Source organism: Camelus ferus, chromosome 11 (genome assembly GCF_009834535.1).
Source record: "Camelus ferus isolate YT-003-E chromosome 11, BCGSAC_Cfer_1.0, whole genome shotgun sequence".
Taxonomy (NCBI): Eukaryota; Metazoa; Chordata; class Mammalia; order Artiodactyla; family Camelidae; genus Camelus; species Camelus ferus.
The window spans coordinates 44,725,013-44,797,101 of NC_045706.1; the positions used below are offsets into that span (position 1 = coordinate 44,725,013).

Here is a 72,089-nt window from a genome sequence, read left to right on the forward strand (position 1 = left end):
AGAATATTATAAAGTTTTAGAGTTAGCAAATGAGCTTCCAGACCATCAGTCTCAATACTGCTTTTTTAACAGAATGTTCAGAACCAACAAATATACTGATATCCATTGGGTACAAAGAAGGGGTTAGATACTGTCAGAGACAAAGAGAATGAAGACGTCATTCCTGTCTAAAACATTCGAATTCATAGAAACAGAGAGTAGAATGGTGGTTTCCAGTGGCTGAGGGGAGGGGGGAAATGGGGAAATGTTGGTTAAGGGTACAAAGTTTCAGTAAGCAAGATGAATAAGTTTTGGAGACCTAATGGCATGGTGACTACAGATAACAATAATGTACTGTATACTTCAAATTTGCTAAGAGGATAGATCTTAAGTATTCTCACCACAAAAAAAAAAGAAAGAAAGAAAGAAAGAAAAGGTAACTATCTGAGGTCTGAGGTGATGGATACGTTAACTAGCTTGATTGTGGTGTTCATTTCCCAATGTGTACATACATCAAACTATCAAGTTGCATTCCTTAAATATATACAATTTCTATTTGTCAATAAGCACTCCAAAAAATCTGAAAATAAAATAAAATAAAAATAAATAAAACATAGCAAAAACTTTTTTAAAAGGTGTGATTCCTGGCCTTAAGTTGAGTGTAACCTTAAGAGTATAGCCTAAGTTTATGCTGGAAGCTAGGAGGCCAGCAAAGCCACATGGCAGAGAAATTAGGATTCAATTTGTCTTTTTGACAAAAGAGGTGTCAAATGGCAGTGCAAGATAATTGCTGAATTTGTGGTTTAAAGTGTCAGGGACTTCCATGCCTACACTTTGTTCCTGTGGTCCTCAGTACAAACCTGTGAGGAATACCCCCACTGCAGTCGAGAAAACTGAGAGTGGAGAGAATTTGAGTGGCTTGGAAACATTTGGTAAAAAGGCAGAGACAGGATTTAGTTCTATATGCTTTCTACACTGCAAAAGCTTCCTGCCAGGTGACTGAGGGCTTCAGTTCAGAGGAGGGAGAAATCATGAAGCTGAGCTGGGCTGCAAAACTTCAGAGGGGCAAGCCCATCATTCAGTCCACCAATAATTATTAAGCACCTGCTCTTTGCAAAGCATTATTCTGAGCAAAAGAAAGAAGATCCCTGTCGAGGTGTAGCTGGTGGAGGAGGATTTGAAGACACAGAGGGAGAGGAAGAGGGAAAAGGACACTGCAGGTGTAACTGTGTACCTGGACTCATTCTCTTAAGGGAACCTGGATCATCCTCACATACCTTCCTAAAACGCCATCACCTCTCTGACTCCAGTATCATCTGGGACCACTTCCCAGTTGCTGTTCCACCACTCCTCGTTTTGCTGTCCTGATTTCTGGACCTCCATTTGTCACCTTGTCCCCATGGCACTCCCTTCCCCGCAACCCCTGAGAATGGCCATCTCACCTCACTCTGCCCTGAGCCTCCAGACCATATTCTACATAATGCATCTGCCAGTAAGAGGCCCTGGGACAGCACGCTCCCTAAAACCCCTGTGGAAATCACCCCAGCAGAGCTGGTCCCACTCACCTGCCATCTCACAGGGGAAGAGCAATTAGATGAAGAAAATGCCAGAGGAATTTGTTGAGAAAGACTGAACTACATGATGGAATGAGAATGACAGATTTGCCCATTAACTTACACTCAATGCAAATCATTTGCCAAGTGGGTGTGTGTGCATGTGTGTGTATTAGATAAAACTTTATTTTCTCTCATTAGAATGGAAGCTAAAGGAGCAGAGATTTTGGTCCGTTTTGTTCTCCAGAAGAGGCTCCTAGCACAAGGAAGGCCCCCAACAAGAATGTTCTGAATGAATGAATCTGTGCAGCCTAAGGAAGCCTTTCACAGTGAGAGCCGCCTGCTGATGAACCTGCGCTGGGAAGGAAAGGAACCTCCCAGGCTGGGTGCCAGGCTGATGCCCTAGTTCCACGAAGTAATGGGAAACCACTCTTCAAAATAATGGGGGAAGGCTTGGATGCTACAGGAAAAAAAAATCCAGAAGAGAAGAAGGGGGAAGAGAGGGGCTGGGCTGAGAACTGCTTTGGGGAAGAATTACAGGAAAAGAAGGCCCCATTGAAGGCTCTGCAGGAAGGGGTTAGGAGGAGATGAAATCTGTCTAACATATTTTATGAACCAGATTTCGAGTGCTGTGTGGTGTAAACCTCCTCATGCAATTCCCCTGGACCACCAGACATGCCCCATGCTGCTTCCTTCTTCTCTTGTGCAGGTGAGGTTTTGTAACAGTGGAGAGCAGAGCAGAGCAGATCTCAGCATGGAAGGCTGTGACAGCTGACAGCAGGGTTCCATCTATAGCTTGTGGGCTCTGCTGTAAACTCACAGGTGATCTCCCAGGGCCTTGCAGGGACCAACAGTCGGCGTTTATGGAGCAGACTGTGCCATGGCCCAGCTTGGCCCTCTTCTTCTATGCTCTTCTCTCTGTTCTGCTGTGTTCTTGTCTGGTTCTGTTGGACCAGTACTGGTATTGTTCTTGTTTGAGGACCCTTATTAATACTTAAATTCATTACATTCAGTCTCTGCTAACGTGGTTGCCTTCAGGTACCAAGTGTTTATCAATTGGGTTTGAAGTTTGGATGGTTCTCCAAATGTATTCGGAAAGACAGTGGCTGGAGGTCTATTACATAACCTAGAAATGTTTTCTCTCTCTAAGATGGCTTCCCTGTGTCTTTCTGCTGCCTGTATTGCCTGCCATTCTGCAGTGGTTAGAGAGTTATACCTTCTTCTTTTGGCAGAAAGATCCCCTTCATGACTGGACCCCAATGGGAACTTGGATCTACATAATATAACGCCAAAACTCTTCCTGCTTAAGCCCAGAAATGTATGTTCCCACAGCAGAAGCCTAGGGAGTTATCTTAACCTTTCCGGGCCCAATAAAGAATAGGGCCATCAGAATCTGCTTCAGAAAAACACCCAAAGGTCCACCACTTTACTCTGGTGCATTTCTAGGACTAAATGCCAAATGATCACTGAATACAACAGCTCAAGTTATAAACTTAAGTTTGAGTAAAAGAGGAGCAAATATTGAATTAATAGGTAACTTGGACTAGGCGTTCTATTATTCTTGCATTGGCTTTTATTTTTTTCTGTAAGCATGGGGTGTCATGGCCTGAGATGCTACTGAATAACTGTCCCAGATCGCAAGTCCCTGGATCTAGACCCTAAGCCAGCATGCCTAACTGCCATGCAGAGCCTTCGCAGAACCCATGTTCCAGACTCTTCAACATGATAAAACCCTGCAGTAAGAAGAACAAAACCCCAGAAGAAGCCACTTGGCTTTTCAAGTGTGGCTAAGTAAAGTTCTGTGCTGGAAATGGAGTGTCTTCCACAGAAAGACAACAGATGAAATATTTTACTTTATCCTTTCTGTGTTCAAACTTGTGGAAAGTCCTTTTTCAAAAATTCCTTCTGGGAGTTACTTAAATAGACTTCATTTTCCAAGTAGGCAGAGTCTGATTGCCACTTTTATTGGGCCAGATTATTGCATTGCCAGGATTCTGAACAGCTAGGGTAAAAGGTTAGCTTTCTCCTTCAGAGTCTTAGTAATGTGCTGGCACCTGGTGGAGACGCTTCACATGCATGGGGAGCTCAGAGCTCAGAGCTCAGAGCATCATCTCGTGATGAATTCAGGAAATGGGTTAGTCTTCATTCCTGAGCTGCTGGAGCCTCCTTGCCTTGCAGCCAACACAAAGCTTCAGGTGCACTGTCCATTACTGCTAGTGGCCTTCAACTGATGTTCATCCAATCCCTGGGGAGTCTATATGTGTGAGAAGCATCTACACAGCTCCCTCTAAACTCCACATAACTGCTTTGAAAACCCGAACACTCATTAGACTAGCTTCTGACAATTCTGTCTGAAGAAATACATCAGACCAACTCTTCTCTACTGTTGGGAAACACCTCTTGGTTTTGGGTCCCCTAGGTCCATCCTTTTTCCTCCCTCCCCTTAAGTTAGGCAACATTTTCCATTTCTGAGGACTTGAGAAGCACAGTTTACTATAACAAAACTGAATCATTATAAGACAATCACTATCTTGGGTAGACAGCCTTTCCGAAGAACTCAGGGAACTCTTTCACAATAATAATAACAACTAATGTGCATTAAGCACTTACTATATGTCAGGTATAAATGCTCTATTAGAGTTATCTTGCTTGATTCTCACAATTTAAGTCTCACAAGCCATAAAGTCTAATTGTTGCCTGAGACTAAGACAGGTTAAGTAGCTTTCCCATAGTCATATGGCTAGAAACTGGGACTCCAACACCTGATTTCTCTTATTCTAGCTCCTGTGCTCTGGCTCTCATTTCTGGGAGATGGGCTGCTGCCCCTAAGAAGTCCCTTTTATAGGTAGGGAAACTCAGGGAAAATGACCTGCCCAATAGATAAGGTCAAAACTAGAGTCCCAGGCAGTGGCTCCCAACCCTGGTTGCTCGTTAGAATCACCTGGAGAGTTAAAAACACAACCAAAAACAGTGTCCAGGCTGCATCCTTAACAAACCTGATTTAACTGATCTGGAAAGGGGCCCCAGCATTAGTATTTTTAGGAAGCTTACCAGGGGATTCTAAAAAAATGCAGCCAGGTTTGAGAATCTCTGACAGATCTACCAACTCCCGGTGCAGAGCTTAACCAACCAAAACACTCCACTGATCTTATACCCACACCAGTCCAGCTGGAGAGTGCCTGGGGGATGCAGTTAGGTCACCCCGACATACCTCTGGGAGAGCTGAGAACATTTGCTCTGTTTGCTCATCTGTAAAATGAGAAGAATGAGAGCTTACAGAACTGCTGATTACATCTGAGCTTATAAAATGCTTGTCCTAAACAATAAGGTCCTACTGTACAGCACAGGGAACTGTATTCAATATCTTGTAATAGCCTATAATGAAAAAGAATAGAAAAAGGAATATGTATATATATACACACACACATATATATAACTGAATCACTATGCTGTACACTAAAAACTAACACAACACTGTAAATCAACTATACTTCAATTTAAAAAAATAAAATAAACACAAAAACAAAATCTGAAACAATAAAATAAAATAAAGTAAAATCAAATGCTTGTCCTAGCACAGAGTAAGTGGTCAGCAAATGCCAGTGGGTTGAAGACAGTTGTCACAATCTTAGGGGCAACAGTCTTCTGAACTTGGTGCGGAAATCACAGCACAAGGCAGAGCCTTATCAGCCACGGGCACTTGGAACATCATTTTTGTCAACCAGTGTTCAAGTCAGCCTTGGGGACACACACACACACACACACACACACACACACACACACACACCCCAGCATCTTTACACCTACGTATGTGTCCAGGAAGTGGCCCCTTCAGCAACATTCTATGTGGATAAGCCATGATGACAGATAAGTGAAGCACTCAGGGGTTATCAGTGCAAATCATCGCAGTTTGCACAGTCAGTCTGAGTACGCAGCCGTCCACGGCGGGACCTCCCAATACGGAGGAAACACAGAGAGGAATCTCTAACTACTCACTTGCCTAATCATTTCCACTTAACACACAGTGAAAGCAGAACTTTGTGACACACTTGCCCTGTCTGGGCAAAAGTTCTGCTTTTTCTGGAAGATCTTGGAAAAAAGAAAAAGCCCCAAAAAGTTGAGCATGAGGGAGAGAGAGCTTCTCAACCTTCCATCCATTCAACTAGTGTCTGTGGTCAGTTTCCTCACCTGTGTGCCAGCTGTCTGTGTGCCTGGCACTGTGCTGGGGACCAAGACCTGAGTGCAAATTAGAGACGTCACTGCCCTGGAGTCAGCAATGGTCCTGAGGAGGAAACACGTAAACAAGCAACTCCAGTAGTAGCAATCAGGACCCTTTTTCCAGGATACCTGAAAAAACTTTCCATTCTGTCAGTGAGCACCCTGTCTCAAGAACCTGGTGGCAACGCTGATATTCAGCCAGTATGTACCAGTATAGCCAGAATGGTTACTGAACTATATTTGAAATACTTCAGAATCAGTTAGCAAATTGCTGCTGCCCTGACCACTCCCATTGTCCCCAACTATCACCTTCAAAATGCAGCTCTGAAAGGGTGAACTCCTGACACACAAACCGTCTCCAGGACAATGCTCTAGCACCACTCTTCTCATTCCTTAGTGTCTGGGGTGAGCACACTGTCCAACATTTAGAACTTGACCCTGCCTCTTGGTAAGTGGCAGCTCTAGAGTTCTCATACAGAGAAGTCTTACGGGCTGTAATCAGACTGACTTGAGGCTGCAACTGCACAGCAAATTCATGGGTTTTCCTTTGACTGTGTATCTGTTTGGGATAGCTTAGGGTGGCAGATGGCTATTTTAAGGGGCTAACGTCCTTACCTCCACAAACTACTTCTTGGCGATGTTTCTACTGTAAATTTAAAATTTTAGGATGCTGATATTTTGAGGAAGACCCCTCATAAAGAAAATGAAAACCAACTCAATATATGGAAATCTAAACAAATACAATAAGAAAATACAAAAGCACTTGGCCATTCAGAAAGATTGATAATAGGTTTCCATTATGTGTGAGCCTTTCCCTGACTAGGAAACTTACCAGGAATGCATTCATTGGTAAAATATGACACAGCCCCCATAGTTTGCACATGAAAGGCAGCTCTGATGCTTGCCTCCAAGAGTTAGTATGTTCTGCCAGGACAGTAGCATTGCCCTGGAGAGTGCCCAAGAATCAACTGTCTAATGATGGACAGTGTGGTCCCCTTAGACCCACTCCTTGCTCTTTGCCTGCTTGGCCTGCTCTGCTCTGTATAACATCCCCTACCCCACCTTCCCAGTGTCTCCTGGCTTCCTACTGGCCTTAACCAACAGAAGGTCAATTGAAAGGTAATCGGAGAGTGGGAGTAAGGAAAAGTCAGAGTATTTCTGCTCCTTCCTCTCTGCCTCAAGCAGCACCCCAGGCTACAATCTATAACATTGGTGGTACCAGCTCCCACAGGACAAAGCTGCCAGCTTCTGCCAGGAGAGTGAGCCCAGGGTTCCGCCTGTTCTACCTCCTCTGCCTTTTCCTCTCCAGCTTTCAGCTGGCTCTCAGCTGCTGGTAATCTTGGGTTGCCTCCCTGGCTGGCTCCTGTTGGCTCTTCTGCATAACTATCATCTGTCCAACCAATTCCTGCACAAAATTCCCCCTGTTCCATTCGGGGTGGTTTCTCTTTTCCCAGTTTGAATCTGACTGATACATTGACTGTGCTCTTCAGAACGTTCCTTCCCCTCTCTAGTCTTCAGTTTCCTTGTTTATAAATGAGACTGGAGGAAGTACTTGGCAAGCTTTATTTCAGCTGCCTGGTATCCAGGGACGGGGGGTCCTGAATATGGTGGTTGGTGGGGGAAGGGATTGAAATGCCCTTCATACTTCAGGATGGTCTGGAAACAAGTACCTCACTTTATTTTTCCTGAAGTAGTTTTCATTTTGAAATTCTGCTTCAAATCCTTTCTTTGGAAACAGGCAGGGTAAAAATATTAAAGCATATATTTTGAACTATGCCATTGTAAAAGCAATGGATTCATTGTTTCTTACGCATTTTGTAGTTTGGCATTCCCTTATTTTTTCTTTAACTAAGTGCTGGAGATTTAAATGATTTCCCTCTAGTCTTAATACCCTATCATTTGGTGAGGTGACTTGTGTTGTGGTTATATTCCCAGTTTTAATTTTTGTCTAAATTTTTTTTTTAAGATTTTGGCTATGTGAGTTATCATCTTTCTGGGGGGAGAGAGTCTCATCATTTAGTTTCTCCTCATGCCCCTACTTGGGCCCTGGATCATTTTAACTGCCTTTCTCTACATTCTTGGAAATCCTTAGATGTCTTCCAGGGCTGCTGTAGGTGAACACTCAGAAGATACACGTGGCCATATGGCTGAGGTAGAGAGTTGGTTTCCCATCTTCCTCTCCAAACACTACATTGTATACATCCCTCAACTCCCCACTAGGCCTGGCATGGAGCAGCCCCCGTGGTTCTTGCTGAGTCCTCTTGAGCAATCTTGGTGGCGAGGCCGGTGGACTTCCTCAGCTGCCTCCCAAGCTTGCCGGGAGGCAAGACTCAGGCAAATGGAGAGCCAGAAGCACGTGTTGTTCAGATCCCTGTCATGAGTGATTCAGCAGGCAGTGACATGGCGGCTTCTTAAAACTGGATTCTGAGAGGAAGGACAGAGATGGCGGCACAAGTGGCCTCATAGAAGCAGCCCAAGGGTTTTGGAGTTAGACATGGTTCCAGTGAAAACTTCTGTAATAATAATGGTCAACAATATTTATCAAGCTCTAACTATGTGACATGCACTGTGCAAAGTTTCCCTGCACGTATTATCATATTTAATCCATATAGTCACCATGGGATAGATTTTACAGATGAGGAGACAGGCTGAGTATAATTAACCAACTTGACCAATACCATATAACTAGAAAGTTAGGAAATCCCCCTGGTCTATTTGCTTTCACAGTTTCTCTGCCACATTGCAAGTGAATTAAATTTTCCAAGCATTAGTTACCTTGTTACCTTGTCTTTCACATTAGAATATTAATATGACTATCCTGCAGTGTTACTTCATATTCTCTCCCTCTGTCTCACTATCTTCCCTCCCCTTTAACATTTGTCGAGCTTCTATTTTATCTGTGCACAAAGTAACAATAGGATTCACTAGCCAAAAAACAAAACAAACAAAAAAATGTAATTTCAAATAATTCAATAAGTGTGCAAAATTTACCAGCTGAGCATTTTGGAAGTCTCTCTTAGGTAGTATGTGGGCCTGGACTCAAATGGGTCTTCAAATGTTCCTAAAAAATTCAAAACATTGTAGAACAATGGAGGCACATTCTTCCCTGCCACACCCTGTTTGCATGTGTAGAATATGAGAGTGGCTGCAGGAAGGTGTCCTAGTCTGAGCAGAGAGCAACCCACAGGGCACAAGTGCCATCAGATCTTGCCTGTGTCTTTTTCCATCCAAACTGCTCATGGAGAACTAGTTTGCAGCAGGCAGTGGGCAGACACCAGAAAATTATTTGGAGGTAGCTGAAACCGGGCGAGCAGTAGCGAGACCACAGTCCCTTTACATTTAAGAATTTAACATTTAAGATCTCAAGAGTTCAGGAGCAGGCTGAGAGGTCTCGAAGGAGAGTGGGATGGGACGTTGGGCAGAGTGCATGTAGCAATATTTGCAGGGCCATCATTTGACTCATTCCCTCTTGAAGATAAGGGCATCTCTGCAGGAATGGATTATCCTCCACTCCTGGTCACCTACACCAAGGAATCCTTTAGATATGTAAAACCAGACTTGTTTATTAGTGGGGGGCAAAGTCAGCAAGGAAAGAGATAACTTGAAAGAGGGAACTTGAAGCAGAAATTGACACAGGGTGTTAATGGCACTGGGAGATGAACCTGATAATGACTGGGGCCAGAGTAGGAGCCAATAAAACATTTCTGAATCCAACTCTCTAGGTTTTGCTGCCTTACCTGATTATCTGGGTGATATTCTCACTGCTCTGCAGGAGAATAAGGGGACACCTGGGTGCCTTCAGGATAGATGTGCCCTGGTAGGAGGCCATAGATCTGGACCATAGATTGCACATCCCTCCAGAGCTCAAGTCAGAAAAAAGCATATTAAAAGTTCCTCTTCTTTGAGCTCTGGAGGCAAAAGTCCTCAAAGGGAAACCATAATCGATTCGCAGCGTTGGAAGCACAGTCAATTATATACTAATCTGTGGCAATTTTATATTCATCTTAAAACAGTGGACAGCATCACCACTTGGCTTCCTTAAGCATTTTATCATTATTATCTGTGTCTTTGCTTTATATACAACTTGCAGCAGACAGAAACTAGAGGGAGAAGTCTTTTAATAACAACAACAAACAACTTAATGGTTTTCTAGAAAGTGTAGGGGCAGGGGAAAACAGCATTTTAGGCAGGACTTAACAAGGTTTAGACTATATTCCACCAGTCTTCAAAGTAAATCCATCATTCCCCAACAGAGAATGGGGAGTCTTGGGGAGAGGAAAGACAAATGGGGACTCATAGGAGAGAGAGGAGATGAAGTAAAGCATTATTTAGGGAACTATTCCTAGACTAGCAGGCACACCCATATTCAAATTAACCCCTCTAAATGCCCCCCTTCCCTGGGGAGGCTTCCTCGAGTCTCTCAAGTCACTGCTGTCTTCTCTAAGGGCCCACAGCTCTGTCTGTAGTCCTCTATGTTTCACGGAGTTGAAAAGATTAATTTCAACGTCTGTCCTCACCTTTAGATTCTGAACTTCCCAAGAATGGAAAAACATGCCTTCCACGCGTCGGTGTTGCCTGCGCCCATCACCGTGCCTGACACAAAGAAGGGCTCCTGCGGTGATTGTTGAGTGTGCTCTTGTCTACATAGGGCCCTCTATGTGCCACTGACCCCCTGGAAGGATTGTAATCTGTCAGTGTGGAGCCGGGAGGGCCACCTGTCCTTGGGAAGTGAACACTCGTTGGATTAGATCTTTTATTTTCCCTGAAGTTATCATCTTTGTGATTTTTAACTTCTATATTAACACAAGCTAAAATTGTCCCAGATCATTGTTACATTTTAAGGATCAGTAAAAATATATTAGGAAGTGTGCTCAAAGCGTTGTTTTCATCCTAATACTAAGCGAAACGCAAAAGCAGACTGCCCCCCCCCCCCCGGTATCTACAAAAGTATCATGTGTACACACACACTCACACCTGCTGAAAATTCACAAAATGAAACCAGCTCATGAGTTAGGGTGGCGAGATTGCAGCTGTAGTTTTTCTTTTTAGGAAAAATTGCCTTTATAGTGTTTATTGTGTTTGTACAAAAATAAATGAATAAATATACAAAGAAATATAAAATAAATACATCAGAAGAGAAGGGAAAACAAAAATCCTGCTTAAATGTCCAAACGTCTGTAACGGAAAAGGAGCAAGTAATGTTTTTATAGTTGCACAGAAAAGAACGCACTGTTTAGAATAATAGCACAACACTTGGGTGTGAGAGGTTTTAAGAGAAAGCATCTGAACTTCATGTTACCCCTCCCTTTGGGGTTGTGAAGTAAGGTTTGTTCTTGCCCTTCTAGTGGTTTGACTGCACTGGTCAGCTCAGTATCAGGGAAAGGGCAAGAATTTTCTGTCCATTTCTGGCTGATGACATGCCCATTAGTCATCTCCCCTCTCTCTCTCTACTCAGAAGCAGTAAATGTGCTGCACCGCACAAGGGCCCCAGGGAACTTTGGCAGGGCAACAGTTTACTGTTACCTGGCCTGGTTCAGGGTGTGGATCCTGATGCAGACCAAATGAACTCCACGAAACTCTGCAGTTCCTAAGAGACATAGTATCTTTAAGTGTCAATTACCATTTCCCTCAAAATAGCTCAAAAGTCATCTATTGTTTGAGCTTTAAAAGTTGCATGATATGCTAGATTGAAAATGACATGGATGAAAATCTTGACTTCATTTGCTAGCTGGATAACCATGGCTAAGTCACTTCTCTGAGCCTCATTTTTCCTTCTGTGTTAACAGGGAGTGGTGATAGGGCACAATTTCATAAAAAGCAAAAACACTCCACCTGTATTAGTTTTAACTATTAAATTCACACCAGACATCGGAATGTGTGAGAGACTAAAAACAAAAAAGACATCAGAGTACAAATGCCTGTCATAGGAGTTTCCCGTGCCTCTTTGCTTGTATTATTATTTTTACTGTGCTTGAAGTAAAGACTAAGACTAAGACCTATGAGATGTAAACATGAGGTGATCTGAGACATCAAAGTTAATATTTAGCTCTTAAAAAGGAACTTTGGAATGGCTCTCAGTAATTACTCACTTACAAAGTAATTAATAATGGTTTATTATTATTATGTAACATTGTACATTATAATAAGCAATAGCATTTAGGATCCAGATGTCCTAGTTCATTTTAAGTGTGATTTAATTCACCAAATGTTGTTTTGAGCCCAATCTGCAAAGGCAGAGTATTGCAGCGCACAAGCTATATGCTAAACTTTCTGGTGGACACTAGTAAATGAGACTTTAAACACCAGATAAGAAGGAATTGCAGTTGACCCTTCCATGGTCTATAAATGGATACCTCCAGTGTGTATTTACTGACATTAACAGTACAGCCTAGCCATGGGTGTGTGTAACTTTATGCTTTGGGCAAACAGAAAAAATCCTTCCCTTTGCTCCTTTCCTCTCTGGACTCATCCTCTGGGTTGCACCTCCACACCTGTGTCAGGGACTTTCTGGTGGTCCCAGACTCTGCCCCTGGGTGCCTCTGTCTTGGTTCCAGCTGGGCATGGTAATGACACACTCTTTGAGTCCTTGCTTTAGTGAATCCTTGCAGTATTCCTGCCCTTCCTGTCTTGAGCCATCCTGACTTTAAATAACCAAAAAGCAGCCTCTTGGACTCCAGCTGCTTGGCCTTTGGGATTTGACAACCACAGGTCAGATCCTGATAGCGGCAGCAGCCAATTTTGGGAATGTGGGCAACATTACTCCATCATTTGGAGACTTGATTTTCCTCAGCTGAAAAGGGGGATAATAACATTTATCATGTAATTTTTTGTACTAAAAAGACAGGGTTTTTAGCATGCTGTAAGCTCTTAGTAAATTATGAATGTTACTGCTGCTGATGTTGTTATTATTACTACTACTATGACTTTCATCACATCCAAGATCAAATTAGAAGTATTAAAACTAAATACCAATTTGGTCATGGTGCAATGACTGTAATACAGAACTTTGTGGCTACAGGTTTTATACATGTTCACATACAAATATATATGATACTCTCAAGGGCACATGGATAACCATCTGTATTCACATAGAAAACCCTAAGCTGAATAATTAAAAATTAGTTTCTTTTGACTTTGGACCTAGAGAGGAGAAGACTTGGAGAGTCCTGGTCTCATTCTTCTTCTGAAATCTGAGGGGCCATTGTGTAGAGGAAGGTTCTGTCCCCAAGGGATAAACAAGATCAATATGATGAGAGCAAGAGAGAGATCAAGTTGGGTTCAACAGAAGGAAGAAATTCTTAACCATTTCAGCGGCTTCCAAAATGCAATGGATTGCCTCTGGATCCCTAATTCTTAAAGGGTTCAAGTAGGAGTTGAGTGTCTACGTCTCAGGGATGTTGCAGATAATATTTCAGTGGTGGGGTCGTGGCAGGGTGGGTGGGGGGAGATTTGTTGCAGTGATCTCTCTGATTCTCTGTAAGATTAAATAAAGTTTTACCAAGATATAGAAATTCTATGCTTTGTTTTCCTGAACATTAGAATAGATATAATGTCATTTACTAATCTCATCAAATGGGCTGCTCCTTATTAAAATATGCAAGAAATGGAATTTGCAACTATGCTACATAAACAAATATAATCTCTGAATAATAAAATATATAAATATAGAATAAACTTATTATTTTCAACTTTCTGAAGTAGCTTTGTAGGACCTAGGTAGGAGAAGAATATCTAAAATATCATTTAATTCTTTAAATTTTTTTAGTAATATGGACCATCTCAAGACATGAGTAAATTACCCACTGTGAGTTATATGGACCAAATCTTTCAGAAATCCTGATAGATAATAATGCATTATTAATGATTATCCTCATAAAAAAAACTTCCATTTTGAGGATCTATATGCCATATGTGATTCTATCAGCTCCTTATAAGGTATATATTTTTAGTATTCCCACTTCACAGAGGAGAAAACTGAGGTTCACAGAGATCTAGAAACTTGTTCAAGGCCACCCAGCTAAACATGGAACTGTCTGACTCCCAGCCCCTGCTCTTTCCACTGTGTCACACGTCTTCTCAACCACTTCCTGTCTTGCCTGAATAAAAACAGTTCAAGTCAAATGTCTAAACAACGATGACGTGCCCCTGTCACGCCTCCCAATTAAACCCTATAATTTCCAAGTCTGAGTTGGAAATCCTTTGGCTCTGTGTTCTTGGCTGGCTTGCCCAGGAAAATGTTTATTTTGAGATATGCCTCTCTTAGAATGGCTGGATGTTTTTGATGGTCTTTCATACAAGGACCACAATGAACTGGAGGTAAAGAGTTGCTACTTCATCTCATAACTGAGACTGCCCCTTTGTCCCCTGCTCCCAATTTGGGGTTTGTTTCAAGGAGGGTGTTAAGGCTATTAGTAGGTCTGTAGAGACTATAAATAGAGCCTGGGCTTTAGCCAACTCATCGTGTTTATGTTTTTGGGTTGCATTGCAACCGTTGTTGGTAATTATAGACGTGTGGGTGAGGATGGGTACTGATGAACAGTTCCTCCTCCTAGTTTCCTCTTTGCACAAGCCCAACACTGGGGGTGTCTGAACTCACAATCCCATCATGATGTCTAGTCACTGCTGTATTTCCTGGCTAACTCAAGTAACCAGGGAGGATGAAAGATTTTAAGACATTCCATCTCACCATTACAACCTGTGTAGTCAGTGCCTACTTGTAGACAGTAAAAGCAAGATTTCCTCCACTTTGTGATGACAAAGCATTTTCTACAGTCATTACAGATAAATGTATAAAGAGGATTCATGGATCTAATTGAAATGATGATCCCCAAGGAAACTGAGTGAAATGAGGTGCAGTGTCCAGTAAATTGTTGTAATCTGTAATATAAGCTCTTTGGTACCCCAAAGGTACACACAGTCTCTTTACCAGTGAAGGGGGAGGGGTCACCTTTTCCAGCTCCTCTCTTCATTCTCTGGTGTGCCAAGGGGGAGGGTTGGTCACAGCCCCAAGGATGCTCCCTGAGCTGTCCATGTAGCTACCAGAATAGGCACATCTGATTATAATCAGTCAGTTGAACTTGGACTGTGCCAAAGAGACACTAATGGAGTAGAAATAGCTGAGAAAAATAAAAGAAAAACTGCTGCCACCTTCAAGGTACACACTTTGGAAGACATTCTTTCCAACTCACCTATCTCACCCCATACCTTTGGGCAACAGCAGCAGAAAGTCAACTAGTAGGAAAGAGAAATTGGGGCCATCTGGGGTAGGGGGCCTGTCCAATTTCCTATTACATGCCCCTGTCATGTCCTACCTTTGCCCCAACCTGTCTAGCTCATATGCTCTGATGATAGGCTAAGTAGGTTGCTGTCCAAGCTGTTTAGAGGATCTGGCCAGGGTTGGGATAACAAGGTGCATGAAGCCAAGAAGAAAATACCCATTCAGTATCCAAGGACAAGATTCTGAGGTCAAACAAACCATGTGCTGGTTCATTTAAGCAAAAGGTAAGCAATGAAAGAAACTGTTCACAAAGGACCACATACTGCGACTCCATTTACACAAAATGTGTAGAATAAGCAAATCTATAGAGACAGAAAATAGATTAGCAAGTGGTGCCTAGGGCTGAGGGGCATAGGAAGTTGGAGGGACGGCTAAGGGGTATGGGATTTCTTTTTCAGGTGGTAGAAATATTCTAAAATTGATTGTGGTGATGGATGTACAACTGTGAATATGCTGAAAGCCACTGAAGTGTATATTTTAATTGGGTGAATTGTGTTATATGAGGATTATATCACAATGAAGCTGTTAAAAAAATATATTTGGGGAGCTGACTATGAAATACCACAAATGTTGAGTAAGGAACAGTAAGATGAAGAATGCTAATAAGGAGTGGTCTGCTGGGCGGTCCTAGGAGGGAAGTCAGAGTTTTTATACAGTTCCAGCTGCAGCTAAGTATTTTGAAAAGAGCTGAGATGGATACTCCCTCCATGTAAAAGACCACTGAAGATCACAACATGACTACCATAATCTACTTCTCCCATTCTAGCAGAATGAATCTGTCTGAAGTTGACCCTGGTGAATCTTAAGCCTGTGATAGGATTATAGCTATAGAAAACTTAACTTCTTTTCATTTCCTGAAGCTTGGTTAGAAATTTAGTTTGTGCATTATGATCCTTAGGGATTATCTGCTCTTCTAGGTGGCAGCATTTTGCTATGTTTGCATTTTTTTTTCAGGGCCTCACTCAAAGAATTCCAAAGTTGGCCGATCATTGGAGTAGGAAGGTAGTTTTAGTTATATTTAAGGGAAAACCAAAATCATCCAGTATACTATAACAAATAATGAACGAGTAGCCATTTGTACAAGGTCTAGTCCTCGATCCTTGACATGAGACTTGTCATCCAGTATTTAGCATGGCTTGGTCCTTCTATAAGTCTTCAACCTCATCTCCTACTCTCTGTCTCATAAAGATTCAAAACTGTGTCCACAAATGCATGTCTGTGTTTTTGCTTATGTTATTCCATCTATCTAAAACATCCTTTCTCCTTCACACTTGGCAAATTCCTACCTGGTATTCAGGACTCTGCCAGGAAGCCTTCTGTGACTTCTCAGGATGGTCTGGGGGTCCTTCCCTATGGTCCCATAGCACCCTGTTTATACTCAATCAACACATTTACCACATTGTAATTGGATTATCCATTTATCTGTTTGTGTCCCCACTGGTCTGAAGGCTCCTTAGGGCTCATCGCCATATCTCTCTGTCTTCAGTCCCTGGACTAGTTCCCAACACTGAATACACTTTTTAATAAGTGAACCCCTTCATTTCATTTCAAAGAGGCTATGCAGTAGTCACCTAGGAAGTTTGCCCAAACATTTTGGCACCATTCCTCTTAACCCCAACTATCACCCTAATAATGAGGTCCATCCGAAAGTATCAGGGAGTGGCAGGTATTCTTAGTGCCCACAAAACCTAATACAAGGCCAAACACACAACACTAGGCCCTCTGTAAACATTTGCTAAATGGATCTATTTACAGTCCTTGACTGTTATATGTTAACTACCTTACAGACCACACTTTAAATACCTCAGACACTCCTACCTCTAAATTATTTTTCATACACTGAGTTCAGAAGTTCATTCATTAGCTGACAAAAGAACACTAGGCGTTTTCCCATAATGGAACTGAACAACTGTTCAGTTTTGACAGCAGCACCATCTTGGTAAAATGGAAGATTCATGCAATTATCTGAATATTCAAATATTCATTTACAAAAGTGAGTAGAAAACAGAAAAAGAAACTGCTGACATTAGTGAAAATAAGCAGAGAGGTCTCATCAATTTAATAAAATTAAGACAAAAATAGAAATCTTAGGTATGCTAAAAGTAGCCAGTCTTTAGCCTCAATTGGATGCTCCATGGAGAAGAGGTTGATTATATGTTCAATTATGAAGAAAAAGAACAAATTAAAGAACATGGATGAAATTCTGGGACTGTAGTGTCAAATATAGTACCCAAAAGGCAAGGCATAGTTAGCATCTTTATAATTATTTTTTAAATCTCTGGAAGTTCTCTGACCTCTTAACCAAACCAAATAGCATCTACCTCTCTTGCTTGATGTCTATACCTTTAATTTTCATGTCTTCATGAATATATTGTATATCAAATAGGGAAGTGACTTGTGTCACATTAGAGATTCTTAAAGCCTTTTCCAGTCCCCTAAAAACTTTGGAGGAATAACACTTAAGAGAAAATAATTGCCAACTAAGGACAAAGCTCAAAGATTATATCTTTTTTTTTAAAATGCAAAATATAGAACTAAAAACTTTTTTTTTCTATTTTTTTTAAGATGTGTATGGTGATGGCTTTTTATTTATTTTTTATTTTTTTAGAATAGAATACTTATTTGCAGTTTATTGTGCTTTTTTTTTACTTTTTTTTATTGCGTTATAGTCATTTTACAATGTTGTGTCAAATTCCAGTGTAGAGCACAATTTTTCAGTTATACATAAACATACATATATTCATTGTCACATTTTTTTCTCTGTGAGCTACCACAAGATCTTGTATATATTTCCCTGTGCTATACAGTATAATCTTGTTTATCTATTCTACATTTTGAAATCCCAGTCTGTCCCTTACTACCCCCTGCCCCCTTGGCAACCACAAGTTTGTATTCTATGTTTATGAGTCTGTTTCTGTTTTGTATTTATGTTCTTTTTTTTTTTTAGATTCCACATATGAGCGATCTCATAAAGTATTTTCTTTCTCTTTCTGGATTACTTCACTTAGAATAGCATTCTCCAGGAACATCCACGTTGCTGCAAATGGCATTATGTTGTCGGTTTTTATGGCTGAACAGTATTTCATTGTATAAATATACCACATCTTCTTTATCAAAGATTATATCTTGACTGTAGCTTTATTGCTAAGTGATAAAAAGCACAGACATAAGAATTGAACACATCTAAATCACCTAGCAGTGTGTCTTGATCAAGTTACTTAATCCTCCAAAACTAAGTTTCTTTATCTGTAAAGGGGTGATAATAATAGTACTTAGCCCATAGGGTGGCTGTAAGATACAAATGAATGAACATGTTCAGTGTGCTTAGTCCAGTGCCTGGTCCTTACTCTGAGCCTATAATACAGAAGCTATTCACTAGAAAGGAAGAAGGAGGTTGGAAGAAGAGATGGGAGGGACGAAAGTTGGCCTACTTTACAAATTGTCTAGGCCCCCAATGGATCCTGAGTTCTATTAAAAACTCAATGTGGAAACATTACAACTTCTATTACTACTACCGATCTACCCACTGGGTCATTCTGGCTTCTGCTGGGGTGAGTGGGAGTGTGCTATTTATTCACCTAGTGACTCCTTCCAAGTTAGAGAAGTTGGAAACCCTGACAGTTGTTCCACCGTTACTTCATTTCACCACCTCTGCACTCAGGAAGGTGTGTCTTTTGTATTGCTGTCACATTTGAGTTCTGATTGTTCAGTTGTCTGAGGCTCCCAGCTCTTTGAAACAGGTGATTACAAACTCTGCAATTACACAATTAGAAGAGGTTGGGTTTAGGATATGCTTTTATAAACAACTCAAGGGAAGACTAACTCCATGTGATGGATGCTGGGCACAACCTCCTAAGACACATGTTCACCACCCTGGGCCTCTGTGTTTACTCCCCACAACGTGATCAGGACTGTACCCCCACTTCCATTATGACAGCATTTTTGCCTACATTTTTCTTTAACAGTTTATTAGGGCTTAATAACATGACTTAATGCTGTTCAACATTTATTATTTATTATTTTTAGCCTTGCTTATCCAAGTATTTTGAGAAAGCCTTGTGCTTCTAATACTGCATCTAGACCTCAAACGTCCTCAAGGAGCAAGCCCAGTTATATACAATAGAGAGAATTCGGAGGAGGATGTGGCAGCAAAAAACAGAGGAAAAGGAGAGAACGATATAAAAGAAAAACTTTCAAGACTGTGACGCCAAAGTACCCAGCCCAGGGCCTAGAAAGCAATGGGAAGTGCTTGGTAGTTTAAAAGTCTGCAGTCTTTCTTGTCCCATCAGGCTGCCCTATCCATTTCACTTGTGAAATAACTTTCATAGAAAACTAGTAGTCCCATGAAAATCAGCAGTCACAGATATTTTGGTGAAGTTTTCCCCTTTTCCTAGGCAAACCTTCTGAATGCATTGCCAGCACTGAGTCTCCATTTCTGTATACCCATATGCTTCCCACCTACACTAATCTGATCTCACACCCACCGCCCCACTGTAGCCCCACCATAGCTGCTCTCCTTCAAGATCACTGATGCCTTATCCAGGGGGTGAGGCTTTGTCTCACTGGCCTCCCTGAAGTATGTGACACTGTCGACATGTCTCTCCATCTTGAAACCTCTTCCCTGCCGTCCTTGACATGGCTTTTCCTTCTTCTCCTTCAGTTTCCCTTTCTCGCCCCTCTTTCTTTGTCCACTGCTTTCAGCTGAAGAGCTGAAGCACCTGTCCATGGCTCTTTGTTCTCACACAACATGGCCATACACTGTCACGGTTTTAAGTACCACTAACATCCAAACAACTTTCATTATATTTTTCTGGTCATCTCTGACATAGCTTTTGAGCTTCAGACCCATATAACCAACTGCATGCTGGGCCTCTCCACTTAGGTATCCCACAGGTGTCTCAAATTCAAGATGCATAAAACTGAACTGATTCTCTCTTACACCCCCTGTCTCCACATCACCTATAGTCACTCAGACGAGAACCCTGGGTGTCATCTTAGATTTCCCATTTTCCTTTAACTTTCACTCCTTCCCCTGCTGCATGTCCACTGAATCTTGGGAATTCTATCTTTCTAAAACTTCTCTAATCTTTCCATATTCCTACTGCCTTAGCCGCAACCCTCATGTCTTTCTTGAATCCCTTTAATAGCCTCCCAGCTAGTTTTCTGCCTCCTGTCTTGCCATCTTCAGACCGATTCTCCCCACAGATACCCATTTCTAGAAATGAAAATCTGGTAAGTCATTACCTCATTTAAAGCCTAGCCATTGGCTCCCCATTGCTTACACGGTAGAATAAAAACCCATTTACAGAGCCTTCCAGGGGCTTTTTGATCTGACTGCTGTGTTTCATTGCTACTATTCTCCCCTCCCACTCTCCAACTGCTATGTTGGCCATCAAACTTCTAGAAATTCCCCCCATAGCATCATGCTGTTCCATGCTTTTCCATGCTGTTCCATACATTTGCAAATGCAAAAAAAAAAAAATTCTTTATTTGCCTTTGCATTTCATTCCCACCTAGACAAGTGCCTATTTGCTCACAAAGGCCCAGTCTGCGTATTATCTCTTTCGTCTTCTCTGACTTTCCCTCTTCCCATCCTTAGAGAGATGACTACTTTCTCTGATCTGCCCCAGTATATCTGTCAGGTATCTACCACACTTATTTACATGTCTGCCTCTCTGCTAGGCTGAAAAACTTAAGGGTGGGGATGACGTCTTATGAGTCTTTACTCTCAATTCTGTGCACAGGGACTGCCATAAAGCAGGTGTTGATTCTATGTGTGATCAATAAGAGAAGACAGAGCCTTGTTATCCTTCAAATCAACCGGAATTGAAAATCAAAAAAGGCACCTTTGATAGCTTTAGTTTCAGTCTTAGCTCAGGCTGAGCATCTCAGAGCAGCTTCCTGAGCCTCCACCAGTTCAGAAAGCATCTAACCTGCCAATGAAGTGTGCACTACTTTTGCTGAGCAGAAGTCAACACTGATCCAGCTGATAGGGTGGCCTTTGCCTCCTTTTGCCCCAATCCCACACCCTACAAATTGTGCATCTTAAAGGTCATGATCACAGGCAGTCCTTATCAATCAAAGAATCAGTAGAGAAAAAAAAAAAAATCCCAGTCTAGGATATGGTGAGACATGTTGGTTTCAAAACATTCCAGATCGTTAAATGAGTAATGTTAGTGTGATCTCAGAATAGTAAACACACCCCCACATGGATAATGATATTAGCCACATTATCTGGAAAGGAAAAAAGAAAAGTAGCATTTGGCTGCAAGGACCGTGGAAGAGATGTCTGTACAAGTAATTCAAGTTCTATTAGGGCAGGTAAATTGCGTTTTTCTAACTGCCTCCCTCCAATGTAGGCACACACATTCCCAAATCAAATCTTTCCTCTGGGGTGGGGTGTGAGACTTGGGGGAAGTGCAGGGAATGGGGGAGCACACATACAGAGGAAGAAAACAAAGGCCTTCATTTTCTAAAACTGTCACTCACCCTGATTGAGAAAGAGTTTCTCAAGAATTGTGAATGTCCTATTCAGGAAGTAACACTTCATCACACGGCTTAATAATCACCCATGTGCTTGTCAGGGATTGGTTTTTCCCTTCTGTGGTGAGAGGATGGCCTCAGGGAAGCTTGGACACCTTCCTCAACAGCCTGATAGTCATCTGAATGCATCCAGCACCCAACTTCCAACATGTCTGAGTGCATTGGTCCTATTACTTTAATTCACATGGAAGACTCACAATGGGGTGGGGTGAGGTGGGAGAGAGGTTCTTCTGCAGTGTCATAGGGTATATATGGAGCCAGATCAATGCTCTGCCTCAAACAGCCTTTTCTACACTAAAGCAATTTGCAGGAATACTGCACACATATCAAGTTAAACAAAATTGCACTTTCTTTTCACCTTCTAGATCATTTGCCTTTGCTCCTTCTTTCTCTGGTGCCCAGTTCTTCCCCTAGGATCCAGCATTTTGAGGGCCTCTTATCCTTAAGGAAAACACCCTATCAGCTAATTCACTCCAAGATATTAACTCAATATGACCAGTGTTTACATTTAGTAGAGACATGAGTACTTTACCCAAAGGAATGACTCTCTAATAGTAAAGTTTCTGGTCCAATCCTGGGAGTTGGTGGGACTTTTCAGTGCCTTTCAAGTTCTACCATATTGGTAACTACTGATGATGAGGGCATATCAGCAGGATCCTCATGCCTGGGTCATACTTCATGTCCTGACAAAAGGCTGGTAGCTTTTTTCATGGTTATTAAGTTGTTTTTATGCAGTGCCTGTTTTAGCTTTTTTCAAAAACACTAGGCAGAATAAGTTAAATCCGAAGGGTCCTTGTCTCATGCACAATGATCCTTAGTATATTGGCACTCCATCCTAAACTTCTTTGACAGAGGAGACACAGGCTGAGGAGGGAGAGAGAGGTTATCATCACATGAGCCCTTAGGTGTGACAATTTCTAAAACTGAAGCCATCTGGTAATCTTAGATACATGAAGGTACTCTTTCATTCATTTATTCAATAATCACTTATTAAGCTCCCACTGCATGCCAGGAATTGTTCCAGAGATGCACCAAAGAATGAAACTGATGAAGTCCTGTCCTGGTAGGGCTTAAAGCTGGAAATTGGTTTAAACTATTTCTATCCGTCTCCAGAAAGCAGAACTGGGACAAACGGGTAGGAGTCTCAGGGAAACAGATTTCTGTTTCACAAAACATATGACCAAATATGGAATAGTAATGAGCTCCCCATCACTGGAGGGGTTCGAGAAGAAGATGCATGACTGCTTGTTGCAGAGATTTACACATGCATTGTCTTCAACTATTTCTTTTGGCAGCAGGTATCTTTTCTCAAACGAAATTTTACCTGCAGCTCCAATATATTAAAAAGCAGAGTTGCTGTGGTTGAAGTGGCAAATATGGATCTAGAGGCCCCGCTAAATGTCACTCTGTCTGCTTAACCCTAGATATCCACAAGCCACTGGATGAGATGATCATGAAGCTCCCTGCCTACCCTAGAATCATGGGGGTCTGTGAATCTAAGCATGATGGCATGTTTCTCACAGAGTCTTCCTCTTCCTCTTCCCCATTTCCACCTCTTCCCAGGATAGAGTCTGGTGAAGCCAGAGAAAAGAGGCAGAGGCTCCAGGAATATAACAGGACACAATGAATGCTATCTAAGAAAATCAATATGAGCCAAAGATGTTGTTTTGCTCAAGTGGACCTAGAGATCACAGCACGGTCCCTCCAGCTCCAAAAAGAGTCCACTGCCTAGGATCCTGATCCTTGAGGGAAGGCCAACAGGCTCCAAAAGACAAAAAGGACCTTGGGGAAGAAGACCAAAAACCAGAGAGCGAGAGAGAAGGCACTCACAGGCCACTCATTAAAACATGCAAGAACTCATTTGCACCATTTGCTGGTGACCCCACATGTATTCTTTACCTTTTAGCACAAGGTTTACTTTCTAGCAATGGACTATCTCATCATACCCTCTCAGACGTAACAGGTATGACTAAGGGATTGCACATTATTCTGCAATCTGGAGCAGAAAGTTAGAGAAGCAATCTCCCTTCAGATTGGGTGCCTGGAAAGTCCCATCCCCACTGGGCACATTGTGCTTGGAAAGAAAAGCCTTCGGCAGTTCGGAGGACTCTGGGCCAGCAGCTATTCACTGGTTTGAGGCTGGTGATGGGATGTGGGAGAGCGGAATCTGGCAATTAGGAACAGAATTTGAAATCTTCCTAACCATACAGCTACCACACAGTCTCAAGTTTGCCCAATCATAACCTTATCATCCTCTTAGAATTTTCCTGACAGTTCCAAAAAGTTCATTCCAACTGGACTCACCTCATCAAGTCTTACAGTCTACAAAGTTGTGAGGAAAAAATAAGTGAGTCAGTTGAGCTTTTGTGTAAACCTACGATTTTCCAAAGTGTGTAACATACATGAAACATGATTTGTTGGGAGATGTTAATAGGTGTTAATAGAATTTTGAAGAGTACTACTTTGGGACACTCTGCTTTAAACAAAACCAAGCAGGTTTCATCACTGCAGGATTATTCAGAGCCTTGAAAATGCTAGTATGAATTGTGACTCTCTGAGGAAATACAGTACACTGTATTTTCTAATTGCATTTGAACTCCAAATGCTTTTTGTCACAAGCCAACTTAAAACAGTCCATTTTCCTGAAACACACTTAGGGGAATGCTGTCATAAGCCAAACACTTAACCAAATTATATGAATTTAGAGTTTTATCTTTTACTCATGTAAGCCAATATTTCCAAAGTATACCAATGTCTTATGCACCATTTTGGGAGAAAAGATTTCATGTAGATGAATTGTCTATATAACTAAAGCCTCAAACACCAAAACAATTAAGCCATTTTATCTGAAAATCTTTCTAAAGAATACTACACACATCTCTACTTTTGATTATGAAAAACAAAACAATACAATTCTGAGTATAAAACTATACACATGCTTATTTTTAAAAGCTTGAAAATTTGGAAAAAGAAAAATAAGGCAAAAGTTACTCACAAGCCTGTAACTCAGTATTTGATGTAATTTCTCTCATCCTATTCTGCATTAAATTTCTGCTTAAATATAAAATAAATAACACAACTCACTTAATATTTTCTATGTCATTAAACTTTCTTTGAGATACATTTTAATGGCTCTATTACATAGTCTGCAATATAAATGTATCATACTTCATTTAACCATTATCTCCATGGGATAATCAGTTGTTTTTATTATAAATAAGAATGAACATCTTTTTTTTAAAGAAATCTTTGTCTCTATTTCTACTTCTTTTGAATAAATACCTAAAGATAGAATTAATATGTCAAAATATATAAATATCTATGGGCTCTTTATACATACTGTCAAATTGCCTTCACAGAGGATTTGTATTATTTATATATACCCAGCAACTTATGAGAGTGATATTTTGATATTTTACCATACCCTCACCTACATTAAATACTATCATTTTTTTAAAAACCAGTGTTAATTTGGTAAGTTAAAACTGCCATAACTGTTCTCACTTTTCATTACCAGTGAGTTTAAACTTTTATACATATACTAATTTACCTCTGATATTTTGTCCTCCTATAAGCTGTCTACATTTAATATGTCCATTTTTCTTGTTGATTTGTGTGAACTCTGTTAAGCTTATCAATGGTCATATTTTTGACAAATTATTTTCACAACTTGCTGTTACCTTTTAACTTGGCTTATGATTTTTAACACCTAAATATCTGTTTATATTAAAATATGGCTCCCTTCTTGTTTTCATTTCTTCCTTTGTTTTCATGCTTAGAAAATCCTTTTCTCATTCAGAAATCAGACGAATACTCACTAGATTTCCTCTGGATGCTTTATAGTTTCATTTTTTAAACCCCTTTTTAAAAGTATGGTGTACTGCTTGCTTTTAAAACTGAATAAAACATTTTCTTAATGACTCAGGCAGTGTCACAATTTTGAACAGTATTTAAAGTTTTGAGCCATAAAACAGAACACCCTTAAACACCACCAAAATGGATAGAGAATTTTCCCCATTCTCTGTGACCTCAGACTTCTGTGATTTGCTAGTTCTGTGGCTGATTTTCAGTTTTCATCTCTTCTTTTGAATTAGGCTTTCCGCTCTCATTTTGTATTATAAACACTATTGTGTCTATTGTTTGCCACTCACAGTGTTCCTTACTCTGAACAGCTCATACATCATATAACCATACTTGTATTACCATGAACTAAGGATACAGATAGTTGAGCCTGGGTGTAGAAGGCAGAATAATGGCCTCCCAAAGACGTTTGTGTCCTAATTCCTAGAATCTCTGAGTATAGTGTGCTATATGGCAAGAAAAAATTAAGGTTGATCAGCTGACCTTGAAGTGTGGAGATTATTCTGGATTATTGAGTGGGCCCACTGTAATCACAGGGGTACTCAAAAGTAAAAGGAGGCAGGAGACTCAGTTTCAGAATGATTTGGAATGATAAAGACTTGACTAGTCATTGCTGGCTTTGATGATGGAAAGGGGCCACAAACCAAGGAATTCAGGCAGCTGGAAGCTAGAAGCTGGAAAAGGCAAGCAAATGGCTTCCCCGTGAGAGTCTTCAGAAAGGAATGCAGCCCTCCTGACAGCTTGATTCTAGCCCAGTGAGACTCATTTCAAACTTCTGACCTCCAAAATTATAAGACAATAAATTTGTGTTGTTTTGGGGCAGTTTGTTACAACAGCAATAGGAAACTAACACACGAGGCCTATAAGTCTGTCAAACAGAAAACTGCATGGGCTTTAGCACATGACCTTGATGTCTGCTATTTTGGCTGCTCTGAGGTTTTATTTTCCCCACTCTCCCTCCTAATTATTTCCATGGTTGCTGGAAATCCAACCTGCATCTAGATCTGGGCTTAAGTAAGGCATTATTATTTTACAAGAATTGGCTCCTACCAATGAAGTCACAAACAATGGGTCATAGGGTGAAGTAGAAGGAAGCTGCAGAGACAAAGCATTTCAGAGAAATCACAAGGCTGGAGCTTCTGCTCATTTTGGAAGAACAGAGGGTCATGTCTCCTGGACTGGGTGAGAGCATCACTGTTTAATTAACATCTGCACTAGGTCAGATAACAGTCACTGTCTTTAGGTAAAATCCCCTCTGTCTCTAAAATGCTGGGTAGTTTGTAAGCATGAAATACAAAGAATCCACTTAGCAGAAAGAGTCTTCTGGGAGGTTAAATAGATTTTGTGACACCAGGAGCCTTGGATCCAGACTGAATTATAGAGCATGAACTAAGTCAATAAAAACTCGGGTGCTTCTCAAGAATAGTATGCAAACAAGAATAAAGGAGGATCAGGAAAGAAGGTGCCAGCATTAGGCTGAGGGAACTTGACTCAAAAATGCATCAGGATGCTTGCCCAGTGGCCTAAGTGGAATTTACACTTACATAAATTGTTGTGATGGACAGTGAATAAAAATCTGAAGAGTGTGTGTTATTTATCACTGCATTCCTAATGTCTACCACGGTGTCCTGTATGTGGTTAAGTGCTCAATAGACTCTTGTTATGAGAATGAACAAATTAATGAACTTAGTAACACTCTGCTATCTTTAACCCCTCTCTGGGACTAGTAACAAAGATCTAACAACTGTATGGAAACAAACTGGACAACCTACAAGAAATGGACAAGTTTCTGGAAACAAACAGTCCACCAAGATTGAATCAAGAAGAAATAGACCACTTGAACAGACCAATCACTACAAATGAAATAGAATAGCAATAAAAAACCTCCCTACAAACAAAAGTCCAGGATCAGATTGCTTCACTGGGGAATTCTACCAAACATACAAAGAAGAACTCACACTGGTCCTTCTCAAACTTTTCCAAAAGACTGAAAAGAAAGGAGTACTCCCAAACTCACTCTATAAAGCCACCATCACCCTGATAGCAAAACCAGACAAAGAGAAAAAAGAAAATTACAGGCCAATATCATTGATGAACATAGATGCAAAAATCCTCAACAAAATATTAGCCAACAGAATCCAACAGCACATAAAAAAGATCATATGCCATGATCAAGTTGGATTCATCCCAGGGTCACAAGGATGGTTCAACATATGCGAATCAATCAATGTGATACACCAAATCAACAAAAGAAAGGACAAAAATCACATGATCATCTCAATAGATGCAGAAAAGCATTTGATAAAATTCAATACCCGTTTATGATAAAAACTCTTACCAAAGTGGGTATAGAGGGAACATATCTCAACATAATAAAAGCTATTTATGACAAACCCACAGCCAGCATAGTACTCAACAGTGAAAAACTGAAAGCCTTCCCACTAAAATCTGAAACAAGACAAGGATGCCCACTCTCACCACTTCTATTCAACATAGTCTTGGAAGTCCTAGCCACAGCAATCAGAAATAAAAGGGATCCAAACTGGAAGAGAAGAGGTAAAACTGTCACTATATGTGGATGACATGATACTATATACAGAAAACCCTAAAAGCTCCACACAAAAGCTAATAGAACTGATAAAAGAATTCAGCAAGGTAGCAGGATACAAGATTAACCTATAAAAATCAGTTGCATTTCTTTATACTAACAACGAATTAGCAAGAAAAGAAAGTAAAGAAACAATCGCTTTTAAAATCGCATCCAAAATAATAAAATACTTTAGAATAAATCTGACCAAGGAGGTGAAAGACTCATACATGGAGAACTACAAAACACTGATTAAGGAAATTAAACATTACTTAAAGAAATGGAAAGATATCCCGTGCTCTTGGATTGGAAGAATGAATATCATTAAAATGGCCATACTGCCCAAGGCAATCTACAGATTTAATGTGATCCCTATCAAATCACCCAGGACATTTTGCACAGAACTAAAACAAACAATTCTAAAATTTATATGGAATCACAAAAGATCCAGAACTGCTCAAGCAATATTGAAGAAAGGGAACAAAGATGGAGGAATAACCCTCCCAGACCTCAGACAATACTACAGAGCCACTGTAATCAAAAAAGCATGGTATTGGCATAAAAACAGACATATGGATCAATGGAACAGAATAGAGAGCCCAGAAATAAACCCACAGACTACAGTCAATTAATCTTTGACAAAAGAGGCAAGAATATACAATGGAGAAAAGATAGTCTCTTTAGCAAGTGGTGTTGGGAAAACTGGATAGCAGCATGTAAATCAGTGAAGTTAGAACACTCCCTCACACCATACAGAAAAATAAAGTCAAAATGACTTAAAGACTTAAATATAAGACGAGACAGGATAAATCTCCTAGAAGAAACATAGGTAAAACATTCTCTGACATAAATCTTAGCTGTGTTCTCCTTAGCTATGTTCTTCCCAGGCAATAGAAATAAGAGCAAAAATAAACAAACAGGACCTAATTAAACTTACAAGCTTTTGCAGAGCACAGGAAACCTAAGAAAAAGAAAACAACAGCCTACAGAATGGGAGAAAAATTTGCAAATAGTGCAACTGACAAAGGCTTAAATTCCAGAATATATAAACAGCTCATACAACTGAATAAGTAAAAAACAAACAACCCAATCCAAAAATGGGTAGATGACCTAAACAAACAATTCTCTAATGAAGACATTCAAATGGCCAATAGGCACATGAAAAAATGCTCAATATCACTAATTATCAGAGAAAAGCAAATAAAAACTACAATAAGGTATCACCTCACACCAGTCAGAATGGCCATCATTCAAACAGTCCACGAACGATAAATGCTGGAGAGGGTGCGGAGAAAAGGGAACCCTCCTACACTGTTGGTGGGAATGTAGTTTGGTGCAGTCATTATGTAAAACAGTATGGAGATTCCTCAAAAAACTAAAAACAGACTTACCATATAAGCCAGCAATCCCACTTCTGGGTATATATCTAGAGGGAACTCTAATTTGAAAAGATACATGTACTCCAATGTTCATAGCAGCACTATATACAATAGCCAAGACATGGAAGCAACCTAAATGTCCATCAACAGATTACTGGATAAAGAAGTTGTGGTATATTTATATAATGGAATAGTACTCAGCCATAAAAAAGAATAAATTAATGCCATTTGCCGCAACATGAATGGACCCGGATATTGTCATTCTAAGTGAAGTAAGCAAGAAAGAGAAAGAAAAATATCATATGATATTACTCACATGTGGGATCTAAAAGAAAAGAAAAAAAATGACATTATGAATTCATCTACAAAACAGAAACAGACTCGCAGACATAGTAAACAATCTTATGGTTACTGGGGAAAGAGGGTGAGAAGGGATAAATTTGAGAGTTTGAGATTTACAAATTTCAGCCACTATGTATAAAAATAGATTTTTAAAAAAAAACAAGTTTTTTCTCTATAGCACAGGGAACTATATTCAATATCTTGTAATAACCTTTAATGAAAAAGAATATGAAAACCAATATATTATGTATCTGCATGACTGGGACATTGTGCTGTACACCAGAAGTTGACACATTGTAGCTGACTGTACGTCAATAAAAAAAAATTTTTTAAAGATCTAATATCACTCCTTACTAAAAGTTTCCAATCTTAACATAAAAGACTCATTCATGCAGTCCTAGCTCAAGTTATCTTAGGATGACAGAAACATAATGAGGATGTATTTTATTAATATACTAGACTTCTTTTCCAAGGGAGGAAAAAAACTGGTTTTCTCTGAGTTATAATTTTGGGATGATATTTGAGGAAGAAAAGCAAAATGGTCAGAGAAAGTAATAATTATATCTTAATGTCATAATTTAATATGTAGTTTTAATAACTTAATGCATATATGGCATTTAGAGTACAGTGCCTGATGTAAATGCACTCAATAGATGGTGACTTTCATCTTATACTTCATCATTTTCACATGTTCTTCAAAGATTAAAACATAAGGCTCAGAAAAAGTCAAAATTACTATTGTAAGATCAAAGATATACAGGTTTGCTAATTCATGAGACAGAAAAGTAACTAATTGGATAATGATGAGACTACCTTTACATGTTTAGACTGGCATATATGATATGAACAGTTATAAAAATGAGAGCACTGAGTTACATATATTTTCTTGGCTATGTTCATTACTTAAAGGATCACGAAGAATCTGCTACTAAAGTAAAGAATATTTCTTCAAGGTGGTATTAATACTGTAATTTTTGAATATGTTTATTGGGTCTCATTCAAATAGAACAATTTAGGATAAATAAACCAAAGGACAGATTTCACTCAGAGTCTAGAAACATAACCACCAAGATGAAAGGTAACATAGAGATCAGATAGATAAGACAGTGTTGATTAAGCCACATCCTTAAGATAATAAAATACACTTTCAAAGTACTGACTGGGACATTTAAAGATTCATAGGGAATTGCAGCCATGCTAGACCCAAAAGTAAGAAAAGATCAACTCTTCTAAAAAACAAAATAAAATAAAAAACACAAACCAATTATTAAAAAATCCTCCCTCCCAATAAGGAATTCTGACTCCATGTTTGCTGTGATGGAGGAGAGAGGTCAGATCCACTTGCTGCCATCAAGAAAATGATAGGATGAGTGTGGGTCTGAGGTTGTCCGTGTAGACTAACTAAATGGTCTACATTTAATGACTTTGTAGCTTTCTCTCTCTTGATCATCAAAGAAAGGTGGCAAATGTACAACTTTAAGACTACTGGGTCTTAAAGAGTTCATTCCAGCACTTCTCTCCAAAGTCCCTAGATATGCCGATAACCTGAGCCCTTGTTCTTGAGAGAAATGCAGCATCAAGACCTAAGTTAGGTCGAAATTGATTTTTACAATTGATTGATGTGAGCGCCATTTTCCAGTTCATATTTGTAGAAACCTACCAAGAAGACAGTAGGTTCTTTTGTTTCTCAAAAAAAAAAAAAAAAAAAAAAAAAAAAAAAAAACCGACTTCCGAGCCCTTGGAAAAGAAGTTGCTGACACTGGCAGCTGGTGTGGGGTCACTGATAAAGAGCTGTGCCAACCAACTGCATTTTGTTTTTGTTGGAGCTTCTAGAGCCTGAATTGAAAGGGGTAGCACAGACATGTATACTGATTTCTGCAAAGCATTTGACAAGGTCTCTCATAATGTCCTTGAAGAAGCTGTGGCCTGGAGGGTAGTACAGCTGATGGACTGTTCTTTCAATGGCCAAAGATCACTGACCATTGTGACTGACCAGGAAGGAGTCTCTCCTCTTAATGCTTCAAGGCAACAAGTCCTTTCCTGTCCCCCAATACTTTGATCAGAGGTTCAGCTGAAGCCTGGATTAGATTATCCAGCATGCTTACTACCATCAGGAAGAGTTATAATTCATGATCCTGCTGGCAACCAGGCAAAGGCAACAGAAGATTCCCAAGGTGCATTATTAGTTTGGGCCCCAGGGAGATGTCCAAATCTGGCAGCACATCAGAAACACCTGGGACTATGCTGACACAGACAACCAAAAGCCTTACCTCGGGCCTTCTTAACTAGAATTTCAAGGGACAAAGTCCTGACATTTGTTTTTGTTTTTTTAAACTACCTAGGCGATTCACAGGCAATCAGCACAGTTCCCACTTTTAGAACCACTGCATTTATGGGATTTAGTAAAGAAGCTTTTTCGGGGTGATAAATAGTCCTTACCTGGTAGTCTAGAGATCTTCATGGGCTGCCAAATTATGAGAAAATCCTTCCCTACACTCTGGCTCAATCCAGCCTTGACTCTTCCTCACAGGGGCAGGGAAGGGTGGGGGAGAGGAAGAGCACAGCACCTGTAGAGAGAGCACAGATTAACATCAGCCAGACTTGGAGTCAAGCCTTGCCTCTGTGACCCATCAGCTGTGCAAGGGGGTCTGTGCCTCATTGCCTCATCTTAAATTGCAAGGGTTTACAAGTGGGATACACATGTAAAAGTCCCGCCTGGTACACAGGCGGTCAATTAATACCAGCTACTGTTATTAATAGACTGGCAGACTTCCTCAGTGCTGTGGATCCTGTCTACGGTTTTACCAGAACATGCCTTTTCTGCAGCTCTGTCCAGAGAAGGAAAGAAGACACCATCTACTGACTATCAACTGTGTGCTGGGCATTAGGACTCTCTCAGATCTAATCTTATTTCCTTCTCATCTCTTCTCAGTCACCAAACCCCTCATTTTCGCACATAAGGAACCTGAGGCTCAGAGAGGTTAAATGACTTCCCCCAAGTCACCCAGCTAGACAGGGTCAGACACAAAGAACTTGGCTAATAAACTTGCACTGAGGATTCCCCACAGCAGTTTTTTAATGGTTAATATGAAGAGTGGAGAAAGTTTTGCCCTTTACAAAACCTAAAGAGAGACATTTTGAAACTGCGAGGGAGGGCGTAAGTCACACCACCTACACTCCCCATTATCTGAACACTCAGCAGTTAGCCGGAGGAAAAGCCCTACAAACAGGCAGTCATTGCTCGCTTGCGCGTGCTCGCTCTCTCGCTCGCGCTCTCTCTCTCTCTCTCTCTCTCTCTCTCACACACACACACACACACACACACACACAAGGATTCCTGGCTACCTTATTTAAAATTACAATACTTTCCCTATATCACTTTTGTTTCTTCCTCTTGCTTTAGTTTTTCTTCTTGCCCTTTAATCATTACCTCACATACTATCATTTTGGTTATCATATTTATTGTGACTCTTCTCCACTAGAGTGTTAGCTCCTTGAGGGAAGGAATTTTTGTCTAATTTGTTTATTCCAACATACACATGTCTACAGTAGGGTGGCACACATTGACATTCAATAAATATTTGTGGCATGAATAAATGAATGGATAGATGGATGGATGAATTTTAAAAGTCTAGAGAAGTATAAACAATGAAAGTGAAAAGTAATTATAATCTCTTTAAACAGCTGCATTGTTCTGATTTTTCTATTATAAATACATATTTGTATAATAATAGTTTTAAAAATGTAACCTCAATTGTCCAGGTTATTAATGATTTGAGGCTGAAGTGAGAGCAAAGAAAAGACCGGGTTTATCTTCAAGAGGGCAAATGTGATGGATATTTTCCACAGGTCCCTCCAAAACCACCCTCTACCCTTCCTCACTGCTCTATGCCCTGGGATGCTGACCTCTTTGAAATGAATCAACAAGCTCTCTTGACCTTTGGTTTCTAGTTTGGAAAAGAATAAAATTGGGCTATTGGTTCCCTGCAGATGGGCTGTTCCTCTACCAAATACCCCAGTGCATGTGAGACGCCTTCTCTTTACCACTAGTGTCCCTTGGTTCTGTAACAGCTTCTACCCTAGCCTCCCTCAGCCTAGGGGTGGAATAGCTCTCCATTTGGCATACCTGGAGTGCTTCGCTTCCTTTGCTGGTCATCTTAACTCTGCCTCCACTTTTTAAATAATCCTTTATTAAAATTTCCTCAATTACCCAGTTAAGTAAGCCACTAAATTCTTGCTGGATTTCTAACTGACAGTGAAATAAGGAAATGTGCTTCCAGTTAGAAATGCTGAGTCCTGACACCAGTTTCATCATTAGCTTGCTCAAGGCTAACCAACCACTGCTCTGGACTCAGTTTCTTCATCTGGAAACTAAGAAAATGGGGCAAGACAACCTCTAACATTCTGTAATTTTTTTAAGCCCTTTGCTTAGAGAACAAAGTAGTTACTTCCGCATTGGTTAGAAAGTGTTAACTTGATCCGTATTCTGGAAAGAACCAGTTTTCCAGGAATTTACCCACAAGGGTTGTAGCTATACTACTCACCATAAAGCTGAGCTTGGCAATAATAAAACCAGCAAAATCCAGTCCTATGTTTGCCCTCACTTCAGCTTAAAGTCAGTAATTTCCTGGAAAATTGAAGTTACATTTTAAAACTATTATTATAAAAATAACACATATTTATAATAGAAAAACCAGAATTCTCAGCTATTTAAAGAGATGATAATTACTTTCAACATTTACAATTGATACCTTTCTAGATTTTTTTCTATTCACTCATTCATTCCACAAATAATTACTGAATGCCAGTATACGTCTGGCTGTCCTAGGCATGTGGGTATAGGAATGGTGTTGCATTATAGTAAAGTCTTTGTGTTGCCAAACCAGAATTCTGGTTGCTAGTACAATTCTCACTTTGACGAAGTACAACATCTGAAGAGTTATGCAATCTCTGCTCTTCTTCAAGCAGTGTGTACACAAGTTCCTGGAGGGGTGAAATTTTTTTTTGTCTGGTAGGACCAAGTTGAACTTTTCTGCCACTTGACAGCTTCCTTGTCTTAGACACAGCCTCCAGCTTCTAGCCAGAAGCCTTTCTCTATCACCAACCCAAAATGTCAAAAATAAAAACAAATGGGGAATAAAGGGACCCTTCCGGGAAGTGGGAATTGGTTATCCAAACAACACTGGAGGCTTTGGAGTAGTGTCTTTGAAAGTCATAGGAGATTCAAGGCAGTGAACTTCTTCATCCTGTGTGACTGGGAAAACAGATCTTCCCAAGACTATATAGTGGTTGAAGTAGCTGCACAGACAGCTGTGATAGAACAGGGCTGTTTGACTCCCATCTCTACTTCATCTCTCTCCATCCTCATACCAGTGAAAGTAAGTTCTGTTTTGTTTTGAAAAATACTGCACCAACTTTATGGTCTGAGAAGCATTAATATCAGCAAGAAACGGGTTTGTCTATCTTACTGACATTCTATTTTGAGGAATAGCAAAGACCCAGGCTGACTTCAGTGAAAGCAGAAGAAAGCCAGCAGGGCCCCCAAGGATGAAATCAGGAACAGTCATCACCTCATTTTTGACCATTCAAGGCTTCCAGGGAGGGCAAATATACTCACTGCTGGAAAAGTGTCACATAATAATGGTTTATGAAAGTTTGTGAATAAATGAGTGAGTGAATATACTACTCTTAATTAAACTGTATTTGAATATCTAATACTTAACAATATTTAACATGTATCAATAATATTTTGAATTTATGAGGTATGAACATAATGGGAAGGAAAAAGAAGGGGGTCCTGGAATCCAGTGAGTCAGACTGCATGGACCACAGGGCAACCTGCTCTGTTTTGCACCAGGCTCACCTGTGAAATGGGATAAGGGCAGCTTCCTCACATGGCTGCTGTGAGTTTTAAGTGAATTAATGTATATAAAATGCTGATAACAGGGCCTGGCTCACAGTAGGCTATCAATAAACGTTAGCTATTACCCTTCTCTCCTCCTGCTCCTCCAGCTCTTTCTCCATACTCAAGGAGCTTTCCTGATCTGCCACTAGGAATTCCATCTTCCTGCTGGTAATCTACTGTACCTGTGGACCCTTCTATATATTACAGGATATACTGAGGATGTTTCACAGTACCTACGTTTGAAAATTTTAAATAAATTTGGCACTAAAATTAGCTTCAATCAGCAATGATCTCATCTCAGACTATCCCTTCTGGGCCACTATGCAAAGAGAAGAAGGAAGACACATGGCCACAGCCAAATCGGTAACTAAAAGGCTAAAATTTAGGTCCCTACTCCCATTTACCCAACAAATATTTATTAAATGGCAGGAACACCAGGCAGGAGTCAGACATTGATCTTGTCTTAATAGAAATTTCCATCAGAGGGTGGGAAAAATTAGATTGTTAACACAGATAGAAAGTGATGCGGGTCATAGAGAAGCACAGCTAGCATGCTGTGGACATCTGGTATCAGGAAAGACTGGTTTCTGCTGGAGACTCAAAAAAGAGAGTAAAGTTTATACAGATGGGGTCACCACCAAAGCCTGCCATGGGTAGTGACTCAAATAATCTTAAGAGAACTACCTTAAGCACAAGGACTTGGTCTTTGTCAAGGGGGTTGTGTCCTCCAGAACTGTTAGCAGGCCAAGTTTGTCATGCCTTATCCCCTTATATCAGCAGTCCCCACCACCACCACCAAAACTCTCCTACTCATTGCAGCAGTGCAGCCAGGCCTGGATCTTGACCCATGCTCCTTAACATTACCATCCTGATCGAAATGTTCCCAATGTATGTCCCTTATTCTTCAGGGTCCTGGGTGTCTGTGGGCCTGTCCTCAGAGGAGAGCTTGCCGGCACCATGGGCATCGTATATTTGACACAAGGGACCTCTGAAGTCACAAAGAGGTTCTGCCTGTGTTTAAAGCTGTGGCCCTTGGCATTGTGTATGCTTAGTCACTTGTGTATACTTACCCAATCAGTGGGTTTGACCATCTCAACACAATCACAACAAAACCTCAGTAACTAGCTGGGCCACTGCAGTTAGGTGAATGCAGCTTTAGTTTGGTTATCACATTGAAATCTCTGTGAATGGTATCAAGTAGAATCGTGCTGACTGTAATCTGCACACCAAAACTTGGAGGTCCTGACTAAGAAAGCCACAGGGCTTTACAAGCTGACTTAACAGGCAAAAGAATAAACATTTTTAGATAAAACGTATCACAAAGAAACAATGAAATTTGTTTCATGTTTTAAGCATGCCTTTGCAAAGATGCATGCATGTGCTTTGTAGATATCTTTCTGAGTTGCACGTTTATCTTTGTCAATATATCATCTTACCTTGGTGTACCATTGTGTGATTTGGGAAACACCTTAGTCTCTTACAAGATGGTATTCTGGAAAGGTCAGCACTGTGCCAACCCACCCACAGCCTCTTTTAAGGGGATCCACCCTGCCCACACTTCCTGCCAAAGGGGCAGGCCCAGGAAACCATGTTTAGTGCTCAGCACCTCACCTCCTCTGTGCATAAATGATTGGTTGTGGCCCAGACACCTGAATCAACAGTACACAATCCACAGGCTGGTCAGGGAGATACAGTCTTCCCTGAACTGGATCAATCAGATTCTCTCTTGAGGCCTTGAGCTTGAAGCAAAAGTAGCCATCAGTTACTACTAGGACCAGAAGAAGTAGATGTGTAGCATGTTGCTTAATCATAGAAATCATAAGATCCATGAACTCCTGCTGCTGGAGTCTTTGGGACTTCCTTGAATCTAGAATAACCTTTGAGCTCTGGTCTCCTTGAAGCCAAGAATTAATATGTCTTCTGTTCTTGGATTTCCACAAACATTACTTTACCATTCAAAAATAATGTAACATAATACAATATGCTAAAGCCCTTTGTCTTGAGCTGGCTTAAATGGCTTTCTATTCCCTGTAAGAAAAATAGCCAGGCTAAAGTCAATGGGAAATTAATACTGGGTCCCAACTGAAGGCCTGGACCACAAGACCTTCTAGAGAAATCACAAGAAGAAACACAAACTGACAATGTCTTAGCCATTACTGGGAAGGCAATAGAAACCAAAAAAAGAAAAAAGGGAACTGAAAACCTTTAAAGACGATTTGGAAAGTTTGTATGTGTATTCCTCCCTGTTAGGTATGCAGTGACTTGTAGAACCAGCACCACAAATAGAGAAGATACGGTCTCACTGAGCTCTCTCTCACGAGCGAAACCAAGCTTATTAACAACCAAAATTAAAATAGACTATGAATGACTGCTGGTTATGAGATATGCTAGATGCACAGGAATCATAAGTCATTGAAGCCAATTCACAAGAAAAACAGGATAACAATGTTTGAGGCAGGCTCAAAAGCAGGTGCTCAGTTTAGGGTGTGTCTATATGGCCCTAGTTTTTGTTTCCACTCATCTTTGGAAACTAAATGACACTGCTCTCTATTTTAAAATGGAAATGTATTAGTTCATATAGACTGTGTCTAAATAAAACACAGTTTCCAAATATCTCCTCATTGGTAGCATTTCCTGGCCACAGTATTTCATTGAATACTATTTGGCCACTATCTATATATTCCAATTGATTTTAGAAGTTGAATTATTATCATGTTGATCTACAAAGACATTCTACGAGTTTAAAAATTAAAGTATTTGTAAAGTTTTCACTACTTGAATGTTTTTTTTTTCTACACTTGTATTATATAAATTATCTCTTCTTGCCTGTGGGGAGCAGTGTGGTGAAGGGGTTAAGTAAAGGACTTTGAAAACAGATGGGGCCTGAGTTCAAATCTAGACTCAGTGATTTTCTAGTCATGTGGCCTTGGGCAAGTAATTCCTACAGTTTCTTTATTTCTTAGGATGTTAATAATAGTAGCATTACTATGTAGTAGGTACATAAAGTACTTAAGGCAGTGCCCGGAAGATTATTTCCTATGAATAATCTAAAAATGTTTTACTACTATTATGTGTATCACTTTCATTGAACTCACAAAGTAAATCACTGAGTACACGCAAGTATTGTGCTAGGAGTATACTTCTGTAACCTTGTTTAAAACTCACAATAGGAGGGTAGGGAATCATCATGCCAATTTTACACTAGTAGAAATGAGGTATAGAAAAGAATTAACTAATTTGCTAAAGGTTGCCTAGTTACTAAATGGCAGAGCCAGGATTCATTAATTCACTCACTAAGCCTTTCAATATGTTTTTATTGAGTACTGGCTACACACTAGTTTAGGTGCTGGAATATAGACAGGAATCAAGCAGACATAAATCCTTGCCCTTGTGGAGCTAACTTTCAGCTAGAGGAGACAATTGAAAAGTGGGAAGGGGAGAGGGAGCATGTGTGTGTGCTGAGGGGTAGGTGGAGTTTAGAATGCAGTTGTGGCTGTAACAGTTAACTAGGAGAGGTCTCGCCAAAAAGGGGACCTTTGAGGAAAGGCCTGAGAGAGGAAAGGAAGCAAGCCATGGGGGTAGTTAGGAGGACAGCTAGGAGGCAGAATAAAGAGCATGTGCAATGGCTCTGAGGCAGGAGTGTGCCTGGCATGTTCCAGGAACAGCAAAAGGTGGCTGAAGCAGAGAGAAGAGAGGGAACAATAGGAGATGAGGTGGAAGAGGGGAGGGCTTGACTGACATTGGTATTTGCTGAAGAACCCCCTTCCCCTGACCATGTCTGTGTTAACTGGGGCTCTGCATCCACAAAGGCAACACATCTTAAGAAGTCACTGATGGAAGAGTCTCTCCCTTGGAAAGGTCATCTCACCTTCCATCCTCTCCATCCCATAGACAAGAAAACCCAGGCTTGGGGTTGGCAGTCAGGTAGTTCATCGGAACTGAAACCACGTAACCAGCCCCCACCGCAGCCAACTGGAAGCAACCATGACGATGGTGCTCAGAGCCTCTGCAGAGATGTGCTGTGGTCTCTCTGAGTTCATCACGGTACCTTCCTATGCGGGAGTTTCAATTCAAGGTCATTTTTGGTTCTTTTTCAGTAGCAGACTCAGAACCAGATCTATTCAAGTATAGGAACAGTGCAAACACATTAATAGCCAGACCCCAGTGGGAGTTTTATTTTCCATTTCCTCCTCCCCCATATTTATTTGTTTCTTCATCTCCTCTGTGCGGTAAAGGTGACCTTGCATGACATTTTCAGATGAAACTTTAAAAGGTAGGGGGGAGGAGAATAGGAGGATGTCACCCTGTATTGGAGCCAGCTCTTCTCCAGACCCTGTAAGGCTCTGGAGTTGGGCTACAAATCTGGATTCAAATCCCCATTTCGCCACTTAAAGCTGTGCGACCTTAGTCAAAATACTTAATCTTGCAGAGTCTCAGTTTGCCTGTTTTTACATTGGGGATGATGATAATATCCGCATCACTAGGCTCATAGTGGAAATTAAATAAAATCATTTAATGCTATTTCAAAATTTAGTCAAAATTGGGAGCTGCCTCCCATTCCTGGTATGATTTTCATTGCAATGAGATGGATGTTTCAGGACACTAAGAGGCACGTGTCCAAATGGATGTGGTTGTCTCTGCATTTCCACTCAAACCATGATTCAGATATTTCCCATATGCTCCATCTCTCTAGTGAAAGTTCTATTTTTCCACAGTTGGGTGGTCCCAGCCCCCCTCAGCCGATAAGCCTCTTGAGTTCTTAGAGGCAGACATAAGGAGGTTGCAGCCTTCCCTGTGGTCTAGGAGAGTAACTGGCCCACTGCCTCCATTGGGGAAGGTGTTCTAACTCACTTATTACCTCCCCTGGGGCAGACTCTGAGCTTTTCTTACCTCATGCAGGACACTGAAGAAAATGTTTGCAAATTCTCCCATAGAAATATCAAATAACAAGCAAGCATCTGTTCTAGACAAGAAGTTTTTGGGCAAGAGAATCTGCAGGGATTACATTTTTCCTCCTTCAGCATAATTTATCTTTTGGGAAAACAGTACACAGAATTTGGTGAATGTTGTTTAATGGTCAGAGCTTATTAACCCTATGTGTTCCTGTAAAAAGGAAAAAAATCACTACACAGTTATGTCAGAAAATCTTCCACGACTAGGTTATAGCAAACAGTCAGTGTTACTTACCATTGGCATTATATAAATCAGTGGGAAAATGACACATTAGGAATAGCTACAGCATTTTATAGGAATAGCCAAAGCAATTGTCTAAGGATCATTGTCGCTGAAAAAAAATGTGTCCTGGACATGCTTCTGTAGTTCAATGATTGAAACAAATAGAATAACATTTTCTTATTGGCTCAGATGACCATTTTTGAGATGACTGATCATGGTTCATTCAACAGGCAGAGCCCCTTTAGATTATAATTTTGAATTGCTTGGGCCTGTCATCCCACAGTATCAAATTGTTAAATGACACACACCCCTGAATATAATTAATAAAAAGTCATGGGAAGTGTTTCCGACAGGTAAGAAGCTTAGTGCTATGTGGATAATCACCCCTGACTTATCTCAGTTGTAATATGTGTCAGGATTTTTTGAAAGAGGCACCATAGGACAAAAGAGCCTGGTTTAAAGACAGAGACCCACCAGTTCCACGGCTCATTCTATCCTCAAAGACTTGTCCACCAAAAGACACGTACATGAATGTTCACAGTAGCTTTATTCGTAACAGCCCAAAGTTGAAAACAACTGAATGTCCAACAACAGTAGAATGGATAAGTTGTAATATGTATATATATATTGTATGTATATATATAAGTTGTAATATATATCTATATATATATAGAAATACTACTCAACAATTAAACAAATAAATTTTTTAAAAACACATATTGCTACAGATGTTAACTTGATCGGATCTCAAAACATGTTAAGGAAAACAAGTCAAATACAAAAACATATCGATTGTATGATCCCATTTACATAAAATTTTGAAGCAGACAAAACTAATCTATGGTGATGAAGGTCAGAAAAGTGGTTAACCTGGCCAGAGTAGGTTTGAGAGAGGGTTTATAGAATTGGAAGGGTACAAAAGAGCCTACTGGATGCTGGGATAGCCTAGTCCCTGGTTCAGGTGGTGATTCCAGGGGTGTATGCACATGAAAATTTCACCATCTACACACTTAATATCAATGCGGTTTACTCTGTGGAAGTTATGCCTCAATTTAAAAAAGAAAAAGAAAGAAACAAAAAAAATTGAATACAGAGGTAAACAGGATCTGTTTTCTGGGTGGCTTTTGTAAGACAAGAACTCTGACTCCTCTGTGGGAAAGAAAATGTGAATCCCATACAGATAGATTTGTCCCAGGATGACTTTGTATTCATTCACCATTAACCAACATGGAGACCTGTGTGTGCAGGGCAATGGGCTAGTTACTGGTGATACAGTCGGGGAATAAGACTGCCATGTTCTCCTCTGTAAGAGGAGACAACACTCAGAAAAAAACTATACACATAATTCTACAATTTTGAAATGTGACATAGGCCATATGAGAAAAAGGCATAGAAGAGTTATTCTATGAGAAAGATAAAATGTGGGCCTGATCTTGTTCCATCAGGAAAGTTTCTCTGAGGACATGACATATGAACAAAGATGTGACAGTTAGATAGGAGTCAGACAGAAGAATGAGGGGGTAGAGAGGAAGGAGGGAGAGAAAGACAGGGAGGAGAGAGGAGAGAGCATGGGCAAAGGCCTTGAGTTCACTGATCCAAAATTCTGGGAGAGTTCCAGTGTAGTAAAGTGTAGTGAGTCGGGGGAAGAAGAGGGAAATTAAGTTGAGGGGGGAGGGATAGACTGGGGCCAAGCTGTAGAGTGCTTTCCAGGCCAAGATTAGGGTTTAAATCAAATGCCAAGTATAATTCAAAGAATCAATGGGTTTTAAGTAAAAAATGATATACATTTTGAAAAGACCACTGGTTTCTAAGAAGAGTATAAACTAAAAAGAAATAAGAATAAAGTCAAAAGAACCAGGTAAAATTATTGAAATAATCCAGGAAAGAGAGGACAACTTGAATTGGAATGGTGGTAAAAGAAATGGAGAAAGGTAGATGGAAATAAACCAGTTTTTCCAAACCTATTTCTCATCTTCTGGTCTTCTGGTGACTGTTCTCTGTTTTATTTTTTATTTTTATTTATTCATTTACTTATTTTTGGAAGTATAGTCAGCTACAATGTGTCAATTTCTGGTGTACAGCATAATGTCCCAGTCATGCATATATATACACATATTAATTTTCATATTCTTTCTCTCTTTAAAAAATCTTTCTCTCTCTCCCCTCTCAGTCCATCAAAATACACACACACTCACAAACACACACACTCACAGCAGACCCTTAACATTCACGCACTAGATCCCAACAGTGATGAGAGGTCAATAATGGTGATGCAGACCCAGTACCCAGTACCTAAGAATTCCAATGCATAACTCAGTTCAAGAAAAGGAAATCAGGAGTAAACATTTACTCAGCATCACCTATGTGTCAGACATTGTACTAGGTACTTTCACATTTGTTGGCTTGTATAATGCAATGGATAGAATGTCTGTGTTCCCCTAAAACTCATATGTTGAAATCCTAATCTCCAATGTGATGATGGTAGAAAGTGGGGCCTCTGGGAGGTGATTAGGTCATGAAAGTGGAGTCATGATTGGGATTAGTTCCCTTGTAAAAGATACCTTCCACCATGTGAGGACACAGCAAGAAGATGGCTGTCTATGAACCAGGAAGCAGATTCTCACCAGCCTACAGGACTGTGAGAATAAATTTCTGTTGTTTATAAGCCACTCACTCAGTCTATGATACTTTTGTCATAGCAGCCTGAGCAGACTAAGACATATACTGAATTGGTTATTATTATTCCCATTTTAATAGGCAAGGAAACTACAGGTTGAAGAGGTTAAATAATTTTACTGCAGTCTCACAGCTATTTTTTAACACCTTTTTTTCTGGTATGGTTCCTGTACAGTAAACTGCACATGTTTCAGATGTACAATTTGATGAATTTTGATAGATGTATATATCCATGAAATCACCACCACAATCAAGATAGCTAACATTTCCATCACTCCCCAAGAGATGCAGTTTTCAAAATCCCAATTTATCCCTTCCCACCCCCTTTAACCCCTGGTAACCGTAAGTTTGTTCTCTATGTCTGTCTCACAACCCTTTTAAATGGCAAAGATCTAGTTCAGAGATATATGATTCCAGAAACAATGTTCTTTCCACTATACTCTGTAGATGATCCCTTTATCAAAGATATATGTCATTTTAATAACAAACATTAGGGAAAGTAATCCAAAGGAATGACTCTCTAATGGTGAAATCTGAGACTTTAAAACACCTGGATAAAGGCATTAGTTTTCAGAGCCTCTGGGATCACAGCACTTACTAAAGGCAATCCCTTCCTCTAATCTGACTATGACTAATCACATAAAGCCCAGCTCCATGCATAAAAGCCAGAAATCAGTGACGTCTGAGAGCAACCACAAAGGGGTGGGGTGGCCCACAACCTCCAAAAGCAGTGACAGCAAAGCTGAGTTCAGCTCAGGTTTGCTTGGGCAGGTACAGCCTTGAAGAACTCTGAGACATCTTACATTGAGTTTCACTATAAGTCATATCTGATTTAGCTCCTGCCTCCAGGAACAATGCCAGTCTTGTGGGGAGGAAAAGAGAGACGGTATGAGAGGCTCATCAATTCTGCTTTGATGGTGACGTTGCCCAATCGTCATGAACAAATTTCTTTGGGGTAGCCATGTGATTAGACACTGTATCCTGGGGACCTGGGAAAGAAGTATGTATCAGCTAGGGTTTGATCAGAGAAGAAGAGCCGCTGTGAGTGATGCAGAATAAAAGATTTGTTATTAAGATTACACCTTGCACAGCTGTGGGAGTTGGTCTTGATGGCAGGCTGTTATCTCTGTGTCTGGTGAGGACCTGAAGTCGCTGTGAGTCAGCAGCTCTGATAATCAGGAAGGAACTTGGGACCTGAAGTCGGGGAAGCAACACCAACTGGAAGTGTGGGAAACACTGGAACCAATGAGCATGGGCTGGAACCCACGGCTGCCACTCATTACCTCCAACTTCGACAATGCAAGGGACCTGCAAAAGCTGGCCCCTCCTCTATGGAACTGCACGCACAGTAGGCTTGCAGCTCAGAGAATCTGAAGGAGGAAACTGGGTGAGAGTTGAAGGAACCATAGGCCCAGGAGCTGCTCCATGCCAACAGGATAAGCCATGAGATTAGCATGGCTGGGCCCCCTATACCAATCTGCAGAGACTTGTGGCTGCTTCCCTTCTGCCTTCTTCATCTCAAGCAAATTCTTCTTAGGGCCAGCCCTAATCTGGACCCATACAGGGAAGAGGATTCTGGAAAACAACACTAGCTTAGCTAAGTCAACATAGTACAAAGCTCAATCAAGGGGAGAGCTCTAGAGACAAGTAATTAGATAAACTAAACATTTTATGATATGAATAGAGTGGAAAAGAATACCTATGCAAACCCTTAGTGCAACCCTGGCCAGGTTCTCCCACAAGACACACTTGAAATTTAGGCAAGGAGTGCGTTAGAATCAATGAATAAACTACTAGTGAGTACTACTGATGTGCAAGGCACAGTCCTCAGCATCACTGGAGGGGTACAAAGAGCTTCAAGATATGCCCCTGCCCCCACTAGAAGGAAGATAAGATAGACATGGTGCCACATTTGCATTTCCACACAGTGCACCCCTGGAAGCCGGAAGGAGACTTCCACAGGCTGCTTGGTGTTTGGTAGGTATAACTGGCCTTAGCATCAGCAGACTGGGTTCAAATTCAGCCTTGGCCCTCACTAGATGTGTGATTGGGGCAATTTACTTGACTGCTCTGAGACTCCATTTCCCAATGTATAGCGATAGCAATAATACTTACTTCATAAGTTGATTATAAGCATAAAAAGAGATCATGTATGTGAAGCACTGGCACATAGTAGGTACTCAATAAATGGAAATGGCAGGCATTTCAATTTTTATCATCCTCCTCATCATTGTATCATCATCCTCATCATCAACATCACTGTTCCTTCTTAGACCCAAAGCCTATCTGAGTAAGCATGTGGCATTAGTGCCACAGACCCACTAATGTGCAAAATACACTTGAGTGCCCAATGCTTTAACAAATCATCAGTTTGAATAAGCCAGTGCATTTCAGGTATTTATTTGTTCATTCAATACATAGTAAAGGCCTCTTACCAGGTTAAGGCACATGTGCCCCAAACATGACATAGAAGCCTCAAATGACAAGTGTAAACAATGCCCTTAGGAGTTGAAGTTCAGTTCAGCAAACATGTCCTGGGATTTCATAAAGAGTTTGAAAGGAGGGAAATACCACCGCAGCTCACAGTGGTCAAAGTTTCAGAGAGCAAGTAGCATTGAGGTTCATCTTGACAAATGTGTGGTGTTCACACGGTGAGGGAGGACGGGGCCACTCCTGGAATGGATGCCAGGTAAGCACTGGGCTGGAGGCTGGAAAGCCCCTGATGTGGTCAGAAGGGAGTGAGGAGAGCAGAGCGGGTCTGTCAGGAAATAAACAGATGAAGAAGCAGATAGTGCTTTGCTTTGAATGCCAAGATCAGGAGTTCAGATTCTGTCTCGTGGGCAGCAGAAAGTATCAAAGGTCTCACAGAGAAGGAGCACAACGAAAGCCGTTTCAGGAAAACTAACATGGCAAAAGCCTATGGGCTATACTGAATTGGGGAGAGACTGTAGCAATGAAGGCAAATCGTAAATCCTGTGACAGAAATTCAGAAGTACAGAGGTCTGAACTGAGACAGTGAAAAATGAAAGAAATATTTTGAAGGGGAGAAGCACTAGTTTATGGTGCCTGCTTGAACATAAGGAACAAATAGAGATGTTAAAAATGAGCCAAGATTCCAAGCCTGGGCAGCATAAAGAGAAACAGGGGACTTGGGGATGGGGAGTGAAAAGGAGAAATGAGGCTGTGATTCATGTGGAGATTCGGTGAGTACCACCTAAGACACAGGGTCAGGAGGTGAGGCCAGAGGTAAAGGTCTGTGATAAGCTCCCTGTGGGCTGGCTGAGAGCAGAGTAGATGGATATGAGAGAAGGACTGACTAAACTTGGAGGACCCAAGCCCAAATGCAGGGAGTGGCAGGAGATACCAGAGAAAGAATAGGCAGAGACCTAGCCTCCCATAAATCTAAAGAAAGCATTCATTTGCTGATGGGAAACAGCAAGGATCTCCAAATCCCTATAATTCTTCAAGGTGCAATGACGCTGATTTCTACAAGAGAAGAATCATTTTGCAGACCGGTCCAATGGCTAAAGACAAGAAACAGCACAGTCCATCCCCAAGAACAGAGACAATTATTCACTCAGAAAAAGCTGAGTTAGTGTCCACATTTTGTTCATGTTGGCTAAAGTCAGGGTCCCTCAGGAATCAGATGTCACATTCAAGGGCTGAAGAGTGATGATGAAGTGATGTCTCTGTTTACAGAGATAGGCATCAGGATCAGCCACAGCACTGACTGTTACACTCCTCAACCTGAAGAGGAGGAGAGGGAGTGATGTTACCTGGAGCCCAGTGAGGGCACAAGGAGTGCAAGAGGCTGTCCAATAAGAGCTATGGCTGTGGCAGAACACAGCTACTGTCCAAAACTCTAATGATCAAGGAGAGAGCAAGAGGCATAAATACCCCAATCTTTCTCTCCTCCCACCTTGTCATTTCCGATCAGCACTCCTCATTGGTCAATCCCAACCAGACGCCATAAGATAAGGAAGTATAGCTAACGCAACCTTCAGTACTCAGCCTCCCAGAGCAGACAAGGGCAGAAAAGGATGGAGACAGATCTTTGGGAGAAAATGCAGAATCATCAGAATATTGACCAATTATGCTTCCTTAGTTCGATGTCATTCTCTGAGCAGAAGTTGAAATTATTAATTTTTACCATTAGTGATACACATTTGTATAATGTTTTCTGCTTCATAAACTGATTTCACATAGATTATCCCTTTTGAGCTACACAGTACTCCTATGAAATAGATATAACCATGTTATTCTGGTCTACTTAACTCTGAAGCCCAGAAAAGTTTAATGATTTATCCAAAGTTACAGATACATGGTGAGTGAATTTTAACATTCCTATTGGAAATAAGGCCCTCTGACTCCTAATCCAGTGCCCCTCCCCAGGCATGAAATAAATTACCTGGGAAGGTGGCTCTGCTGTGAAAGGCACTGGAACACAGCTGTCTGAAATGTGGCATGCCTTGTGGTCCTGGCCTGGCTGGGTGTCAGGGCCTTTTGGAGTTGTTTTCAATAAGCAAATATTCCTGACACTTCAATTATCCCAAGCCAAACAATGAACATATTGTGCAAGAAAATTCATAAATTTCATTCAGTTGGATGCAATGAGAATAATGTAAGTCAAAGCTTTGTGTGTATCCCCTCAAAAAAAAAATCATCCAACAAAACAGAGCTTGTTGTAATGGAAACATCTAGGCGAGAATAAAGAGACAACACAGGCTCTGTGTTTCAGGAACCTGGCCCTGATTCTTTCATCTCATCACTGTGTCTCGGCAGAGAAGTTGTCTCCCACCAGGAGCCCTGTGCTTTCATTCTCCTACAACTTAGAGGAAGGCCTTCTTACATGTGGACAACTACAAAATTGTGTTTTGATAGAGTTTTTTTTTTTTAACTTTTCTATGTTTGATGTCTTGCCATTTCCACATACACTCTCTCAAGCTACTTCCTCTACCCCACTGATATGGGATGAATTATGTCCCCCAATAAAGATATGCTAAAGTCCTTCATAACCCCCAGTACTTCCAAATGTGACTTTATTTGGAAATCAGGTCCATACAGAGGTAATCAAGTTAAAACAAAGTCATTAGGATGGTTCCTAATCCAATATACCTGGTGTCCTTTAAAAAGGGGAAATTTAGACACAGAGATAGTCATTCAGGGAGAAAAAATGATAGGAAGATGCAGGGAGAAGATGGTCATCCCCAAGCCAACAAATGCCTGAGGCCACCAGAAGCTAGAAGAGGGGCCAGGGACAGATCCTTCCCTAGTGCTTTCAGAATGTGTACACACTTATACCCAAGATATGGCCAGGAAAATGGTAGCTATTTTCTTGGCAAAACTCAAGGTTTTATAGAAGTATGTCCAAGTATTGTTAGGAAATTTCATGTAGATTAAATATGGTTTTTCTTTTCTACTTCTGCAGAAGAATTCTAGTGACATTAGTCACCACACAATATATGAGTTCTAGTGACAGTGTCTGATATGTTGATACCTAAATTAATTAGGACACTTTTGGTTATAATTAATAGAAAAGCCACACCAAAGTGGTTTAAATAATAAAGGCAACTGCCTGGCTCCTATACCTGAAAATGCAGCTGTAGTTTGGACTTTAGGCATGGTTTGATCAAGGCTCTCAACTAATTTCTACATATGCTTTTAATTTTGCCTCTCTTGTGTGTTGATGACATCCTCAGGCTGATTTCCCTCATGGTAGCAAAATGATTGCAATGGCTCCGGCATGCATGTCTGAACCCATTACTTCCCAGAAGAAGAATGCTTCTATGCTTCAGAATCTCCAACTGATTATACCATCCCTAACCAATCTTGGAGGAAAGCCACATGCTGTTGGCTTATGCTTGACTCATGTGGTCCAGTCACTGGCAAGAGGCCTGGGATTTCCTGATGGCTTAGACCATTCAGGGTCTACTTATGGAGCTAGAGATGACTGATCAACCAACCAAGCCACTACTGAATGGGAAACAATCAAAATGGGTATTGAGGAATCAGCACATTATCCAGTGCAGAACTAAACCTAACCTTTGCACATTAACTTTAACATACCCGCCTTAACATAAAACCTTGGCATATCAACATTATGAAGATCTGACTTTTAGAAAAACATGAGCTGGGCTAAAACCATCTGCTACAATCCCTCAATGTGGAATTCAGAATATGAAGGTTTCCTTTCATATCTTAGGAGGGGTTGTGAGTAGAGTAGGTGAGATTGTACTTATTTTATCTATCAAGCACAGTTCCAGTTACTATGACTACATAAGAAGTTATCTCAAAATAGCACCTTAAAATAACAATAATTATTTATTATCTCTCATGGTTTCTGTGGCTCAGGAATTCAGGTCCAGTGTGATTGGGCATGTCTGGCTCAGGGTCTCTCCTGTGGTTGTGGTTATTAGACGGCTGTGTCTGAGATCATCTCCAAGGCTTCTTCATGCACCTAACTAGCACCTGATCTGGGACAACTCCAATAGATGAGGCTCCTTGGAGATCTCTCTCTGTTCCTACATTGTCTGTTCATGTGATTTCTCTAGAGTGATAGCTTCAGGTAGGACTCCCAAGGGGTGTGTGTGTGTGTGTGTGTGTGTGTACATATTCATACACACAAAGAGAGAGAGACAGAGTGACAGGCAGACCTGTATGACCCAGCCTTAGAAGCCAGAAGCTTCACTTCTGCAGCACTGCATTCATCAGGCAGTCAAGAAGTCCCATTGGATTCAAGGGGAGGGGAAGTAGACTCCAACCCCTAAAGGAAACAGCAAGGTGCTTGAAGAGCATATGGGACCAGAAAATTGCTATGTCTGTGTATGGAAAACACAATCTGCCACACTCAGAGCATGTGTATACCACAGAGTGTTCTAAGGACGTTCCAAATGTCAACTCACTTAATGAATTGGGCACTAGTCTTTCTTTTCCAGAGGGCAGATGCTTTCTGTGCCCATCCATGTCTTCTTGGTCCTCACTATTTCAGCACCTACCAGCTCCACTTCCAAATGCCAGAACTTGGCCCAAGACTAGAATTTGAGCCCAGATTACAACTGCAGTAGCTTTGAGAAGCCCTTTCTTAGTAACTTAAACTATGTGACATCAGAGAAAAGGTGGCACTGAAGAGAATAACGAGCCCTGGGAAAGGAGTTGGCACACTCCATTTTAGACGTGGGATGCTCCAAGGTTACATCCACTGAACATTTTTTGACCTTCTACTATGAGCTAGGCATTGGGCTAAATGCTAGAGAACCTCAGTTCTCTGATTCTGGAATGAGCATAAAAATTCCTGGCCAAATTCTCCTTCAAGGCTGTGATGGAAATCATAGTGAGACTCTCAGATGAGAAAGCCCTCTTCCAGTGTAAGGCTCATCTCAGTAGCACTGTTTCTGGGACTTCATCATGAACCATTAGGGATGGGACTAGAGTTGTATTAGTCAGCCATAACAAAATGCCACAAACTGGATGGCTTCAACAAAACACACTATTTTCTCTCACAGTTCTGGAGGCTGGGAAATCCAAGATCAGGGTGCCAGACAATTCAATTTTGGGTGAGGTATGTCTTCCTGGCTTGTAGGTAGGTGACTTCTTGCTGTGTCCCCACAGCTGGAGGTGGGGGAAGCATGATGGGGAGGAAGACAGAGGTAGAGATAGACAAGGAGAGAGAGGAAAAGACACAGAAAGAAAGAGAGAGAGAAGAAGAGGAAGAGTACTAGCTTTCTGTTTTCTCTCTTTTAAGGATGCTAATCTATCAGATCAGGGCCACATCCTTATGGCCTCATTTAACCTTAGTTACTCTAGGATGCATTTCCCAAATAAACTACCTGCACCCATGACTTTGTCTCAGCATCTGCTTTGGGGAAACTCTAACTAAGACAGCCATGTATTATGGCCAGCAAATACTCAGCACATGGGCCATGCCATAAGTTGACTCGAGCACCTAAGGGCTATTATTTTCCTGGGCTGTGAGTAGAGGAAGTGGTGGTGCTGCTAACTCTCCAGGCCAGAGCTCTTGACAGACAAGCTTATCCACCATGGCTCCCTGCCACTGACTCTGGAAAATGTCTTTGAGTTCTTCTCCGAGCAGCCACTGGGAGTTGACCAGTACTGGTAGGTCGGATGAAATCCAATTCCTATACCAGCCATAAAGAATAAATACTACAGCAACAGTAGTCAAGAAATGCTTTGGGAGTTTAGAGGTATGAGAGTTAGATAGTGGTAGGCTGAAGAGGTGAGAAAGTATTCACAGTGCTAAGACCTGAACTGGACCTTGAAGGATTGTCACCATCCTGGTAGAGCTTCCTAGTGAGTAACAGTGTATGAGGGGTGTGCCAGGTATGTTTGGAGAGAGCAGGGTTTATATTGGCAGAAGGATTATGTTGAAGTATCTCAATAATTTTTTTCCTTGTGACAAAAGTGAGCGTAGGTTTTAGTTTCTTGACCTCCTTAATTCTGGTGACTTCGACCTTCACCCATCTTCACCCATTCATCACTCTGTATCAAACTTTGAAACTGCTCCCTCCACAATCTTGAACTCAGAACACTGATTTTCTTCTTTTCCTCTGCATGCTATCTCCTTCAAAGCTCTTATCTCCCTCTATCTACACCTCTAACAATGGACATAAACTATGAAAATGGTTCAGAAATTTCTGCCTCTCCCTCATTTCAGTTATTGGATGGATATTTCCAAATGGCTGTCTTAACAGCATCTCAAAGTCAACACGCCCAAAGTCAAACTCATCTCTACCCACAAAATAAGTTAACTTACTAGTTCCCTAGTTCTCTGAAGGACACTATCATTCCTCCATTAACCCCACTCTCAAAACCCTGGAGAGAAGAAAAGAAAACAAATCTAAATAGGATGCCAGGAACCACGTTGAGTATTTTCACATTTTGCCTCATTTAATCCTCGTAGTAGACAAGTAGACAATATTGTCTTCATTTTTAAAGGAGGAAACAAAGGCTTAAAGGGGTTAAAGACTTTGCCTGAGGTCAGAAAGTAGAGATTAAAAAATAGAGTGGAGATTCAAACTCAGGTCTGTTTGACTCCAAAGTTTGTACTCTATTCATCCTTCACCAAAATCTTTTATTTTCCCTTGAAATAGCTCTTGCATCTGTCTATCCCTTCCACTCCTCCCACTACCACTCCTTTGTAAGGACACATCCAATGGGGAATCCCTAATAGGTCTCCCTACTTATAACAGCCTAGAGGGCAGTTGTACACAACACAGCAGTACGTGCTGACTACATGGAGCTGACGTAAAATCTGTCCAGTGCAGGGACCCTGGCCTCAGGGAATTTACAAGCTCAGCATAGAAAAAAGGAAAGAGGTGGTGGGAGGAAGACTACAGAAAAGGGTAGGAGGTAGGGAGAAGTGAGGAGAGGAATTGGGCGTGGGCTGTTGAGGTAATCTGCCAGTCTCATGGTTTGCCATGGAAACCTTCTGTCGGCTCTACCCCACCCGTTTCTGGGCTCTCTCCCTCACTCCTCACTGCTGTCGAAGCAGGTACAACGTGAGCCATCACAATTGTAGAACGTGATCCCTTCCCCCTGATGCTACCCTAAATGCAAAACCAAACAGCCTAAAGAAGCACTTCTGGGGGTGAATGTTTGCAAATGTTGGTTGTTGTTTATTTTCAATATTAGCTTACATTGTTGAGCTTTTACTAATGGGCCAGACTCTGTGCTAAGCACTTTTTAGGCATTACATTATTTAATCCTCACAACCACCACAATGCATTTTGCAGAGAGGCAAGTTAGGCTCACAGAAGTGTACCTAGTGTCCCAGGGTTGAGGTGAGTAGAGCCAAACCCAAGGCTGCAGGCTCTGGAGGCCCCTATACTTCGCCACTATATTAAACTGCAAGCCTAGTATCCTTAAAAAAAAAGAAAGAAAGAAAAGAAAGTTTCTTGTTACAAAAGTAACATAATCATGCTGTGTGTGTATGTGTGGTCACTGTAAAGTACTGATAAACAAAAGAGAAGAAAATGAAAAATCCTGTTGTACCACACCATCCAGGGATAACCACTGCTAACATGTTGCCACATGGGCTCCCACACTTCTCTATGCCTATGCATACTACTCTCCTTCAATAAAAATAGGATTATGCAGTGTTTACAGTTTTATAACTTTTGTTCATGAAACAATATATCATGTGTTTCTTTCTTTATCATAAAATAGTCTGTGTTACAGGAGGCAGTGTAGGGCTCCTTTATTGCTTTGAATGGATGCACCATAACTTATTTAACCAATTGTCAGACATTTAGTGTCTTGTGTTTGTTTTGTTTTTCAGCTTTTCACTCTGATAAATAATTCTGTGATGGACAACTGTGTGGTTGAAGCTTTCCAACCAGGCTCCTCACACTCTCCTCCAAATCCTTTGCCACATAGCAGCTGGAGGGATCACAGCTTTGGCACATGAGTCTTGATCTGCTTGGAGTGTTCCTCCAAGCATGCTGTCTCTCAGATCTCAGCTAAAATACAGCTTCCTCCAGGAAGCCTTCCTAGACTGCCCAGATTAGTTTGGGCCTCTTGGTGGTTTGTGGTCATGGATGCTACACAGCTCCTTCATTGCATTTAACATTATTTATGATTCATTAATTGGTCATGTAATTCTTTGTCTAGTGTTGATCTTCCTTCTAAATTATTAGTTTCATGAGAGCAATGCTGTGATTCCATTTTTCCTTCCCAGAGCCTAGCAAGGGAACATAGTAGGCATTTAATAACTGTTTTTGAATAAATAAATGAATCTTTGTGGACACCCTTGACTGTTTTCTTAAGTAAAGCTAAAACGTGGGTCAAATAGCATATATTTTTAAGACTTTTCATATATTGTTCAATTATCCTCCAGAAAAGCAGTAATAATCCTCATTCCTAACACTAATGTATAGAGGGCAGGTCTCCCTTTTGTATGTCTTCATCTGAATCATGATTTTTTTTTTAAAGTCAGTTTGTTAAATGCGTAGTCAAATCACATCAATCAGTATTGGAGTTTCCCCCACAAAATCAAGTTGTGTATAGACAGGACAGTAAATTACTATTTTAAAAATGCACTCTGAGTCCACAGAAAAGGTCTTTTCTGCCTTTGTATTTATTATTACTGGATGATACTAGTTCTACTCTCAGATCCTTGGTTTCCTAGTTATTATGATGATGACGACTGTCATTTGCTGGGCATCTACTGCGTCAATACAACATGCTCAAACTTTTATTGCATTGTCTCATCTAATCCACGCACAGCCCTAATGAGATAAATATCACAATTACTCTCAATCACAGATGACTAATTGAGGGACAGAGAGATAAGGTGACTTGCTTGAGGTCACACAGCTAACCAGTGGGTGGAGCTGACATCTGAAACGCACACAGTCTTGATTATGGAGCCTGTGCTCTTAACTAAGTATCACCAGCTTCTATTTCAACAAACAGTCCCTGCCTTTTCAGATTTCACCTTGTCAGAAACTTAAATTAGAAAAAAAAAATCTTGCATACAACACTATTTTTAAATGGTTCTTTCAGGGACAGATAATTTAACTACATGGCATATGGCTTCCATCAACTCATTTTCAGTATTTTTATTTCAGTGTTATTATTATTGCCATTTTACAGATGACAGACTGAGGCTTGTGTAACTTACCCACACAGCTAGGAAGCGGTAGAACCAAAATCTGAATCCAAAACCTCTAACTCCTTTTCACCTTCCCCAGCTGACTCTCAACTATTACTGTTGCTTATTCATTTAGAAATTTTTTAGCCAAGATTTTCATATATAAACTCATCTGCTAGCAAAAGTACTTGTCTAGAAGATAGAAGATTTTTAGTTCTCATGTTGCCATTAACTAATTTTATGATAACGGGCATGGAGAAATTATGAACGCTAAAGTCCTTTCCAATTTTAAATTCTGCAACTCTGTGCATTGGGCAGTGGAAAGAACAAAAAGTTTAACGTCAGATCTTTTTTCAAAATGTGTCTTGCCACTTTCTGGCTGATGAATCTTGGTCATGACTTGACTTTCTGAACTTTAATTTCCTCATCATTGAAATCAGGATAATATCTTCCTTGCTCTATGACAATGAGAGTTGACAAGTCAGGCAATTTCTCGCACGTAGTGGCATCAATAAAGAGAGCAATACGGATGGTGGTGCTGGTGGTGAGACGGTGACTTCCTGCCTGTGTAAGCCTCAGTCACACTGTAGGGTTCTATAGGCACATTCATCTCCAAGTAACACCTAAAACACGCTTACACCCTTGAACTCTCCTGTGACTATGATACAAGCATTTCAATTTATCTCAAGGTGACCTTCACTTGTACGGAAAGTCGGAAAACGTACAGTCAGAGTTGTGTAACTGTGAGGCTGGCCTACAAAGGAAGCAGCTCTTCTTTTCCTCATTCAAATTTTTTTTTCAGCAACTTGAGGCATTCCCCTTGTGGGTGTGTGATCTCCCCAACGGCAGCAAGAGCTCAGGCAGCCACAACCACAGCCCTCAGCTGCTACAAGTGAGCGCACAGAGCACCTGGCCTCCTGCAGCCCCAGAGCTCGGGAGCAGTTCCATCTGGTGGCTGCATAAGAAAAGGCTGGCTGAGTTCAAAGGCCTCTGGGCTTGCCCAGAGCAGTGAATGCACAGGAACTGGCTGTTCCTCCCTGGGACAAAAAGCACTCTGGGAGCGCCTCTGGTCAAACCCTGACAGCTCAGGACTCCAAGGACACCAGGAAAACCAAGGCACTCAGATGATCCCCCCTCCCCACTCAAAAAGCACCTGTGGTCCAGGTAAGAAGTGAAGTGTTACCAAGTCAGCACAGGGTCATGTTATAAGGACAGCAGACCATTTCAGAAAGTGGTCTCCTTTCTGCCTGGTGGTCCTCAGCCCTGGTCACACTTCAATATCACTGGGAGAGAAAAATGGACAAATGATGTGAGCAAATATGACAGCTAATCCTTATATGGCAGGCATGTCTAAGCACTTACCAATTTCCAAACTCCCAGAGGGTAGATAACCTCATTTCCCCACTTCACACAAGAGGAATGGGGGAAAAATAACTTGCCTAAGGTCACATAGCAAATAAGTGACAAATAAGTGAAGCCACATAGCAGTCTGGCTTCAAACACTAAGCTCTAAACTACTATGTTCCACAAAAGAAAAATTACAAAGGACTGATCTACATAGGAAAAGATGCTTAACCTCACCCGTGACCAGAGAGAAAGAAAGTGTGATGAAAAGGACGAGCTCAAATGCATTAGAGACTTTTTAGAGCATACACTGATCTTTTTAGAAAGGCAACTGGTCAGTGTCTATCAAAATGTGAACTGTAAATTCCCCTTGGCACAGGATCCCACTTCCAGTAATCTATGCTACTGGTATATGCAGAAAGCGTTCTGTACAAGAACTCTCACACATGGTGCTGTCTGTGCAGGATCCTCTAGTATCTGTCCGTGAGTCACAGTAAAGCACCTGGCACTTGTTAGAAGTGCCAGAACTACTTGCAGGGATATACGACCAATGAATATTTATTTAGCTAAATAATGATACGTCTGTCCAAACACTTCAGTATTGCTACTAATAATTCAATAGGGCAAGTGTGATGAGACCCAAGTTCTGCAAAACTGAAGAAATCAGAAAGAGGCTCTTCTCTTCCCAGCTCTGTGTGCCAGGGGGATGGCCGGTGCCCACAGAGACTCTGAGGCTCAGCCAATAGAGACACCAGCAGATCAGAGGGTAGGAGTGAGCGGTTGGAGTCTTCATGCTCCCATTTTTTTTTCCCTTCTGCCCCCTCTCCCTCCAAGCCAGGCTGTAATTTCCTCAAGGGCTGAAATTCCTTGTAGCCCCAGCTCAGCCCCTGCTCTCTCTGAATGACCCCTCTTTCATGGCTGTGAACAGGGGACAGTTTCCACTGTTGCTAGTTGCTGGTCACGTCACCATCCCCATTGCTTCCACTCACCTGCCCTCACCTCTGTAAATTGCCCCTCCAGTAAACGGGCTGCAATGGAAGCCCTTCAGTGTGCTGTTTTTGCCAGGACCCTAAGAGATTCACTCTCAGTTTTTCTTCCAATGTACATTTATTGAGCTTCTACTATGTTCCGAGAAGCCAATCTGTTACTGAGGTCATCAGCGTGAGGAAGTCTATCCCTTCTACCTGCCAGCTCAGGGGAATAGCTGTAGCATAGGTCTGCCATGGGCCCATGGGGAACATTTTCCTACAAATTTACTTAGGGCTTGGCTCTTTTCTAGGTGAAATGAATTAAGATGGTATACATTCTGTTAAATCAGTTCTTGTTCAGGTGTCAGTATTAGATAAAGTTGAATCCAGTCAAAACATCTGTTTCTAGAAAGCTCCTAACAATTGTTATCTAATAAGATAAACGTCATTAGTTCAAGGAGGCTAGGGGGGAGCTAAACAGAAGTAAACATGCTTCTCCTAGAGTGTCCTCATTTCAGCAAAGGGCACCAACAACACCTGGTTCCTAACCTGGAGCCCTGCTCTGAATCTCCAGCTCTATCTCTCCAAACCTCTCCAACCATCCCCATTTCTACTGCCTTGGTCCAGATCCTTATTTTTTCTTGTCTGATTTGCAAGGGTCACGAGGAGTGAATTGTGTCTTCATCTCTGAGTTCCCAGCCTAGCAGAGTGTCTAGTGTATAGTGGGCCTTCAATAAAGGTTAACTGCATGAATAAAAGTCTATCACAGTATCATCCTACCTTTCTTCCCCAACAGCTCTATCCCCTCTCCTGCCACATGGAATCATCCTCAGAGATACACTTACATTATTACTTAAAGTCCTTCCAGTGTTCCACCATGGCTCTTAGCCAAGGGTTGTCAAACTTTCTGTAAAGAAAGTGCAGATATTTTAGGTTTTGTGGGCTGTATATAGTCTCTGTTGTACTCTGCTGCTGTAGTGTGAAAGCAGCTATATATGATACATCATGAATAAGTTTGACTGTATTCCAATAAACTTGATTTTCAAAAACAAGTGGCAGACTGGATTTAGCCTGTGGGTTGCAATTGGCCAACCCTGCCCCAAGCAGGTATGTCCAAGCTGGTTGGTGTGGCCTATAGGGCTGTTCTGGACCCGGCTTCCGTTTAGCTTCATCTCCTGAAACTTTCAATGCTGCACTTCTTAACAATCCCTCCAGCGCACTATATACTTCAAGTATCTGTGACTTTGCACTTGCTGTTCTCCCTTTCCAGAACCTCCGTCCCCACCTATGTCTGTGAAACGTTTGTCTTTCAAAACTCCTTGACTGAATCCTTCCCTATGTACCCTCCCTACCACTGTCCCAGATGGTAACCTTGTCCTCCTTCTGTGACCTTTGCACCTGCTTCCATCATTGCACTTAATCCTCTATCCTGTCATTTACTTGTGGACATGTCTGTGCCCGATTATGGAAGAGGATGATGTCTGATGCAGAGGTGCTAAGGAAATATTGTTAAACTGAATTGAGATCAAAGTAGCTTTCAGTATAGTGATTACAGGTTTGTCACAGACAACTCTAGTTTTTGCCTGTGGCCCCAACATATTTATAATTTATGTGCCCCTTTTTGGAAGTGACTTATGTGGATAGCCAATAATACAGCAGCCCTACCTTTCAGCGAATGCTGAAACCATAGTGCATAGGTGGCTGCCTGCTCAGCATATCTGTGGGGCCAACAATAGAAGGGCTCAGGATTTCCCTGCCTAGTGTTGGCCAGCAGGTCAACGACCCTGGCTTCCCCAGGCCCAGATCTGAACAGCTATGGAGCCAGGGAGGTAAAGCTGCTAATGAAGGTTGAGCCATCTGTGTCCACGTGGCCCGATGGGCTGTGGCCAATCAGGGCACCGAGCACACTAATGCTTGTAAGGAGGGTACAGTCCCATGGTGACCAGTTATCTCTGCCCTATCTATACCCAGAACGATTCTAACTAAAGCCAGGGCCGTGGGGAGAGAGCAAGAAGACTGCATGCCCAGTATAGGAAATCCTTCAAACCCAGGCCCCCCAGGGACAGGCTATTTGTGGTGCCTTTAGGCATAAAGGGGAGGACTTCATTATAGTGACCATGCTTTATCAAGGGTTATAGGAATGGCTCCTGGATAAGGTACTCAGGAAAGAGAAAGATAAATGCTGAATGGCCATCTCCCCCTCCCCACTCCTCCACTTATTTGACAAGCAGTCTGGTTGCCCTAGACTCTTTCCTGAACTTCCTCCCTCCTCCCCCGCATCTCAGACACTTCCATCTCTGTTCCCTGGGCCCCTCACAAGAATACGAAATGGCCACCCGGAAGTGGGGCTGCATAAGGAGCCCTTGGTTCTTTGAAAGCCGTCTCAAATCCGGGAGCAGCCGTTCCCACAGCTCTCGCAGCTCTGAAGTCAAATCAAAAGGCAACTGAATGCATTTAACCAAAAAATGTGTCCCTCTGCACTGAATCCTGAGGTGTTATCTCTACGGCCATCTCCACAAAGCTGCCCTCTTAAAAGGTCAGCCTTATTATTTCCAGCAGAACCAAGTTCCTTCTGACCTCAAGGCTCTAGCTTGTGACCCTGAATCTTATGCTCCTGACTTTTTGTTTAATAAGTCATTTGAGTAGCTTTTGAATAATTCCCACCCCAACCCCAGCTGTCTTAAATTTTTCCAAAGAGACAGACCTCCCTCATTGTGTATCAGGCAATGCCCTGCTTTAAAAAAGAATAATGCCAATAAACAAAAAAATCAAACTTAGAAAACAAAGTGATCATTAGCATACATTCAGAAGGATTCTTTCATGATAAGCACTCACTGCAGAGTTTCTTTACAAACTGAAAGTGCTCCTGAATTTAAGTGTTTATCTGTGACTCAAGCAAAGACTTCAGGAACTACCATCAAATAAAGATCATCTCTCAAACTTAACAGAAGGAATACAGGAATCAATTTATTCCAGACTTTTAAGAGACACTCCTCCTTCCCTCCCCGGCCCCTTGCTTGTATTACATGGAACACAGGTGTATAACCATGTATAACCAAAAAGTAAAATAAAATCCAGCATCAAAGAATAAGGCAAAATAATTTGGTGGCAAAAGTTGCAAATTCTGAGACTTCAGCAAATAGTGATTTACTGCCCACCATGCACAAGATATGCCATAAGCTTAGAACAGGGGATCACAGCTGAACAAGGAATGCTCCCTGTTCTCAGTGAGCCATTCAGTTAGAGAGATAAGAAGGTTTACAAATAACTTTACATAAGACAAAAAATGAGCTATGAGATATTAAACAATTTATGTAACCTCACTAAGTCAGCTTCCTCACCTATGAAACAGAAAGTTCACATCTCATATGATCTCCACAAGGATTAGATGAGATGATGTGGGTAGAGAGCGTGGTACAGTGCTGGGGAATAGAACTGGCCATCATCAGTGTCAGCTGAGCTACTCCTGTAGCTGTTACCATCATCCATACGTGCCCTACATAGCCATTTCAGAAAGCGAAATGAAGACATTACTCGACTGGCAGAAACAAGAAAGGGTGGGTGGAGGAGGCAGAATCTGAGCTGGATCTTAGAGGCTTGGTGGGATTTCAGGGAGAGGAGATGGGGTTGGGGAGGAGGAGTTTATGATAAGGAGCTGTGTCAGCAGGAGGAAGAAGAGATTCAGCAGGAGTACAGGCTTGGCTAGCATGAAGGGACCTAACAGAGAGAAACAGGAGGTAAAGCTGGGAACATATTTGAGATCAAATTCTAAAGGAAGTTTTACCTTCCCAGCTGAGACATTTGAATGTTGTCCTGTAGGCAATAGGGAGCCACTGAAGGTTCTTGGGAATAATACTCCCTGAGTTATATTTCAGATACATTTTTCTGGGAGCAGTATACCAAATGAATAATAGCAGAGACACCAATCAGAAGGTTATTTTAATAGCCTTGGCAAGAAATAGTGAGGGCCTAAACAAAACTCAGAGACTACAGAAAACAAATGAAGCGAACAGATGGGAGAAATGTTTTGGAGGAAGATCAGCAAGCCTAATTTAAGGGAGAAGGAGAGAGTAGAGTCATCCTTCAGTGACTCAAAGATTTTGAACTTGGATACAGATGCCATTAAAAAAGTTAGGAAACATAGGAAGAGAAACTAGTTCAGGACCCAGGTGAGGAGGCATCTGTAACTAGAGTGTCAGTAAGGCTTCTACTGGCAAGAAGGCCTTGGATGGAAATTAATCTTTCTGTTCCCTCATCTGTGAAATGGGGATATCTGGGTATAGTCCATAACTTCACACAAATAGCTTTACTGATTTCTAAGTTTGGGCTTCTCAGGGGCTGGAGTCTCTCCAGTCATGATTCACTGTAATTTGGGGAGTAAATGAATGAATCACCCCCTGTGAGCTTATTTATATCTATTACTACTTAGCCAGGAAGCCTTAAATAGACCGGTAAAGGCAATTATGGGCCCAACATTCTAAAAGCACTGACTTGGAAACCAGAAGACGGATTTCATCTGTTTGCTAAATGTCAGTTGCTTTGGTGTATAAAATTCCAATAGTAGTTACTGAGACTCTACAATTTCTTGGCAACTTGGGTGAAAACTGTAGTACTGTATCAGTCAGGGTCAGTCAGGAATATAAACCATATTAGGTATTTTGACAGAGAAAGTACACTGTAGGGAGTTGGTTAAATAGGTGTTAGAGGATGACAAAGCAAAATGAAAATACTAAGCTAACACCAAGGTAATAACTTCAGGCACGTGACTCTACCACAAAAGAGAACGAAGAGAGAGAATGGGGTTATCAGAACCTACAAGCTTCAAGGAGGGTCCCACGGAGCTGGAGCTCAGACCTCCGTGAAGAGAGTACTGCCTACCTGGGCTGCTCTCTGATGGGTACACTGAGGCTGGCTCTGGAAGGGCTGGAAGAAGCTGAACTGGAACCAAGTGCCACTCATGGGGTGATGGTGACAGGAATAGTCAAATAGGAAGGAGCAAGTGCCCTCTACCTCTTCCTGCCCTCCTGGCCCCTAACCTAACATGAAGCCAGGGTGCACTGGTGCTAAGAACCAATAGTTGAATAATTAACAGTAGGACTTTTACATAGTGCGTGATTTGAGAAATATCAGATTGCTAAATTTATTTTCTGAACAGGCAACCACAACATATAAAAACTGATTTAGATAATGAGGCACAGACTAGAAATAAGCTACTTTTCTGCAAGTCTCAAAAAAAGGATTTTGTGGAGTGAAAGTGCTTTTGATAGTGGAATGGGTTATATTTAGAGATTGAGGCAGACATTCCCTAACGAAAGGTTACCTCCATTGGTTTAAACTCTTGTATAATCCCATCTGTCTAAGTGTGGGTGAGACCTGGGAATTACTTTTAACAAACAGAATGTAACAAAGGTGATGGGATGTCACCCCCTTGATTATGTTATGTCATCTAAAGTCTGTCTTAGCCAGCTGGAGTGAGAAAGACTGCAGCCCAGGTCAACATCTGATGCAGCCTGCTGAGACCCTGAGCAGAGGACCCCACTAGGCTGTGCCCAGACTCTAACCAATAAAAACTGTGAGATAATAAAGGTGGGTTGTTTTAAGCCACTAATTTTGTGGTAATTTATTACATAGCAATACAAAACTGATACAAGGATAATTCTTATTTCCCTGTTTCCCATTTACCTGCAACACCGACCTCATGTTTATGGAGCATCTAACACAGGCCAGGTGTTTCCAGTCTTCAAGAAGCCAGTTCAGTAGAGAAAGACAAGTATTCCAGCCCAGTGTGACATGTTCAAGACATAAGAGTGCCTGAGGGGCCACAGGGCCAGGAGGAGGGCAGCCTTGCCGGAACAGGGCCAGGGGAAGCCTTCAAAGGAGGAAGTCCTAGTTAAAGGAAGGTTAACTAGTTAACTAGGTAGGGGAGCTTTAGGCAGAAAGCCAAAAAAATTAGATTGTTCTTGATTGCTAATCAATTTTCTTCAGCTTCATACATGAAGCAGAAATCAGAAATGGTTCTTCCTTAAATTGTTTTTCTTCCATCGAATTTACACTCACATTACAGCATTCAATTGAAAATCTAAAATCCAGAAGAGTCAAAAAAAAAAAAAAGTGTGCTTGAATTTAAATGTCTCCTGATAGAGATTAGATTAGCAATTGTTTGTCTTAATAACCAGCACTTCCTCTTGAAACTGTGCCCAAAACAACCTTAAAAAGCTCCGATTTCATGAAACGTGTCACTTCCTCTCCACTCACAGCCCCCTTTTTCCTTCCTTTCCCTGGGTCTCACTTTTTTTTTTTTTAAAGGCAAGGCTTTAGCGTTTGAAATAATACCCCTCTTTGGCAGGCTGAGATGATATAACTCCCATTTTTCTGGGGGAGAGTTTTGATCTCAGCCAAGGTCACAGAGAGGGTTAGAAAAAAACAGAGCTGAGATTCAATTCCTCGCCTCAGGAACCTCTGGATGAGCCCTGTAGAAGTTTTCTTGTCATCCTCTGAACTCAGATCGGCCTCCCACACACACCCAGTCTTCTCAGGCGCCTCCTTCCCTTCCCATAACTTCACAGAGATAGTTCTTCACGATCCACATCCATGACCAGCTCAGCCATGCCACTCATTTTCATGCTACTCAGGGAAACTGTGGGGCAGAACCATGATGGTAGGGACAAGCCCCCTCAGCTCAATTTGGACCTGGCTGCACTGAACAAAGGAGTAGAGGATAGAGCAAATGAAAGAAAAAGAAAAGGGAAAAGGTGAACAGCTGGCTTTCAGTAACACCAGAGTGACCATTTGAGGTGTTTCCTGAATGTCTGGGCAAGGATGTAAGTCCCCATCTCTACTCCTGTCTATTTCACATCCAGCCCCCAAACATCTGCTGGTCAATCTCTTATCAGTCTCAAGTCATCATGGAAGCTGTCTGGGGAGGAATCCTGCCTTCTGTGAGTTCTCTAAAGCGCCATGTACTCCTCCCACAAGGGCAGTATAATTAAGTAACACAAAAAGACTGCAGGACTACCATCTCCTTTAAGGTGGGCTATTAACTTTTCAGAGGGCGTGGAAGAGCTACAACTTTATTTTAAATAAAGCTAATGCCAAGGAACCCACATTTAAAGTTCTAAAACAGCAGCTACTCACCCACCACCACCCACATATCCAACGACTGAGATTTTTTTTTCAGCTTGGCCTATTATTTATTTAGAATCAGAACTGATTTCTATCTGGATGATGCAGTCATTCAAGCTGACACCTGAAAAGCATCCAATAGTCTCTCTCCTTTAAAAATATTCCAGTGAGGTTCTGTAACAGTGACCTCCATAACTGTGGGGACACTTGTCCCAAATACAAGAGGGTCTCATGGACTGACCTGGATCACCTGCTTCTAATTACCTTGCTGAGACTCTGATCCAACCAGAAATACCTCAGCTGGAGGTTTCCAAAATGGGAGCAGAAGCAACAATTCCTTTCCAGGCAGTGAGAACTCATTTCTGTTGAAGCCCTGACCTTGGACACATTGGTAGCCACTGGTAGTGCCTTTGGAGCCAAAATCATGTCTTAATACTTGATTCAGTTTTCCTTTTAAGTGGAAATCTTGGGGAGGGAGGTGGGGGTGGGGAGGAAGGGGGGCTGGGTAGAAGGAAAACAAAAATAGTCTTTCCTTTAAAAATATAATTGAATTAAAAATTAAATTTTAAAAAAGCAGGCACGAAGAGAAAAGTTTCCTTAAAGAACATCTTTGCTGTATGTCAATTAGTGAGCCTGTTCTTGCTGTAGGTTTTCTCTGCTGCCTCAGAGCCAAATCTTCAGCCTCCCACACAGATCTGTGAAATCAATTGTCTTCCCCAAACATGTGGTAACCACAGAGAAGTGAAATTAATAAAACTGCTCCAAAAGATGATTTCTAAAGATGATATTCCTACTCTAGTTTTAGACTTTCTTTCCTGTGGCCAAGTAGGGGCCTGAAGGGGGAGTAGCAGTAGTTGGGTAAGGATCTGGGGACTTTTTTTTTTAACTTTAGTTTTTAGTTTAACTTAGTTGTCTTTCACTGGGGAGTGACAGGAGGGGGGTATAGGGGGTGAAGAAGAGTTAAGAGTGGAGGCCAAAAAACCCAAAAGCCAGCAATTATGAACAGATCAGGTAAGGCCTGTCATTCCTGACAAACATTTATGTCAAAGCCAAGGGGGAGCTGAGGCCTGCACTCATCGCCCCCACAAACCCCCTCCATTTGTTTCTACTCCACCCCCACCTTGGTTGAAGGCTACCACTGAGGGCAGCGTGGACAACATGACCAACCTGCCATCGAATGAAGGAGGCCCGGCTCAGCCCCAGCCCTAACAATGCCAGAAAGACAAGCAGAGGCCATCAGTCTCCATTAGGAAGACAGAATTTTCCTCCCATATTATCCTGTCTGTCATGTCCTCCTTGGACTCCAAAGACATCGCTGTCTCATACATCATCATCATTTTCTCCCCACAAAGATGGAGAGCCCCAGGGAGGGGTCCTTTTTGCCATACATCTTGCCCTGGATGGCCAAGGGCCTTCCCCTGGTGACAGATGCAATGCTTAGCTACTGGCGGAGACATTTACATCCCAATTAGACCCAGGGCTTTGAAGAGTCTGGGAGGAGGGCGCTGACAGCCAGTTTGTAAATTGGAATTTTAAACAAACTTTCACAATCTCCGGAGGCCTGTGCTGAGAGGGGAAGGAGAGGAAAAACTCCAAATCTAGAGCTCAGGAATACAGAGACACTTAGTCTTGACAGAGTAAAGGCACACTGTCACTGAAAACTGGAATGTTATTTAAAGTAGTTATATATAATTAAGTGTCAGGTGTACTCTTCTACTAAATTCTCACAACAGTCTCATTTTACATTTACAGGACATTTTTCAGGGGACAAAACTGAGGCTTAGAGGATCAGCCAAAATTAGAATATTAATTGCAATATAACTGCAATATATTAAATTGGTCACCTATAGAACAGTCTAGAACTCTTGCATATTTCCTAAGTAATAATGTCAATAGTTACTATTCACTGAGACCTACTATGTGTCAGGCCCTGTTCTAAACACTTTACATATATATTTTCATTTAATCTGCATAGGTAATACCACTCTGAGAGACAGATACTACTATTATCATTATCTACATTTTATAGCTGTGGAGACTAGGGCGACTAAGATGATCCACACTGAGCACTTTCGGCAGTGCTTGCCATATAGAAAATGTCAGCTTTTATTACATTCATCGTATGTGTGTAAAGCTCCCAGCTCTGTATCTTCTTCCCTGCCCCTCCAGTAAAAAGGCTAATTATGAAGGCAATTTGTCTGTGTGATCCATTTCAGAAGTTTTACAGTGATTGTCTCAGAAGAAGTCTCAGAAATGTTCAACCTCAAAACTTGTTACTTGAACACTGGCAATAGTCTGAATGGAATCTACGCAAAGCAAAGAAGTTCAGAGATTTGAGCTAAGACTACTGCCTGGTCTCACCTAACTACAAAATCATAAAAACCCACAATAAAGGACATAGTATAGAGGTTTGTTGTGAATTTCCTGGCTGTGTCTATTAATTGAATCAAAACTGAAAGTAGTATTTCTCCTCTTCCTTGTGAACTGTACACTTCAGAAAGTAAAAGCAGTAATATTCCAGGCCACTATGTATAAGTTATATAATAAATACATATTATATATTCTTTGAAAAGGGTGTGATTTATGGTTGGATCCTGGCAGCTGCTCTGAAGCATACAATTTTTCACTTAAGGCTAATTATAGGATTCTTAATTAGTAAATCTTCCATCCAATAGATTAGACAATGAAAAATTTTCACAACTACTGTAATACTTAGTTTTCTTTTTCTCATTTTAATGAAACAAACTAGAAAGATATCATTTAAAAATCTCTATTCAAGACCTATAAAGCTTATAACCAGGAGGTGGTCAGGGAGAATTGAGATATGTGCACTGTCACTCCACCCTTGACTCTGACTTGCTTTGGGATCTGGAGCAAGTCATGTCCTTTCTGGTCTCAATATTCCCATCTACAAAATGGGGAGGTAAAATTAGATTGGGGTTTCTCAACCTCACCACTACTGACAATCTGGATCAAGCAATTCTTTAGATGTTAAGCAGTATCCCTGGCATTTACCCACTAGATGCCATTAGCACCCATACCCACATCCCAGTTGTGGCCAGCAAATATATCTATGGATATTGCTAAATGTCCCTGGGTTGGGGGTGGGTAAGGTGGGCAAAATCACCTCAATTGAAAACAACTGAGGTAGGTCTGGAGTTATAAATGCCAACAAGGATCAAGCTGTTATACAAATGAAAGAAGTAGATCAGATGAAAGAAAGACAAATGCAAGAGCATGTGTCCTATCAAAACAGGAAGACACTCCTCATCTCTAGTGGACCCTCACCGTATGTTTAATTGTTCAAGAGAGGGCATGAATCCCATGATTATGTAAAATCTCTTGAATTTTTTTTTAAGGTCAGTAACTCATTCCTTGCAGCAGAGAGGAAAGTGAGCTCTGGAGATAGACTGCCTAAGTTCGAATCCCAGGTCTATCTCTCAATTAACTTAAATATTGGACAAGTTCTTTAACATATCTGGGCCTTGGTTTTCTCACCTTTAAAATAAAGACAGTAATAATTCCCATATCATAAGGTCAGGCTTATCAGGAGTAAATGATACAACACATGTTAAGGGCTTACAATAATGCACATAGGAAGTACTCAATAATTGTTAGCTATTATTATCCCTAAAATATAAAAACACATATATTGAGTTAAACTAAATGTATCTATAGGTCAGATTCAGCCTAGAGGCTACAGGTTTACAACTCTGAACTACAGGATTTCAAGGATCTATTCGGGTTCCCTAAGGTTTTAAGGTTCAGTTTTATGGAAGCAAGGACATCAAATAAGCCTGATTAATTCTAAAGAACCTAGTTGAAAAGACAGAGCTCTGACACTAGCAAAGATCAGGTTGTTAGAATAGAATTCTAATCAAACACCAGAATACGTGTTCTCAAAGGTCATAAAGAGAGGATGAAGAGCCATCTATACTTTCCATTTAAGAAAAGACTGGTTTTTCTCTTTTTTTAAAAAAAGTACATGAAAGTGAAGAGCATCAAAAAACTGCCATCCTCAATTGTATCCTCTAAACAGATGCCACAACAATACAATGACTTATTTTTTACTTTCTAGCTAAAATAAATCGACAGCTATAAGTTGGTATCATTAGTCCAATTGCTTTTCAGTGAGATAGCTGATAGAGACAATAATAGATTGGCTTCTCCATCCTTATCCTCCCACTGGAAAACAACATATCCACTCCTGATCAATACCTTGATCTGCGTGACTTATAACGCTGTCAGACATGAGTGTCTGCCTCACTCCAGTGTGGAGAAATAAGACAGTTTTGGAAAATTCAGGTCAGACATTAAATTGTCTTGGGTGAGCTGTTATTCTAATCTAGATCCATATAACCAAATCAACACCACAGAGGATTACTAGAAACTAAAGGACTTACCTGAATAAGTCCCAACACCTTTATTAAACCTATGTCATGGAGGCATGGAGTAGAATGAGGTCATGGAACCCATGTGTATGAATTACATTTCAAGGAATCACTTGGAATCATGCCTTAAATGCTTTAAAATAAAACTTCATACCATTTAACCTATAACTCCCCTCTCAGGAATCTGTCATAAGAAAATATTCAGAAGCTGGAACAAAATTTATGCATAGTGATGTTCTATGCAATGTTATTTAAATAGAAAAAGTGGATAATAACTTAAATGACCCATATTAGAAGACCAATAAAAAAAAAGTCCTATGATGGACTATTATGTAGCCAATTATAAATGGTATTTCATAGAGTATTTCACTACATAGGAATATACCTAATATACAATGCTAGGCAAAAAACAATGACAAAAAACTGATATGCAATGTAATACCAATTGTGTAGTATATATAGGTATGTATGAAAATACTGTACATCAAAACATGAACTCTGGTTATTTTGGGGTAGGATTATAAGTAATCTTCATTTCCATTTATAAACCTCTCTGCATTTTCTAAATCCTTACATGACCTCAGGGTTGCCATATGTGGTTGTATAGGATACACCCTGCAGAAGTGAGCCAAGCCCATGGAGCACTCCAAGTCATGTGCCCATGCACTACATCTGTTCAGAGAAGGTCTTTTTAAATACATACAATGGCATCAAGCAGGATACTGGTGATCCATTATATTTTTAGTCAGAAAATGACCCATAATATAAATATTATTTTGATATTATAATATAAAAAATAATAACCATCTGTACTAGGAGTGGAAGAGTCTTTGAGACATACAGTTTAGGGAGCCCTCTTTGTGAAAAGAATACAAACTTTAAACCATAAAAATATTATACAGAAATCTTTTGCATTTCTATACAACAATGAAATATCAGAAAGAGAAATTAAGAAAACAATCCTATTTATCATCACATCAAAAAGAATAAAATGCCTAAGAATAAACCTTCCTAAGGAGGCAGAATACCTGTACTCTGAAAACTATAAGACACTGATGAAAGAAACTAAAGATGACACAAACAAGTGGAAAGATATATCTTGTTCTTGGATTGGAAGAATCAATATTGTTAAAATGACTATACTACCCAAGGCAATCCACAGATTCAATGCAATCCCTATCATAATACCAATGACATTTTTCACAGAACTAGAACAAATGATTTTAAAATCTGTAAGGAAACACAAAAGACCCTGAATAGCCAAAACAATCTTGAGAAAGAACAGAGCTGGAAGAATCACGCTCCCTGACTTCAGACTATATTACAAAGCTACAATAATCAAAACAGTATGGTACTGGCACAAAACTAGACACATAGATCAATGAGACAGCATAGAAAACCCAGAAATAAAATCACATACTTACGGTCAATTAAATAACAAAGGGGGCAAGAATATACAATGGAGAAAAGACAGTCTCCTCAATATGTGGTGCTGGGAAAACTGGACAGCTACATATGAAGGAAGGAAATCACAATATTCTTTAACACCATATACAAAAATAAACTCAAAATAGATTAAAGACCTAAATGTGAGACCAAAAACTAAAACTCCTAGAGGAAAACATAGGCAGAGCACTCTTTGATATAAATCACAGCAACATTTTTTGAATCAGTCTCCTAAAATGAATAAAAGCAAAAATAAACAAATGGGACCTAATTAAACTTGAAAGCTTTTGCATAGCAAAGGAAACCATCAAAAAAATCAAAAGACAACCTACTGAATGGGAGAAAATATTTGCAAATGATACAACTGATAAGGGATTAATATCCAACATATATGAATAGCTCATACAACTCAACATCAAAAAACAAACTTGATTTTAAAAAATGGCCAGAACTGAACAGCCATTTTTCCAAAGAGGAAATACAGATGGCCAACAGGCACATGAAAAGATGCTCAATATCATTAATCATCAGGAAAATGTAAATCAAAACCACAATGATATGTCACCTTACACCTGTCAGAATGATTGTCATCAAAAAGAACACAAATAACAAATATTGGCAAGGATTGCATTGAATCTGTGGATTGCCTTCGGTAGTATAGTCATTTTAGGAGAAAAGGGAACCCTTGTACACTGTTGGTAGGAATGTAAATTGGTGCAGCCACTGTGGAAAACAGTATGGAGATTTCTCAAAAAGCTGAAAATAGAACTACCATAGAACCCAGCAATTTCACTCCTGGGTGTGTATCAAAAAAAAAACAAACAAACAAACAAAAAAAACCACCAAACCCCAAAGCACTAATTTGAAAAGATACATGCAATTTATCAGAAATGCATATATGAAAGAGCTTTCTGATTGCCACCTGGCTCCCCTCCTCATCAGAACACTCTAAAATTCCCAGCAACTCTTAGCTTTCTTGAGGGCCCATGCAGGTAAAGGACCCTGAGGCTTAAATTTCTTGCTACAGTAAATCTGGCTCTGATCTTTCGGGAAAAGAAAAACTGGATAAATTTGGATCCAGGTTCTATTTTCACAGGTAAATTTATTTAAGTAATATGGTTCCAAATCAAATAGCCCAGAAAGTAACTTAAGTACCCAACACCATTAAAAGAACCATTTTATTTCAATTTAGCAAGGGGAGTCAATAAATGCTCATTAATATGTTTATTAAAATTTGGGACATTTTCTGCTTTATCCAGGGATACAGCAACCTTCTGTTTAACAGCAATTCAATTTTTTTTAAGTTTTATAATTAAAAATAAAAGTTAGTCTCAAGATTCCTCTGCCATACCTAGAGTTCTCCACTGGGTCAGGAAATTTAAGAAAACCTTCCTCAGGAGTCCACACCAGCTTCTTAGGAAAGAGAAATGGCCTAGGATTCAGAGCATATCTGTCCCTAGTGAGCCGATGGGGATCCCAAACTAGGTTCCTATGACAAAGCGGTAGCAGCAGAAGAGAGCTCCTTCAATTAAAAAAGAATAAAACAGAAGTCCAAATAACAATGGAAACAGACTCTCATGTAAATACTACTAGTCAAAATCCAACCCCCAAAGTATCATCAAGACCAGTGGTTTTTCAGGAATTTTAGAAAGAGAATTTTTTTGAAAGAAAATCTTACACTTAAATGTCCCTCAACAGATGACTGGATAAAGAAA

General features: G+C 40.9%; 1 protein-coding gene and 1 long non-coding RNA gene across 2 annotated transcripts; one reads left to right on the plus strand and one right to left on the minus strand.

Annotated features, from left to right (window-relative positions):
• Positions 1-35,965: 35,965 nt before the first annotated feature.
• LOC102516823 (talanin-like) lies at positions 35,966-39,775 on the plus strand. Its single transcript, XM_014551728.1, is given in 4 exon segments — positions 35,966-36,007; positions 38,983-39,069; positions 39,448-39,633; positions 39,635-39,775. Coding segments are annotated over 4 exon segments (456 nt in total).
• A 10,104-nt stretch (positions 39,776-49,879) lies between these two features.
• Positions 49,880-61,565, minus strand: LOC116667171. The gene is made up of 3 exons (XR_004323962.1): positions 61,556-61,565; positions 54,904-54,906; positions 49,880-50,006 (listed from the first exon to the last, which is right to left on the minus strand). It is a non-coding gene; the product is annotated as an uncharacterized LOC116667171 (long non-coding RNA).
• Positions 61,566-72,089: the final 10,524 nt, after the last annotated feature.